This window comes from Microtus oregoni, unplaced genomic scaffold, assembly GCF_018167655.1.
Source record: "Microtus oregoni isolate MIOR12 unplaced genomic scaffold, Mior012 000003F_ref0000135, whole genome shotgun sequence".
Lineage (NCBI taxonomy): Eukaryota > Metazoa > Chordata > Mammalia > Rodentia > Cricetidae > Microtus > Microtus oregoni.
In genome coordinates, this window is record NW_024543062.1 from 4,569,355 (window position 1) to 4,640,777 (window position 71,423).

Sequence of the window (71,423 nt, forward strand, 5' to 3'; positions counted from 1 at the left end):
CAGATGAATAGAACTGGGTTAATTTAAGATGTAAGAGTTAGTTTAAAAGAGCCTGAGTTAATAATATGCCAGATAGTGTTGTCGTTAATAGAGTTTCTATGTGATTATTTGGGTCTGCGCGAAATGAAGAAGCAGCCTCCTTCTCCACATTACTATTAGTACCTGTGAGATAATCTGTCCTTGAATGAAGAAACAAAAGCAGGCAGGAAACGGCAGAGTGTTTGTCCTGCAGCGGCTCCCCTGTGGTGGAGGAGGGTGCGCAGAGGTATACAGGAATCTTCCTGCACCCGTCTCCCAAGCTCTGCTTCAGCCAGAAAACTAAAATTAGAGTCTCTTCTAGCAATCGAAATTAAAGAACAGCGGATGCCAGGTCTCACAAGGCCACGTAAAGGGGCCCCCAGGGGACACGCATGACAACCTGAAATGCAAAGTAACTATCATAAGAAAGTAACAGGGGATGCGAGAGATCACATTGCTAGAAATGAATGATATATTTTGAATGATAATTTTTTAAAAAGCAAATAAGTAAAGCATGAAAACTCTTCTTATGCTGGATAATAACTAGATATAAGCCATTCTTTTAAAGCCATTCTTTAGCTATAACAGTAATAACGGTTTTATCACAAAGCTAGCAGGGACAATGTTATAAACCGGGGGCCTGAAGGACGAAGAAGAGCAGGGTCCATGGTTTCTCAGACACTATTTACACAGAGCAGATGAAGCTGTTGAACACAGTTCCACTGCTCACTCCCAGGGACATCCCCATTGATGGACAGCGTGTTTCCTGATTGGAGCCCAGATGCAAATTCCCAGGCAGAGATCCAGAATCAGTGGGGTTGGAAGGGACTGAGAATCGGACTCTGCTCTGACAGATGCCCCAGCACCACTGAGGGCTTCTGGGCACAAAATGCTTCTCTGTGGCTGCCCTGCAGGCTCTGGACCATTTTCACCAGTGTACTTGCAGGAAGCTCCTATGGACACATGGATATCATCCATGTTCGCATCTTTCTGAAATTTGGCAGAAATGTTCCCATCCTGGACCCCTCTCCCAATCATATGTCCTGACACCTTCTTCTCTCTGGGAATTCTCTCTTTTTTTTTAGGGTTGAACATCAATTTTTAATAATGAAATCTTTTATCCAGTCCTCAAAATCAACATACAATGAATGATAAATTGTAATTTTATCATTACCACCACTGTGTAACAGGCCTGTGTTACAACATCCATCTACTGTCTCCCAAATCCCAATAGAAAGCCACACATTCTGTCCCCTAATGATCTACCAACAGATGGAATTTTAGCCAAATTTATACCAGAAAACTGTTACCAGGGATATGTCAGTTACACAGCTGAAAATATGGAGAAAAGACAGATAAAAAATCTTAACTTGCAGTAGTCTTTTAACTCTTTTAAAATTTCCATAAAATACACTAATTTCCAAAAATGAATATAATGGCATGTTAGTGTTAACTCACAGAGAGGAAAGCTGAGGTCGGCTTTTTTTCTAAGTTAATTTCCCCAAACCTTTATGTATTACATGGATATCCAAGTATTTTTTTAATTTAACACAATGAACATAATACACAATAATTTTATATAAAAATGTTTGACAGGAATGATTCCTCTTCCAACCATATTGCACACCTTTTGAAGACAATGGACCCTCTCGCTGTTACTTGATTCTCCAATTCATGTGAATATTTCCCGACTCCCTTTTTCTTACAGCTAACAAAGGAACAGGAAAAGGCTGGGTGTGTGTCGACTTCCTTACTTAACTTATGCAGAACTGTAGAACAATCTCATTCACTCCCAGGCTGTCTTTCCTCCAGCTGTTTCCAGGACTACCCAGACCCTCGCTGGGATGAAACTGGGAGAAGACAGCACTGGACATCAAAGGATGGCTATAAAGAGATGGACCTGGATGGACCCTGCGGCAATTGTAAGGTGTGGGCACAGCCACTCCCAGCAAGCCCTGCAGAGCTTCAGCACAGTCACAGGAGCCAGTGGTCTCCTGGATAAACTCACCCTGCACACCAGTCTGCTGGGCGGGCACAGGTGGAAGAGCCTTTCAACTAACCACTGATGTGTTGGCTGATGTACGGCTTCAGAGAGCGAGCAAGCACACTCGGGACATCTCGGCCAGCAGTGGTGGTGGAGTAGAGAAGAGAATGCTGGTTATTTTCTAAACCTCCTGTGCCTGTCAATTCTGAGTACACACCATGCACAGTCCATATCACTGTGGGAATCCAGGAACACACGCAAGATGGCGGGGGACTCGCAGTGGATGAATGGAACTTTCCTGTGTTTCTTACAGCCTTTGACTTCAACACAACTGCATCTCTTGCCCCCACTGTCTCACGAATTTTTCCTGTGTTGTGGGCATGCAGATCGCTTGAGGATAAAATGGGAATCACATTTTAAATCATTCACACACAGCAGCTACAACTTTACTTTCTTCTCCTTCCCAACCAATGCACTGAGCTCTTGTGTTAGCAAACAGAGGCGTGTTTATAGTCAACGGCTGAGCTTTATTTTTCCTCTTACTTCACCCACTTCATTCTAGGAAAATGAAAAATCCACAAAATGAAATCGATGATTAGGTCTTGGGGCTGGGTTCTGATCAAAGCAGACAGGTGGGCCCCACTGACTTGTCTCTCCAGGAGCCACTGTCTCCCTGCCCCAGGTCCTTGCTGGTACCGACTCAGTTGTCTGTTTGGGAAACTGGCATTTTTGCCTAAAAGAAGCAAAATATAACCAAGGGAGGAGGGCAGCGATCAGGGGAGGGGGAACAGTCTATGCCAAAAAGAATCTCTTACTCTCAACAGGAAAGAATCCAGCTTCTCCTTAGCCATCATTTCATAAATTAATAATTAAAAAAATATAATCCAAAGAATTTGATATTACAAGAGAGTTCAAGTTTTAAAAAAGCAAATAAATTAGTTAAGCCTTGTAAACAATGGTCCATTTTGGTCATACATCTTAAAAATAGGCATTTCTCTGTATAGTCCATTAGGCAGTACAAGGCACACTTCACACATCAGAACCCAGAGGAACAAAAACCACACAAGGTGCCCCCTTCACTCTGCCCTCTGGGGTAACCAGGTCTGGGCTCTGGAGTCAGGTGTCCACCCTCTGCTCCTCTCTTAGAGACCCGGAAGTCCACAGATGGGCTCTGCCTATGACACTGCTCTGGGCTCTCTTCTCACGTGATGTGGTGTTACCCTTTCTCGGCGTGGAGTCTGCTCAGATGTTTTCCACAAAGGTCCCTGGGAAAAAGCCAGCCTTTCCAACTCTTTGTTCCTTTGAACCACCATACTCTTGTTTTTAATGGAAAAAAAAAAAACACAATATCTTCTTCTTTGAGTTCAAGCTCTGCCTCACTCTGAGGAGGATAGGAAACCACCACCCTGTTCCTTCCACAGACTACAGGCCTGGCCTCATTCATGACAGGACCCAGAGAGGAGCAGTCCCACTGAGGTGCTGGACCAGCGGGCACTGAGGAGTCCAGGGACCTTGCCTTGCTATGGAAAGCATCTGGGGCTGAGGCTGCTGTCCCTGGGCCTTCTCCATCTGTGGGATAGGAGCCTGCTCCGCCGTGGTTGCCCGCTAGCGGCAACTCAGGACCCAGTGCTCCCTGCAAGACACCTCCCCTGCACCAGCCCCAAGTCCAGAGCAGGTGAGGCTGGGGGAGGGGCTCACATCTGGTGGAGGTGCCAGAGACATGTAGCTTATATGAGGTTGAGGGTGTGACCGCCGTCCACGTCTAGAAGATGATTTTCCTCCTCACCTTCCAGACTTTACATTCTCTGCACCTCCTCTTAAGATAGGAATAAGTTTGATAACAGTGCATACAATTTAACTAAAAGGGGTCAAAGATCTAGGTCTAAAATGGGCATGGGAAACACATGCCTTCAATCCCAACATTCCGGCAGTAGAGGCAGGTGGATCTCAGTGAATAATTTCCAGAACGGACAGGGCAATGTAGACCCTGTATCCCAAAAAATAAATAAAAGTTTTCAGGAATATACTGCCCAATTAAGATGAAACTGGAGGGATGTTAAATGTTCATAACCTCAGATTTCACCATGTGACTTAGAGATTAAATCACAGTACTTCATAAAATTGTACATCATAAACTTTAAAACATTTATAAATGCTAAATTTATTTTAAAAATAAAAAACTTTAAAAGTGTACTTCAAAGGGTTCCATTAAGAACAGTAAAGTAAATTCCATACCATCTGATGGCCATTCAAGATATTTTCGGATCGGGGTGTTGTAAATAAGCTGTCTAAAAATAAGACATTTAAAAAAAGAGAGAGAAAGTATAGCATTTATATGCCTGGAAACTGACTGCTATTGGTGATGCACATGCCAATCTCAAGCTCAATGACAAGCGTGTAACAATTCAGTGATATGGGAGCAAAGGTGGCAGAGATGTTTATCTAAGAAAGACAGGAATGTCTCAGAGTGGGGGAGTGGGAGGTAATCTCCAAGGGGTAACCTTGGCGAAAGCTCAGCCCAGCACTCATGGTGCTGTACTACTTAATGTCCACTAGGGGGAGGGAATGAACATCATGAAACTACAATAACCCAAAATGTCCAACGGGAGTCCTCATGAACTCCTAACCAGGACATAAAATGCTGCCTCTATCAAAGAAAAAAACTTCTCAGTTGCTTGATAAGTCATACACAGAATTCCTATGTAATTTGCTAATTGCACTCCAAGTACCTACCCAGAAAACATGAAAACAAGTGTTCAATCATGATCTCAGATGCCAATGTCCATGACAGCTTATTTACAGCACCCCAATCTGAAAATATCTTGAATGGCCATCAGATGGTACAGAATCTGATTTGTCTACAGAACATGGGAGTGGCAACAAATGGTTCCGATGAATAGACTGTATTAAATGAAAGAAGCTAGTCACTGAATTCTATGCATTCTATGACATATTTATATTGTACTTTTCTACATTATTTTTATATACGCATTGTGTCTCAGGGATGACGGATGACGTTATGTGGATGGATGTACGTGAGGGAGGAAGAAAAAGAGAGGAAGTGGCTACTTACACACAGAGAGAAGAAATGGGCCAAGAAAATGCATACTTGTTAAGATCTATTTGACTTTCTGCACAAAGGGGTCCTCTGGGTTGTTGAGGGAATGGACGTTCACTTCAGATGATGCACCAGTGATCACATCCATGCTACAAGCTCCAGGATGCTGAGGAGAGAGAGACATGGGAATCAACATCTGCATCCGAGGCCGCTGTTATTTCCTAGCTACCCAGGCAGGGAGCCACACAGTCAGAAACACTTGCTGGACCATCAGTGGGGTCAAGGCTCCTGTCACACACACACGGGGTGTTTACCTGTGGTCACTATACAGATGTCCTTTTCCTAGAGTGGAGGGGACACTAAGGTACTTACGGTCCCATCAACTGCACCACCACTTACTCTTTCACAGTGACGGGCTTTCCTTTCTCTTCTCTCAATGTTTTCACCAACATATCTCCATACTGTGCAATGATGGGGAACGTCTAAGCACAAAGCACAGCAACTGTAGCTAAATGTGGAAACTCGGGTCCCAGAAGGACAAGTCATGCCCAGTCATGAAGCCATGAGCGGGTGTTACAGTGGATTTTATAGTGGGTCCTATGGGCATGAAGACGAAAGACCAGCTTAGGGGAATTGTGACTCAGAGGACCGACCTTGGAAAGAGACTAAGGGCTTCTTTTCTACCTGTCCCCGGATTTGTCCCATAAGAATATGCCCTCTCCATCATCACCTCCTGGAGTTCTCCACTGGTGAAAGTGGGAGACAGCAGTGTTCAAGTCTCTTCCACTCTCCATCCTCATAAGTCCCGCTGGACCAAAAGTCTAGAGTTCAAATTGACAACAATTTACCCTGCAGAAGTTATGTGTATGCCCATAGCCACAGAAAATATATCAAACAAACATGACTTGTAAGTGTCTACTGATGTTCAGTAGCAGGTCCGTGCTTATACTCAACACATCTTCATTGAAAACACCTCACAACCTTAATAAACCGGGGTGTCACCTATCCACAGGGCATGGTTTCAAGTCTCCATTACAAAGTCCCTTCTTCAATGGAAACCCCTCTTGCACAGGGAAAACTGTTCCTTGGTGCAGCTGTGGCTCATGGGGTTGCTCAAGTCCCGAGGCAGAGAGCACTGTGCTCGCTGGTGTGCTGGCTGCTGCTTCCATTTTAGAAGCAGCTGTTTAGATAATGGGGAGTTTTCTGCTTCTGCAGCCCCTGGGGAAATACACAGATGTTCCAAGAGAAAACACCGGAGGCAGGGGCTTGGCCTGAGAGTCAGAGAAGAAAGAGTCTTCCCTGTTCCCCAAGGACCGTGGTACCATTAGGGTGGATTCTGGGAAATTGCATGCTCAGCTCTGCATACAAGATGTCATAAGCAGATCCATTGCCTACACTGGCGCTTATATAGAGGAAATAAGAAAAAATGATCCCAGGATCTTCCTTCCTGGGAATATATTGAAAACAACATCTGCTTCTATAAGACTAAAGAACAATAAAACGTGCCATAATCATCCAGTTAAAGGCTTAAGAAGAGATATTCTATAAAGCTTCCTGTTGCCTGCACAATATGTAGAACTCTCAGCTACCTCTCCAACACCATGTCTGCCTGTATGCTGCAATATACCACCATGATGCTAAGGGACTGAGCCTCTGAAACTGTAAAGCCAGCCCACGAAATATTTTCCTTTGTTAGAGTTGCTGTAGTCATGGTGTCTCTTCACAGCAAAAGAAGCCCTAAGACAAAATGTACTAATATGCACACACAACTTGCAGAATACGTTTTGGTTGTTGGTGTGTATGTGGTTTCAGGGCTGATCCCTCTGTGTTAGACAGTGAATAAAGGGATTCAACCCTGGGAAGGGCTAACTCTCCTTCTCTCAGCAGGCATTAGTTGCCTTTAGCTCTTGATCTAGGGTGTGCCTTCCACCTTCCTGTCCATCGATAATGCCACTGGACCCATTTTGTTTATATAGCTATTTCTTGATTTGTGTTTCAGCTATATCTCATTTCTCAGGGCCTACTGTAACAGGGTTACGGGGTTCTGTTTGAAGCATAATGTCTGCTTCATTTTTGTGTGTTTGCACTGCAGAGTTGGCATCTGGAGTTATGATGCTTGAGACATTTCTTAGTGTTGATATCTGGTCTTTGATGGGTCGGTGTTCTATTCTTTGGTTGCTGTTGCCCTCTCTGCATCCTAGGCAAGTGTCGTGACTATGGGGTCTCTGGTCTAAATAAGTCTGGAGAGACAGAGATTAAAGGGTTAGTGGGACGCTGGGTCCCCACTCTTGTGATCCAGCTGCCCTCACTCTCCCTGACTGACAGCAGAACTTCCTTGTGGTCTGTAATTGACAAGGATGTTTGTGTTCTTTCTGGCTGGTGGGTCTCCACAGAAGGAGTAGAGGTATAAAAGGTTGCTGTTCTTCCACCTGAAAAGAAGCCTCCATGTCTCAATCCCGGCACCCCCCCCCCCCCCCGCCAGTCTTGGCTATCCAGGCTGCGCTGGATGCAGCACCCACCAAGAGGGGGGTCCCTAATGAATGGAATTGGGGTCGTAGGCAGGGCTTCTGTAGGCAGTCTGCTATAGTACTCAGTACTCAGTCTAGACGGGGTAACAGAAGATGGGAGGAATAAGGAGAAGCTCCTACCTGAGTCCCAGTCTAGTGTGGCCACTGGGGTCCCTGACAGTTTGTCTGGGGACTGGCAGCTGACACCAAGCAATGAGATGGGTCAGAAGGAAAGGCCGAGAGGATCAGCAGGAAAGAGTTAAGCTGTATCTGCTGAATTATGTTTTTAATTTCTTGCTGCTAATATCTAAAATAGAACTGCTTTACATATTAATCTTATATGTAGCTACTTCTGTGACATTCTCAGTAGTTCCTAAGTACCTAAAGGTCCTGTTTGTTTGTTTCTTCTGTAAATGCTCATAAAATCTGTAAACACATTTTCCTTTTTTAAATATTTGTTTCTTATGTCTTTTATGAGCTTTGGTTCACTTTGTCTAGAAATAACTTTGCCTTTTATTTTTCCATTACACTATTGACATTTCTGTTTGACAATCACAATCTTTTCTTATATAATAGGAAGGGGGTGTATTAAGGATGGAAGCTCACCTTGTTGCCTAGGCGAGCCTTGAACTCCTGCCTCAAGAGATATCCCATCATAGTTTCCAGAGTAGATGCACTCCTGATTAGAAGCATATAGATTTGTAGTGAATTGGATCTTTGGTTTGTGCTTTCTGTGAGTTACTTCAGCTGGTTTTGCCTTATGCTGATTTTGTAGACTGCCTTGGGAATGATTTCTTGCTTTTTGTCTGGAGAAGTTCCTGTGGAACTGAGAAAATTCTTTGTCCTAGAAACCTTACCTCAGGTTCCTTCCTTCCATTTTCTTTATCCCAGTTTTCATTAATGAACAATATTTTGCTTCCTAGTATTCTTAAGTAAAACTGTTTTTAGGACTTTTTCTCCATTTCACTTGAGGTTTCAATTTTTATTGATAATGTAACACCTCTAACTTCTTAGGCTCCGATTTATATTTAGAGGTCATATCTAGATATTCCCTTTAAAGTTGTGACCTCTGTGTTCTCTCCATCTGCCTCGTTAGACCTCTCTTAGCTCTTTTTCTTTAAAGAGGAACTGACTTGGCTTGTTGATCTGGTACCATCTCGTTGACTTGCCGTCCCACACATTTTCTTAAGAGGATAAATCTGTCTGGAGAGGTTTTCAAGGCAGGGTTTCTCTGTGTAGCCTCGGCTGTCCTGGAACTCACTCTGTATATCAGGCTGGCCGCAAACTCAGAAACCCACCTGCCTGTGCATACCAAGGATGGGGATGAAAGATGTCCACCACCACACCTGTGCTGTCAGGCTGTCTTTTAAGAGAATAAACAAGATTGCTTCCTGCCTGTCCTTTTAACTATGTGCTACTCAATGCCAGCCAGTCTCCTACTTGTTTGTCTGAGCAACCAGGACAGTTCACTCTTCCCACCTGCATTGTCCCCTCCTGTGGTTAAGTCTCCAGTGGTGAGGTCCTCACCACTCATCAGCTTGCAGGCAGGCTGCTGAGAGCAGCAGAAGCAGGAACCAAGCCATGTCTAGAATCTCTGCATGAAACAAGACCAGCAGAGCCATCAGGCAGGAGAGGAGGCCCTGTGAGGGACCCTGGGGGGTGCTCAGGAGTCAGAACAGAATCGTGGTAAAATGACCCATATTCTCAGGGACTTCTCACGTGGAGGACTGATTCAGGGAAGGACCTCCCCATCTCTACCTCTTTGTGGCCAGCAACTTTCCATATCACTCTGGCTTCTTCTTTCTCATGTTGCGGTCAATGCACCCTTGTGGTCACTGAGCCCAGCCGTCGTTGTTGACTGGTGGTAGATACAGCCTTGACTTTTACTTGGCAGGCTCTCCTTTCTTCCAGCTTGACCTCCTGTCTGTTCAGTCCTTTTATACACCATGCTGTCCCCTCTCCCTCCCTCATTATCTCTGCTTCCCCTCCCCACTCTATTATCTTCTCCTATCTTGCTGGACCTCTGTGTGTCTCAGCCTCTATCTCATCCCAAGGAAGAGGCTGCCTGGGCCAGCATGTGTTGTTTCACGGAGAGGAAAGCTGACCCATGTGTCTGACCAACTGAATCCCATGCTCTGATAAGAGATGCTGATGGTGGAGGTGCTGGAGTGGATGCTCCCTCAGCCCCCAATTCTAGAACTGGGCCTCTTTTTCTGTTCTCTGGTCTCTTCCCATTCTTCATTCATTCTTCATATTTCCCAGGTTGCACCAAGGCCTGCTGGACCTTCATTGCCCTGGCCTGCTCCCTGCTGCCCAGTTCACCAGGTCCCTAGACTTCCCAGGTGACAGTCCACTCCATAGCCATTGGTTCTAAAGCTTATCCTGTGTCTGCAAGAGCCTTTCTGCCCTCCCACCCACAGAGGAAGCCCTGGCTCAGGCCATGCCATCATCAAATGGCAGGTCTTTTGGGCCTCCAGTCTCAGTAAGTTCTTCTAGGCTTCTGCTCAGCACAGAGGCTTCAGCATAGCCTCAAGGTATCACTCAGCCTTACCTCAAAGGGCAGGACAGGTGACACCTTCTGGAAAGCTCTGGAGATGACTGCACACAGTTATAATCATTCCAGAATGAGGGTTAAGCAGGTCCAGAAAACCAATGTCTTACTTACGACATATTGTCTGGAACATCTCTAAGAGGGGACACGCTTAGACTGTGACTAGAGGTAAGACATGAGAGGTGGGGACAGAGGCTGTGGTGACCTCAGGGGTGGTTCGGCAGGAGGGTCATCACACCCCTTCCCATGACAAGGTGCCATAAGCTCCTTGAAGGCCAGTAAGACTTGATTGTACAACAGGAAGTATCATCATTCTCCCTGAGTGACAGACAGATGCAAAGGTGACTCCACATTTCCTTAGATCCCTGGCACTGACTGCCTTCTCCATGCTTCCCTGCAGGTCACTGTGCAGCACCCTCTGTCATGTCTGCTTCCTCTGCCTTCCTCACAGTCCCCATGGTCCTCTGATCCCTTGACCTGAGCTCTCATGGTCATGGACCTCATTCTCATGGCCTCACTGCCAGCTGTACATGGACGCACTTCTGTGTCCATCCATCCAGTCCTTGGAGATGCAGAGCACAGAACCTTTCGGATGAGTTGGCCCCAGATGGTAGGTCAGTTAGGAGAGGGAACGGGGCCTATTGAACCCGTCAGAAAGCCCCCTCCCATTGGATGGGGTCTCATGTTGCCCAGGCTGAGCCCTGAACTTGTTATAGCTAAGGATGACCTTAAACCACTACAGATCTCCCTCTCTTCCCTCCCATGTGCTGGGCTAACAGATGTGTCCCAACGTTCTCCTTTGTCCCCTACTGGAGATAGAACCCAGGATTCTGGGCATGCCGGGCAGGTAAGCACTCCAACAGATGCACCTCGTCCTTATCCTCAGTGAGGTCTGAGAGGAAGCCCTCCTGATCTGGAGCATTCACTCCAGGCTGCATCTGCCCTTGTCCCACTGTCTGAGGACTGCAGATGAAAACTTCCCGGATTGCTAAGTCACCCAAGGAGGGGCTGGACCTGAAGAGGGCCATTTGTCAGCTGCTGGACCCTTAAGGCTGTCACAGGGAGGAACACTTTCTACAGAAGAGCAGCCTTGGGTTTTGGTGTGTGCACACATGGGAAATGTCTAAGCTAAGGTTTCAATCGCTGTGAAGAGACACCATGATCACAGCAACTCTTATAGAGGAAAAAGACATTTAATTGGGTGACTTACATTTTCAGAGATTTAATCCATTATCATCATGGTAGGACGTGGAGGCAGTAAGGCAGACATGGTGCTGGAGAAGTAGCTGAGAGTCCTACATCTTGACTATCAATCTGGAGGAGTGACCTTTCCCTTATCTGAGTCCATGGAAGTAGGGCCCACTACTCTAGAGGCTTGAACCTCTCCTTGACCTGAACCCAGTGAAGTGGATCCCTCTGGTTTAGAGGCTGACTGCTCTCTCACCCGCACTCCCCCACAACCCTGCCACACCAAGGACTCCTCCCCCTAATGGGAGGGGCCAATCAGAAGCAGGCAACACCTCACCCCATGGAGAGCAGTCAATCCCTTCTCTGTGACTTTGCAGGTTTGGAATTCCCTAAGCCTTCCCCTCTTAGCCTGGCCACTATCAAAACATCAAAACCCCCTCCCAGCACTGCTCAGGGTCCCACCACCTTCTTCTCCTTTTCCTTCTCCTCCTCCTTCTTCTTCCTCTTCTTTGTCCTCTTTCTTCTTTTCTTCTTCCTTTTCTCCCTCCTCTTCTTCCTCCTCCTTCCTTCTTCTCCTTCTTCTGCAACTGCTGCTTCAGACGGACTGAGAGGCCAGAGTTAACTCACAATAAAGTCTCTTTGTTTTTGCATTACATTCAGTCTCATGGTGGTATTTTGGGGGTACAAACTTTGGGCATAACACATGGACTGGCTGCCAGCATTTGGGGCATCCACTTCCCAGGGCAGCTTGATAAGTGATAGAGGAGAGGGTCTTAGAGGGCAAGAAGTTAAGGGTCACACTAATGATCCTTTGTGGCATGACATTTTACTCTTTGGACTTTTTGAATAGCCCACCACCCAGATCCCAAATAAATCACAGGCAGAGGCTTATTCTTAGTTATAAATGCCTGGCCTTAGCTTGGCTTGTTACTTGCCAGGTTTCCTTAACTTAAATTATCCTGACTAACTTTTGCCTCTGGGATTTTATCTTTCTCTATTTCTGAATACCTTTCTTTACTTCTTTCTCTGTGACTTTCTGTGTGTAGCTGGGTGGCTGACCCCGATGTCCTCCTCTCCTTGTTCTCTTGTTCTTTTTTTTCCTCCCAGATTTCTCCTTCTATCTGTATTCTCTGCCTCAGCCCCGCCTATTCTTCATTATTGATGGTTCATCTATTAAGACCATCAGGTGTTTTAGACAGGCACAGTAACACAGCTTCAAAAGTTAAACAAATACAAGGTAAACGAAAGTCACGCACTTGAAAATAATATTCCCCATCAATCCTTAGTTCAATGAATTTAGATAAATTCTGTGGATCTTTTTATTTGAGAGAAAGGCCTCGGAAGTTAGAAAGGGGAAATGAGAGTTTCTCAGTTTCTCTGAGTTCAAACTCCCTGACGTGTGGTGTAAGTTTCTGTCCTGGCCATGGGTATCTGTGACCCGTGAGCGTCTGACTGTGGTATCAGAGGAAGCTGGGAGTCTTCCTACTAGAAGCACAGGTGACTCCGAGATGGTCACCCAGACCCGCTCATTTGGTCTTCACGGTGGAGTATACAGTCTCTTCCTGGGGGTTCTCATGGACAGGCGGGCAGGCTGGTGTTCCTGGGGAGGTCGGGCTTGAGAGGGCAATGGAGGCATACACGATGTTGTTGTCCTGCGGGGGTGAGGGACAGGGCATTAGATAGCAGCAGTGCAGCTGAGGCTCCATAAAGCAGCAGCTGCAGCCTGAGTGCCCCCCCCCCCACACCTCTGACCTCCAACCTTCTGCCTCCATCAACACCCCTTAACTCCTTCAGACCTGAGTCTGAATTGCTTACCTTGGGGTTCTCTTTGGGGTCCATATGCTGTCCTAAAGAAAAAGAAATAGGGAGCACTGAAATCAAGGCATGTGACAGGAAGGGAGACAGATGGCTGGGAGTTCCAAGCATGAGGTGAGGACCTTGGTTCCATGGGAGGTACAGGGTGAGGGAGGGACAGGCTGAGGGAGGGACAGGGTGAAAACACTGAGGGAATGCTTGTGTAAGTGGGGGGTCTTGGGAGAAGAAGGCAGAGCCAAGTGTGGAACAGGAAGCTGGCAGAATTTACCTTCAGGCTCAACGTTCTCACATTTCTCAGTGTTTTCAATGAGTTCCCTGCATGAGAACAAGATGGGCAACAGATGAGAGGCTGGGCAAGAAAGAATTAAGACATTCGGTGCTGGGCTGGAGAGATGGCCCGGTCAGTAAAGTGCTTGTCACATAAACATGATGTCCTGACTTCAGACCCCAGCACCCACAAAGCTGGATGCTGGAGAAGCAGAGACAGGCAGAGAAGTCCCTGGAGTTCACAGGCCAGCCTAGACTAACAGATGAGCTCTAGATTCAGTGAAAGACCCTGTCTCAGAAGATGAAGTAGAAGGCTGGAGAGATGGTTCAGTTGGCAAAGGGCCTGCTTCCCAAACATGAAGACCCAGATTTTACAAGGACCATGTAAAAAATGCTGGGCACAGTCAGTCAGGCAGTGGTGGTGCACTCCTTTAAGCCCAGCACTCTGTGAGTTTGAGGCCAACCCGGTCTACAAAGTTTGTTCCAGGACAGCCAGGGATGTTTACAGAGAGAAACCCTGCAAAATAAATAAATAAATAAATAAATGAATAAATAAATAAACCAAACCAACAACAAAATGTTCTGGGTACAATGTGCCTGGAGGGTGGGGGTGCAGATCGGTGGATCCCTGAAGCTGTTGTCTGCACAGCCCAGCCAAACTGATGATCTTCAGTTAGTCGGAGACCTTACTATAAAGGTCTCAAAATGAATATTACATAAAGGTAGAAGAAACTGAGGAGAGTCATGATATAGACCTTTGGTCTCTACATACATGCACAAGTGCACACACAAACACAACACACATGCAGGAACACAAAATAGAATGGAGAGAAACTGAGAAAGAACACCACTGATCTCTGCCTTCTACACACAGGGCACATGTGCATGTGCACTGCACATATATATACATAACAAGAACATGTAATAAGACACAGAGGACTGGGCATGGTGGTGTATTCTCAGTGCTCAGGAGGTGGAGACAGGGGGACTCCTGATGTTCACTGGTCAACCAACCAGGTCTAATTGGTGAGTTCCAGACCAGTGTGGGACCGTCTCAAAAAAACAAAACAAAAACCCAAAACCCAAGTGGGGTCAGGTGAAATGACTTAGTGGGTAAAACCATGCCATTAAGACTGACAACCTGATGTCATCCCAGGGATCCACAAGGTGGAAGGAAAAAGACAGCTCTCAGAAGTTGTCCTCTGTTTTCCACATGTGTGCTGTGACAAGCTCATACCCACACATACACATATACACATGCACACAAATAGGTAAAATGCAATAAAAAGAATTATTTAAGGTGGATGACACCCGAGAACACACACATGTGCATGCGCATGAGTGCCTGCGCACATGCATGCACACACACACCCGAGCACACATGCCCACACACTAGAAGCTGGTTTTGAGTGGTCTCTGCCATCCTCAATGACTCACGATGGGCATGTTGGTGTTTGGACTTCTCTGGAAGAGGAATGAGAGGCCATTGGTAAGGGGGCCTGGCCGAGGTCTCTCAACACTAGTTGAAGGTGAGTCATTGTAGGGAATCACCTTGGGCTGGGCAGGAACAGAGACTAGAAACAGGAAGAACCAATGCTATCTTCTCTCATCACCTTGATTAAAACTAGAAGGCAGAAAAATTTCAGATCTTCTGAGTAGGTGCTCAGGCTAAGGTCCTGGAAGAAGGGACCTTAGATAAGACTGGAAGAAGGACATCTGGCCAAAGAAGCCACAGGGAGAGGAAAGAGGGAGGAGCTGGGGATGCAGTGTTGCTCTCAGAGTGCTTGTGTTAATTGACAAGGTCCTGGGTTCCATCCCCAGCCCCTCATAAACCAGGTGTGGTGTGATGCCTGTCATTCCAACAGTTGGGAGGTGGAGGTGAAAAGATCAGAAGTTCAAGGTTGCCCTTGGCTTCATAGTAAGTTCAAGGCCAGCCAGGCCAATCTGAGACCCTTTCTCAGAAAAAATTTAGAAGGCCCAGAGCAGGCCATGTGCAGTAAGAAAAGAAAAGACAGGAGAGAAGGGCAGAGAGGTTGGGAGGTGAAGAGAAAAGGGCAAAAGATGTGGAAGACCTAGAACAAAGGATTCCTGGAGAGCGGGGCTCACTGACCACAGAGAAAGGCCGAGAGAAGAAAGGGAAAGATGGGAGAGCTGGAGGAATCCAGGCAGATGTTCAAGGCTGAGAGGAGCCAGAGCCACAGAGAGGGAAGCCTAGGAAATGGAAGGAGATAAGGAGAAAGACCCCATGAGGACTGGGGGTGGAGGCTGTTCTGGAAGGAGACTCCCTAAGACTCTGCTGCACCCCTTGTCAGTGTGTGAAGCTGGTGGCCCTGAAGAGCAAGGCGTCATGGAGGACATGCAGGAAGCAGACAGGATGAGTCAGGGGTGGGGAGATGTGCAGAGCCCTGTGTGCGGTTCTCCATTGTTCTTCTAATGCCATTTGAAGGGGCTGGAGAGATGGCTCAGTGGGCAAGAGCACTGGCTGCTCTTGCAGAGGACAGGATGGCGCTCACCTGGCTGGGGTTTCGGCTTTAGTCCTCTGACCTGTGGGGAAGAAACAGTGTCAGTGTGACATCCGTGCTGATGGTCCATTTGCCCCTCAGCTGTCCTCTATGTCCCACACCTTCAGGGAACAAGGGAGCAAAAAGACCGCCCCAGACAGCCAGAGAAGAGCCTGGACTACCTCTGCTGGGCTGCTGTCCCACACAGCAACCCCTCCCCCAAATCCCTGCCAGGTCCAGGCCTCACCCTCATCTCCTTGTTCCTTCATCAAACTTGAGTTCCTCCTGACCCTGCACCTGCTTGTCTACTCTGTGTTCTCCCAGCTTCCTTTTTGTGCCCTTAGGAACCGCCTCCTTCTGGATTGTATTTTACTCTACTGGTCTGTTTGTCTTGGTGCATACCGTGCTGTTTTAAATACTATAGGTTTTTAAAATTGCAACTTATTATTATATGATAGTTACAGGTTTGTATGGAGGTCAGAGGGCAACTTTTGGGAATCAGTTCTCTCCACCATATGGCTCCCCTCTTGGACACATTTTACCCTCTGAGAACTATTATTGCTTTCTTTTGTTTGAATTTTAAAATTACATGCACTCTTTTGGGGTAATGCCCATGAGAGCAGATGCCTGTGGATTCAGGAGAGAGCTTCCTGTAGGCCTGGAGCTGGAGGTGCAGATGGTTGTAAAGTGCCTGATTTGGGTGCTGGGAGCAAAACTCAGGTTCTCTGCAAGAACATTCAGTGCTCTTAACTGCTGAGACATCCCTCCAGCCTCCTATTGCAACTTTAACCAAATTCTGGGATCAGGCAGTGGGAACGCTCCATTATCGGTCATTTGTTTTTTGTTGCTGTTTGTTCTTGGTGCTTTTTTCATCTCATTTTATCTTTGAGAATGCTTCCAAACTGGTGATGAATCGTCTTTTCAAGACTGCCATTGTCGTTTAGATGGGAATTTTATTGAGTTCACTATTTTTGTAGTATAGACATCTATTTTTTTAAGTCTTGTTATTTTTATTGTATGAATGTTTGCCTGTTTATATGTTTGTTTGCCACATGTTTACCTGGTCCCTGTGGCAGTCAGAAGAGGTCATCACAGCCCCCTGGAACAGGAGTTCCAGGAGGCTGTGAGCCATTGTGTGGGTGGTAGGAATCAAACCCCAGTCCTCTGCAAAAACAGTCAGGACTCTTAACCACTGAGCCGTATCTCCAACCCCCGATATAGACATCGTGACTAATTTTTCATTTTATGAATAAGATGTTTCTTTCTTACCTGCTTTCACTTTCCTTCAACGTCACCCACTGTGTTTTGGAGAGCAACTTATTCAGCTCCTCAGTTTGGGCTTTTTTTCCCAAGTGTTTTACATTATAGTTATAGTTCTAAAGATTTATTTTTATTTGTATGTGTATATGTGTGTAAGGCATTGTGTGTGCCATCTGTGTTCCCAAGCCCACGGAGACCAGAAGAGAGCACTGGATGTCTGAAGCTAGACCTACAGATTGTGTGGGACACCACAGGGTCCTGGGAACTGAACTTGAGTCTCTGCAAGAGCAGCACATGTTCTCAACGCCTTAACTTTTGGAACAACTCTCTATCCTTTCTCTTGTGACGTATAAATACGTGTTTTTGTTTGTTTGGTTTTAGGACAGTTCTATCAGATCCACACAGGCACTTCAAATCCATCCCAGACTCAGCTGCCCAGTTGGCCCCTGTGCAGGTTTGACTGAAGAATCGGAACTACAGGCTCACCTGTTTGCACTCTTGGTCATATTGGGCAGGTTATGGAACATTTAGGAGGTTATAGAACATGCAGCCTTCTGAAAGAGGTGTGTGTCACTGGGGGTGTGTTTGAGAATGTAGTGTTCCTTCTCAGTTCCTTTTTCTCTGTGTTTTCTGCCTGTGGTTGAGATGTGACCGCTCAGCGTCCTGCTTCACTGCCCCGCCATTATTAACCTTGCTTTGGAGCCGCAAATGAGAATGACCTCTTCCTTCTACAAGGTACTTTTGATGGTGACATTTTTATCCCAGCAGAGGAAAGTGACCGCCATTGCACCCCCTCAGATAGACTTCCTCCTTCAGTCCCCATAAGGCGTGGTGGTTTCATCAAACTGTTTTTAACAAACAAGACTTATTCCTGTTCTCTGGTCCCTGTGTCAGTCTAAGCACTGAGTTTTTGTTTGTTTGAGATCTTCTGCACCCACGGAGGACTTTGAATGCTGATCCTCCTGCCTGCACCTTCCACACACTGGACTTACAGACAGGCACTACCGCTTGGGCTCGTCTCAGAATCTGAGAGCTTTTGCCTTGAATTTTACCTGGTCCTGGCCATTCGTCTCCATGGGCAACCACAGTGGTAACTGACGCAGCCTGGCACCTCCAGTCTGTCCTCGACACCCTACGACTGTAAGGTCAGAGTCCAGCCGCTGCTCAGGCCGCAGCACCGCCATTCACCCCTCACAGACTCCCTCCTGAGACACCGTGACTCTCCAGCTGACATACTTCCATCCAGCCCCAGGGTTTCTCTCCTCGCAAGTGACTTATGTCAGAGGGCATTGGTGGCCACACATCCTGCTCCCTTTCCTTTCTCCTTCCTGGTTCAGGCTTGTGCAATGAAACCACCCCATCCTCAAAGGATAAAGAAAGAGCCCCCCTTTCCTATTTAGAGCCTCTGCCATGTTGGTGGGGCCTGGCATCTCTTAGCCCCCCTGCCATGCTGCTGTCTGCCTTTCTGTCCGTGGCATTGATAACTCTTAGTAAACACCTTCCTTCCCAGTGACCTGTCTCTGTGACCCTCTTGAACCCCATCTGAGATCTTCCACACAAGCTGATGTCTTCAGAGCAGGGCTCTGAGGTGGCCTCTTGGTTTTGCCTCTGGTACCAGAGGCCTGAGGACCTGACTTACAAGGTTTCCACTGTCATCTCCTGCATCCTCCACCAGCACCACACTACTCAAGAGTTCCTGACATGGTATCGCTTTCCTGGAAGGTCAGAGAGTGTCCTGCATGACTCCCAGCATGTTCCTGGCTATTTTGTGGAAGGGAGAGGGATGAGATAAATTCTCATGGAGTCAAGATCCTCCTATTCCCACCCTGGTGCACAGAGGCCATTGGCTGTCATTGTTTTTTTTTTAATTGTATTATATTTATTCACCATGTGGATGTGTGTGTGTGTGTGTGTGTGTGTGTGTGTGTGTGTGTGTGTCTGAGAACAACATACAGAAGTCAGTTCTTTTCTTCAGCCCTGTGTGTTCTAGCATTTCCAGTGTCTTGACCTTCTGAGCCATCTCACTGCCTCTGGCTGTCATTATTTATTCTTTGACATTCTATGTAATTTTTCTTCCTCTGAGAGCTCCTCTACCCTCCTGTCTCTCCTCTGGCCATGTCTGTCAACACCACAGCTCTTTCTAAAATGAACACTCAGTCCTTGGGATGCCTCCCCCATCACCCACAGTTACTGGGAAACTGGATGTTGATCTACTTAGGATCCTCCAGTTTCAAGCCAGAATTTGGGAAGTGGAGCAATCAATACAGCTGAGCTGAGGCGACTTCCAGTCCCTTCTGCTTTCCCCTCCCCTGGCTTCCTCCTGGGCAGGCCCTTTCTCCTCTGATTACGAAATGGCTGAGTCAACAGAGAAGAACTGATTTTGGACTGGACTGTAAGGTTCACAAACTGAACCCTCAGAGGCCTCACTTGGGGAACCGGCTTAAAGCAGATTCCTAGTGGGGTTAGCAGTGCAGGCCTGCAGTCAACCAAACTGAAACAACAGCAACAAAAGACCCCAGCTACTCTAAGCAGAAGCCTCAGAGCCTGACTCAAGAGGAGGTCATCAGGGATATGCCCTGGGGAGGCCGGAAGCCACACTTAGCTCCTCAAAAGCTGTCCACCTTGTTGTTTTTAAAGACAGGGTCTCCTACTGGGACCCGAGGCTCAACAATTAGGCTAGTGTGACTAGTCATCAGCCTCGGGGATGATCTTGTCCCCCCTGCTCAGCACTGGGACTACAAGGATTGTGGTGACAGATCCTCAAGCTTGCGCGGCAAGCACTTTACTGACTGAGCCAACACCTGAGCCGCAGGATCTGAGCTGTCAACAATCCCCTTCGATGACCCTGGTGCAGATTGTCCTGTGGAAACACTCGGAAAGTGTGATGGGGATGCAGTCTGGACCACTTACCTTTCCTCCTCTTCCACCTGAGGAACACCATCAATCCCAAAACCCCAGCCAGGAGTACAGCAGCAGCCACGGCCACCCCAACTCTGGTTCCCAGATGCGGGGTGTGATTTTCTGTGCTCATCTGAACTTCTGTGACCGTGAGGGTATTTTTGGTGTGTGCAGAAGTTGCAGTGGTGGGGCTTGGAGAGGTGGTCCTGGGGGCTGGGAAGAGATGAAGGAAATCAGCATGAACTTTCCCAGTAGGAGTGAAGATTCTAGAGATGCCTCTGCAGCACTCTTTGCCGTCAGACACTGAAGCAATGGATTCCAAGGAACTGGAGACACCCAAGGAATCTCAAGCTGGCAGAAGAAAAAAGCAAAGCTTGGAGCCAGCCAGTAAAGAACTGATCTCCCAGAAAGAGAGTTCACACAGTTCTGACAGCTCCTCAGATCACCTTGCAGGAGAGACTGAGACAGAGGATGATGGCTCACTGTGGGCGGGGCCACACGGGAACTGGGACTGCTTAGGTATGCTTATGTCTTGTCTTCTATTTAGGCCTAAACCTCGGGTCAGGATGTGTCAAATCCCAAATAGGGAGTCAGGGGTTGTCCTTGTTTCTCCTCCAATCTGGTCAAGCTGAGCGCTGGAAGCCGTGACATCATAGAGTAATTGCCCAATCATCTTTTCAGGAGAGACTTATCAGAACCAAGGGATTCGCTAAAGGCTAAACCAAAGGCAAGGGTTTTGTGTTCTTGCTTTGTGAATAAAGTGGCTGTCCTTTGCTGTAGATTTTTCGCTGTAGCTGGCTTCCCTCCTGTTACATATTTGGGAGTTAATTCCCTAGTTCAGAACAGTTTCCCACTGCCAGGCCTGTTCCTCTCTCCTAGGTAAGTGCAGAGATCTGCCTTCCTGCAATTGTCTTTATCAGCAGGCATTTGGTCAGGGCTTAGGGTCCAGACATAGAGCATCACCTGCCCAAGCTGCTGCTCTGGTTTTACCCCACATAAAAGATTCTTACCTCCTATGCTCACCTTCACCTCGGTTCACTGATGACTTTAGTTCAGGACTCTCAAGGGCAGCAGGAGAAATAATTAACTGTATCCCAGAGAGAGACCCACAACACCAGGATCACAACAACTGATGACAGCATAGCCCAGAAGCATAATTTAGAGACCTGGCTGTTTTCTTTGCTTAGAGCAGTGAGTCTAACTCCAGACCTAGATCATAGAACTGCATTGTCTGGTATCCCGTCTCCTTTGGGGCTGCAGGATGGGGAGTAGCTCTTAGAAGCTCACACAGGAAGAAGGGAACAGATGCTGAGGCTGAGAATTGGGTGAAAATGACAACTCTACTTCCTGGTAGGAATGTCCTAAGACGCTCATGTCATCCCTAACAAGGATCAATCTCTAAGTCACACAGATCTAAACAGTCATTTTCTAGTAACAGTCCTTGTTAGAACAGAAGTAGCCTGCCAGGGTGGACAAGGCTGCTCCTTAGACGTGAGTTATTGAACATATTTTCAGTGCCTGGCACGGTTTGCCTCCCTATGCGTTATCGGTGAGTGTGGTTCAGAGCCCCCAATCCCACACAGACTATTGTGATTGCTCTTGGTTGCCAACCCCTGCTAGATGGTAAGAACCTATTGCTGAAGATGCTGCTTGCTTTTGATGTAGACACGATGAAAATATATTGCAAAATGTATGAAATATTTACTACTAAAATCTTTTTGCCATTTGTTTAATGTGTGTGAGTAGTATGTGTCTGCTGAGTGTCCATACATGCACCTATACACACAAGCACATGAGTACACACACAAACGCACACACACACACGGAGGATAGAGATGTGCACCTGAACATGCATGTGTGGACAGAAGAGGCTTCTGTGTCCTCCTGCAACTTTCTCCATCTCTTCCTCAGGGGCAGCTTCTCTCTGTGAAATGGGGGCTCAAGTATCAGCTAGACGGAAAATCAACAAACTCAGCAATCCTCCTGCCTCCACCTCCTTGGTGTCGCAGCATATGCAGGGACATCCAGCTTCCTCCGTGGGTGATGGGATGAACTTTGGTCCTCACAATCACAAAGCCAATGCTCTTAGCCACTCTTAACATTTATTTATAGATGGAGGCCATCTATAAATATGACCTTGAACTTGCTGTGTAGCTGATGACCTTACACTCCTTATCTCTTCGCCTCCACCTTCCACTGGGACCAGAGGTTTGTACCACCCCAATTAAAAATGTCACCTTTAAGCTGACTTTGGTGGAGCAGACCTTAAACCGTGCATTCGAGAGGCAGAGACAGGCAGATCTCTGTGAGTTCAAGGCCCATCTAGTCCTCATAGCAAGTTCTCGGCCAGCTAGGGCTACATAGTGAGACCCTGCCTCGGGTATAAATGGATGTAATGTACGATATATCATTTGAACTCTAAATATGCGGTCCAGTGGTTTACAGCGCATCCATTGTGCAGAGCAGCCGCCACCACCATTCATTCCCAGACTTTTTTATATAACAAATTTCCTGTGTTCTAAATTTGACAGGGAGTGTGTGTATACATATATGTGTGTGTGTATCTATGCACATACATCTATACATATTATTACCCTCTTTTCCAGAATATCCCTAAACAACAAAACAAAAAACAAAGTTGTTGGATACAGTGGTTGAGTAATGACTGAGAGAGGGAAGGAGTCTCATCGGCCACTGTCATGGATAAGGTTAGAGTCACTAAGGAAGTGTAGTCCCGAGAGGAGAAAAGGCAGGTCAGCAACTGCGGAGATGGCTCAGTCCAGAAAGCACTTGCCCTGTGCTCTGGTTAGTTATTGTGTCAATTTGACAAAGCTGTAGTTATCTGGGAAGGGGACCTCAGCTGAGAAAATGCCTCCATCAGATTGCCCATAGGCAAGTCTGCAGGATATTGTCTTGATTTGATTGATGTGGGAGGGCACAGCTCACTGTTCATGGTTCCATGTCTGGGATGGTGGTCCTGGATGCTATAATCAAAACAGGCTGAGCAAGCCAGAAAGGAAGCCAGTAAGCAGCCCTCCTCCATGACTTCTGTTTCAGATCCTGCTTCCAGGTTCCTACCTTAGATGTTCCTTCCTGAGATATCACACACTTTCTTTGTAAGATAGTCCATGTGATCACCTGTAACCTCAACACCATGGGAGATCAGGGCAAGAGGATCATTGCAGCTTTGTAGCCCTTCAGCCTAGCCCAGAACAGTGAGCTCCAGGTTCAGTAAGAGACCCTGCCTCAAGGGAATAAAGTTGGTCTTACTAGAGGAGGATTCCCAGTGCCGCACTCTGGCCTTTCCAAGCACAAAAATGTGGTATATGTGCACACACACACACACACACACACACACACACACCATATAGACACACATGCACATACATACATATATGCTTACACCATATATACATGCATGGCCCCTGGAATCAAGATAGAAGGAGGCAAACAATAGAGTGAACTCCAGCAGAGGCCATGTGTCTACAGTTGAGAGACACTTGGAGGTAAAGTGTCCTTGTGGGGTTTGTTGGTCACCAGCATGACCTTGGGCAGGGGTTGAATTCTGCTGGTTTCCATTTCTGTCTTTGTAAAATGACCTTGAGAGTACTCAGCAGTGGTGACATTTGGTTGGAGTAACACCCACACCGTGACTAGGCTGGGCCTGAGTGCACTCAGTGTGGAAGCTGAAGTCACAGCTGCCACAGAGGAGGTGAAGCAACCAGGAGACCTGATCATGGTGAGAACGTGAGGGAGAAGAAGGAACTGAGGGAGGGGAAAAAGAAACTGGGGCAGGGACCCAGAGGAGGAGGTGTATACATGGGGGCCAGAAGGTACCTTCTGTGGAAGGCACGAGATATAATGTAAACTGAGATCTAACGGAGACCCTGGCACAGCACCAAGTGAGGGCTGCTCCATTTTGCAAAGGTCAGATACTCATGAATTTCTGGCAGTGAGGGTAGGGTGGGCAGGGTAGTAGTGTAGTTTGGAGAAAGGAGCAGGAGACTGGGCCATCTGAGAAGAGCAAGGGCCCAGGACTGGGGTGGGATCAGAGGGCAAAATGAGGGGGCAGCTTTGAGAGAGATGCTACGGCTTGCAGGTGATTATGGGAAAAAAGAAAGATAGAGCTCTGAAGAGTGGATAGAACACACCAGAGGAATCTGGGAAGGATCAGACTTGTAAGATCTCCAGTGACATCTATGGTATAAAAAAGCCAGGTACACAGGACTGACCTGGGAAGTGCTTCCTAGGGATGATGGTGAGTTGGGTCCCATTGATCGACTGAAAAACCTCCATGCCTTTTGTCGTTTTCAGACAAATTCGGCAGAAGTACACTGTCTGGTCCTTCTCCTTCAAGTCAAAGATTCTGAGGACTCCGGATGTCTGAGGCTGTGTCCAGTTCAGGATGAGCCGGTCCTTGAAATTCTCATGTATGAAACCCGAGGAGGAGTTGTAGATCAATTTCCCATGGAAGTGCTGCCATCTCCAGAGAATCTTCATCTGTGGATCCTTTGCCAACTCCCAGGGGAAGTAGAAGGAGAAGGGGATCTCGATGGAGTCTCTCTGGACACCAGAGAGGCGTGCTGGTTGGTTGACACCAAAGGTATTTCCTCTGTTGGATCCTGCTGAGTTCCCTGGGAAGGATGGGGAAGAATCTGAAACCACTGCAGGGGATGGAAAGGACACCCCAGAGCTTCCTGAGTCTTCACCACAGGCAGGAGTAGGACTCAGGGAAGGACTTTTCCCGTGTCCCACTGTCCAGTAGGGGACAGGATAGACAGGAGAGTTGAGCTGGACCCACTCTGAAGATGAGCTCTTTCTAGTGGCTCAGAGAGCAGGCTGGTTCCTCTAGCAGTCACCTGTCCACCTGACAGCCCACTCTTCCCAGCTCTACTCCATGCTCCTGTGGTTAAGTCCCCAGTAGTGAGGTTCCCATCACTCACCAGCTTGCAGGCAGGCTGCTGGCAGCAGCAGAAGCAGGATCCAAGTCATGTCCGGAATCCCTCCAGGAAGTGAGACCAGCAGAGCCATCAGACAGTAGAGGAGGCCCCGTGGAGGAACCCTGGGTGGTCAGGAGTCAGGAGAAAATCAGAGTAAAGTTACCCACATTTCCTGTGTCTTCTCATGTGGAGGACTGAGTGGGGACAGGACCTCCCCATCTCCACCTCCCTGTGGCCAGCAACTTCCTTTATCATTCTGGCTTCTTCTTTCCCGTGTTGCAGAAGATCCACCCTTGTCCCCTTGAGCCCAGCCCCCACTTTTTTTTTTCCTGGAAGATACAGCCTTAACCTCTGCATGCTGGGCTCTCCTCTCTTCAACCTTGACATTCTGTCTCATCCAGTCTTTTCCATTTTCTTGTGCAGCCTGCAATCACTGTTTCCTCAGCTCCTGATTTCCTCCACTCCTGCCCTCCCCCCAGTCTGTTTCTCACTATGTCCCCACTCATGCTGGTTGTCTCTCTCTCTCTCTCTCTCTCTCTCTCTGTCTCTCTCTCTCCTTTCTCATAATTGTAGTTAAGGGGATGATCATTTTCTTCTCACCAGACACAATAAGGCAGGAGGTAATGAGGAAACACATTCAGTCCCAGCCCTAGCTTGGTGCCCCCACCATCGTCTGCTCTTTGCACTCTTGCTGCCTGTCAGGGACTCCTCACAGCGGCCCTGGAAAACTAAGGCCCAGTGGACACTCTCGCCCTGGCTGCTGGCTATGGCCGAGTCCGGGTAAGTTATAGACTCATCTCCCTCACCCTGACACTGACTCCAGAGCTACTCCAGTTTCTGACGGAGCCTTCCTGCCTCCTACCACCTTTAACACACACTCAGAAGAGAAAACCAAGGGTCAGAGAAGCCCTGGCACATGTCATATGACTGGCACACGGCAGGCGACTGGACGTCAGTCCCATCAAGTTCTCCTACTCTCACTCCCCACACTGACTTCCGGCTGCCTGCTCGGTGCAGCCTCTGAGCTCCCCTCAAAGGCCACGGATCTGCTGCTGGGCTTCAGGGAGGCTGTTCCCACAGAGCACTTTAGTGATTCCTTTTAGCGCTGTCTGTTCTAGAACCTTCTTTGAATAGAGTGGGCAAAAAGGGCTCAGAGCAGCAATGTGTCAGTAATGACATATCGCCTGGGACATCTCTGAGAGTGGACGCTGCTCTTCCGTGAATAGAGTCGAGTCGTGAGATGTGGGGGCAGTGGCTGTGGTGTCCAAAAGGCTGGGTTTGTGGAGGTCATCCTACCCTTCCCCATGACAAGTTACTATCAGTTCCCTGAAGGGCAGGAAGATGTGATTGAATCAGAGGAAGTGGCATCATTCTTTCTTAATGAGATGGGCAGAGGCGACTTCCCATTTCCTTAGATTTCCTGGCATTGACTGCCTTCTCCATGCTCCCCGCAGGTGGCTATGCAGTCGCCTCTGTCATGTCTGCTTTCTCTGCCTTCCTCACCCCTTGCTAAGTTTCTAAAGGAAGGACTGGGCCTAATGAGCTTGCCATGCTCCAGCAGCTGGTCTCCAGCATTTTTACACAACAGATTCTGGTTGGTCCCTCAGAATCCCAGCTGCCTCTTGTGCTCAGCCTCACTGCTGCCACCTGCTGGCCACTCAATCCCAAATCATGAGCTCTGTTCTAATTTCAAGTCCTGGACTCAGTTGAATCCCCTTAGGCACCGCTGTGGGATGATTTCTGTCCAGCAGGCTGTAATCATTTTTTGTAGTGAGAACCCAGTTTGCCCAACTAGCAGTGACTGGGCCCTGCAGCCATGATGCTTTCACAGGGGAGGGGCACCTTCTGTGGAAGAGCAGCCTGGGGCTGTGGGGTGCACACATGGGGCTTTTGCATACATGTGACCATGGGGAGTGTCAGGTTACAGTGTTAGAACCTGGCTGCTGTTCAGGATACAACATGAGTGTGCCCTGACCCACAGAAGAAGTAAGTAAATATAATTTAAAAAAATTAAGGTGTGCATGGTGGCACACGCCTTCTTACTAGCATATGGGAGGCAGAGGCCAGAGGACATCTGTTAGCTTGAATCTAGCCTGGTCTGTACATTGAGTTCCAGGCCAACCAGGAGTACATAGTGAGACCAAACAAAACAAAACAGACCCACAAAACCAAGAATAATATAAAGCAAACAAAGAAACACAGAAAACAAACAAACAAAAAACACAACTAACAACACAAAATGTCCAGGTACACGGTGTCTGGAGTAGTAAAGCCGGATGTTGCTCTCTAGTCTCCACATGCATGAGCATAAACTTGCATGTGTGTGCATGCGTGCGTGTCGTGTGCGCGCACACACACACTCTCTCTCACACACACTATCATGCAAGGCACCTCTCACAGCTGATCATCCAGCACCTGCCTACTGAGTCCTCATCCTGAGTAAACACGGCCAGAGCAAGGTTGTGAGCAACAGCGAAGCACAGAGTCACCAGCTCCTGCAGGACCTTGTGAAAGACGCAGGGGTAACAGCAACACAGTGCCCAGGCCGGGTCTCAGTGCTCCCAGTGCATGGGACTGCAGTTACTTCTGCTACAGAAGAGAGGCAAGGATCAGAAGACACAGTAGCCACGTCATGAAAATGGGGGCATTGTTCTGAAGACCTTTTGGGCCTGTGTGTAGAGGTGACAACGGGGAAGGGGAGAGGGGAGATGGGAGCCTGAGGTGATATCAAGGGAACAGGGAAATCAGAGGCATCAAAGTTAGAACCAGCGTGGCTCACCATGGGTGATGGGCAGTTGGGTCCCATCAATCGACCACCAAGTCTACAAGCCTTCTGTTGTGTTTACAGAAATATGTGGTCTAGTCCTTCTCCTGTAGGACCAGGATTCTAGGTCTCCAGATGTCTGTGCAGATGCAGGAACCAAGCTTCACTTCCAGGCTTCATCTGGCCTTGCCCTACTGTCTGGGGTCTGTGGGTAAAAGGTCACCTAATTGCAGAGTCTCTAGGAGGGGCTGACCTTATTACACCTGACATATGTCAGCTGCTAGACCCTAGAATTATTAATATTTATTTATTTATTTTTGTTTTGGAGACATGATTTCTCTGTAGCTTTGGTGCCTGTCTTGGAATTTGCTCTGTAGACTACTAGGCAGTCTTCAAATTTATAGGATCCACCTGCCTGCCTAGTGCTGGGACTAAATGTATGTGCCACCACTGCCTGGCTAACCCCAGCATTTTTATACAAAAGGTTCTGGTGAGGTGTATGGGTGCTCAACCTCACTGCTACCACCTGAATCCCAAGTTATGGGCTCTGTTGTTACAAGTCCTGGACTCAGCTGGATCCCCACAGGGACCCTGCTGAGGAATGGTTTCTTTCTTTTTATTTTGCTTTTTCGAGACAGAGTTTCTCTGTGGCTTTGGAGCCTGTCCTGGAACTAGCTCTGTAGACCAGGCTGGTCTCAAACTCACAGAGATCCACCTGCCTCTGCCTCCCGAGTGCTGGGATTAAAGGCGTGTGCCACCATTGCCCGGCTGAGGAATGGTTTCTGTACAGGATGATGTGATCAGTCTCCTGCAGTGAGAACCATGTTTCCCCTGACAGCAGTTACAGGACCCTGAAGCCATGACACTTTCACGAAGGAGGGGCACTTTCTGTGCAAGAGCAGCCTGAGGCTGTGGTGTGCACACATGGGGCTTTTACATACAAGTGACTATGGGGAGTGTCAGACTGCAGTGTTAGAACCTGGCTGCTGCTCAGGCTATAGTACCGGTGTGCCCTGCACCCACAGAATATATAAGTGTAATTTTAAATTTAAAACATAAAGTGGGCAAGGCATGATGGTGCATGCCTTTAATTCCAGCTTGGGGGAGGCAGAAGCAGACGCAAATGAGAGTGGATCTCAGTGAGTTTGAGGCTGTCCTAGTCTATTTATCACGTTCCAGGCCAGCAATGGCTATGTAGATTTTGTCTCATAAAACCAAAACAAACAAAAGAACAAACAAAGAAATAAATCCAAGGTAAATGTGTCCCTAGTAGTAATGCCTGAGGTTGTCTGCAGGCCTCCACATAGGTGAGCACACACATGCACACATGTGCAGCTGAATACAGGCACAGACACGTCATGCAGGGAGACACCCATAGCTGATGTGCCCCACATGTCTACCCAGTCCTCATCCTGAGTAAACACGATCTCCCGAGGTCAGCCTCTGTGACTCTTCAGACTCCAGTTCCTGATCGTGTCCCCAGCATTCAGATCCTGATTTTATACCCAGCAGTGTTTTCCCATAACAGTGATGGCAGAGAATAGACTCAACCCTTCCTATTTCTGTCTGAACCATCCAGTTCCAGAAACTTCCCTCAAATAACACAGTAAAGGGCAGATTGGCCTCACCCCAGCAGATAACTCATAGATGACAACTGTCCATCTGTCCATCCATCTGTCACACCATTCATTCTCCCAATCCTTGAATTTTTTACCCCAGTGACAACTAATGCAGCCCAGAAGGAACCCAGAGTAGCTGCCCAGACTGGCTCCAGAGACAGTTGAGGGGATGCTAGAGAGAGGGTGGAGGATGATGACCTGTGGTGTAACAGGACACTCAGGCTGCACTAGGACATCACAGTAGCACATTTGTCCCGCCCCTATCTGAACCCTCTTTTCTCCTCTTGATGACATCAACATCCTCAGTGTTTCCCAACCGCAGTGTGAGCGCCTCCCTGTACCCCTGTAGAGGGGAGCCCCAAGAAGAGACTCTACACCATGTCCTAAAATCTAGTGAGTGGGGCTGGGTAACCAGATCGCCCCCCTACTCCTCTGGATGGAGTCTCCTAGGTTCTGAAGATAGCCAAGGCAGAGGAAGGAACTCACATGTCATTGAGTTGAGGTCACAGAAACTGAGAAGCTCTCAATTTCCTCTTCAACTTTCTATATTGCTTAAATGAAACTATTAATAGTTACAAAAAAAAAGGGCTGGAGAGATGGCTCAGAGGTTAAGAGCACTGGCTGCTCTTCCAGAGGTCCTGAGTTCAATTCCCAGCAACCACATGGTGGCTCACAACCATCTATGATGAGATCTGGTGCCCTGTTCTGGTGTGCAGGCATACATGCAGGCAGAATGCTGTATACATAATAAATAAATAAATCTTTAAAAAAAATTTATTTCAGTGAATCTAAAGAAAAACTGGTCACATCTTCAAGTTCTTTGTCTCCAACCAAAGTGAACTGATGGATGACCTGCCTCCCTGACCTTTCTACTGTCTTGCGTTTCCGTTAGCTTTGGTTTGTTGGTTTCAATACAGAGTCATATGTAGCCCAGGCTGGCTTCAGACTCAATAGGTACTAATGATAGCTTCCAATTCATAACTTTGCTATTTCTACTGTCAGTCATTGGGATTACAGGCTTATGCCACCATGCCCGGATTCCTCTAGTACTTTTTGTTACGTAATGGCTCTGGCTGGGAAACATAAACCCTGAAGAGTGGTAGCCCAGCTAGACCCCATGTCTGCTCCCATTCGAACATCATGTTCCCTTCTCCCTGAGGGAATTTTATGTAAATAATATTGATAATGGGGGATCTGTGTAAACCTTTGCCGTGGGCCCCTTTGTTGTTCCTTCCTTTTGAAAAATGGAAACTGACATGAAAAGTCACATGACCATTGGAGTATCATGCATGAGGCCCCTTCTCTGTGCCCAGCTCCCTGGAGGGAGGTGATAGTGAATTAACCATACTGTAGATGATTGGGCAGATGGTCACCATGGCAGCCTGCCTGTGTGAACACCTCAGGGATGCTCAGAGGAGGCACCACCCCAGCTGCCAAGATCACTGTGACCACGGCTGCTGCTGAGTTCAGCCTCAGAGGCTTGGATCCAGTTACACCACAGCGGACATCTCACAGCTGACCCAGGAGACTCTACTGTACTCGTGAGAAGCCTTGGTGACTTCTCCATCACCCCTCCTAGCTTCAGCTACTCCCATGGGGATGGGACAGTTTTCCAATGACTCAGCAAAGGCCCCTGATTGATACACATTTGAGACTTGTCACTGATGGAATAAGAGCTGCATCTATGCAGGACTGTGATTGGTGGATCTGAATCATGCATGCCTGTCTTAGGGTTTCTATTGCTGTCAAGAGACACCATGAGCACGGCAACTCTTATAAAGGAAATAATTTGGGGTGGCTTCCAGTTTTAGATGTTTAGTCCATTATCTTCATGGTGGGACATAGCAGTATGCAGGCAGATACGGTGCTGGAGCAGAAGCTGAGAGTTATTCATTTGAATGCACAAGAAAAATGAAGTGAACTGTATCTACTCTGAGCATAGAGTGAACATAGGTGACCCGAGAGCCCACCTCCACAATGACATACTTCCTCCAACAAGGCCACACCTACTCCGACAAAGCTGTGCCTCCTAATAGTGCCACTCCCTATGGGCATATGGGGGCCAACTACAGTCACACTGCTGCAGTGCCCTTGCACCTCCTTTGGCTGTGAAAGCAGCATGGATTTCATCATTATCAGTCAGGTGTGGATGCTGCCCTTATTTCCCAGCATGCTCTTTGGTAGAAGCTGACATACTGACTATCAAATGCTAAGACAGACTGGACTTGGGAAGGAAGTCTTTTCCTAGGGGAGACCCCAGAGGTCAGAATATCAACATGGCAGGAAATAAGGAAAGCAAGGGGATGTAGATGGGTCTGTGAGGAAAGGAAGCCCAATCTGCGACCCAAGCAAACCATGGTCTGTCATCTGAGGAGGGGCATGGAATGTTCAGGGTGTGTGGCTGAGATGACTGTCCAGGAAGAACAGGAAAGAGGAAAAGAGTTCTTATGCAGTGGTTCTCAGTGTGGACCTTGTTACCTGCTTCTCTGTGTTTCTGCTCCTGGACACAATCTGCTGTTCTCTAAGTTCTCATGTTTGTGTGTTGGGCTGCATTAAGAGAAACATGAGATCATGTCTGGGAGGAAGACATTTATTAAAAATGTTATTAACTCCATGGACAGATTAGAAACAGCACAGTTGGGATCCCAGGACAAGAGCCAGACAGATTGACTGGATTCCTAGGAAAGGAAGTCAGAGCACACATGGCAGGAGTGGGGTTCTCTTCTTGTACCTGTCCATGGACGGATGTTTCACAGCACAGGCCTGCAGCCCTGCTCTCTGATTCCCAGGCCGTGGTCAGGTCTGGAGACGCAGGTTGTGTGGGAACTCACCACCCTGGTGAGCGATGCTGGCCCCTAGAGTTCTGTCAGCTGGGGACGAGCAGACAGTTTTGTGCCTAAGAAGAGAGGACAGATTTCCATAGTCAGTTTTCTACTTGTACTATTTGTGTCCCCAAAATGAACTCAGGCCACTGGCTTGGCTGCAGACACCTATTCCCACTGAGCTCTCTCTGCTCCCCACTTTCCTTTTGTCCTGTAATACGTAATTATGAAATACTTCATTTAAAGTAAATATGGAAAATGTTATGACCAAGATTTATCCCCTGGAGTCACACACATTATTTTTTATGACATGGCCTCTCATTGGTCGGGAACTCAGCAATTCGGCTGGACTAGCTGGACGGACAGCTCCATGACTCTGGCTGTCTCTTTTGTCCAGGGCTAGGTGTACAAGTTCCCGTCACCCCCCCCTGTCTTATAATGCAGGTGCTCCCAGTGAGACTCAGGTCCTCCTGCCCGTGTGCAAGGGTTTCTAACTCAATCATCTCTCTAGCTCCCTTGCATGCCTCTCATAACAACAAACTTCCCCAGACAGCCCCTCACCTGCTCCTTGGGATGATAGCTGCTCACCTGGCTGGGTTTGGCTTTAGTCTGCTGGCCTGTAGGAGAAGAACCAGTGTTAGTGTGGCAGCCATGCTGATCCGCCGTCTGCCTCTCAGCTGTTCTCTGTGTTCAACATTAGGGGACCAGGGCAGCAAACAGCTCTGTAGCAGCCAATCAGGGACAGGACTGAGAGTCCCTGGGGCTTGAGGACAGTCCTCAGCTTTCCTTCTGCACAGCCAATCAGAGGACAGCTCTCCTGTCCACTGCCCCTTGTCCATGTCATTCTCCCTTTGCTTCCTCCCCCTGCCTTGAACTCATGTCCCTCCCCTGCTCTCCCTGCTCTGCAGGCACCAGGCCTCCCTTTTGTCTCCCTGGAACCTGGTACTGCCCCCTGCATATTCAGTCTCAGGGTTCAAATCCCAGTCAGACTTCTGCTGCCTCCCAGACTGCTGCTCTCCACCTCTCAGATGCTCTTCTTATCTATTGCAGGGCTGAGCCCTTGTGAAAACCAAGGCCTGCATGTTCAAGTCTGTGTTTCTGGGCTTTCCAATACACTCCACTATCTGCTCATCTCTGTTCCTGTCCTGTAGTCTACTTACCATGGATTTAAGTCTGATCTGAATCTGGTCCACACTGCCTTTGTTTTATGTGTGCCCAAGGTCTTGTGGAACCCATGTTCACCTTCAATTTTCTATGTAGCTTCAGATGAGTTTGTACTCTTAATTTCCCCACATGCGCTTCCCAATGCTGGAATTAGGGTGTCTCCTACTGTGTCCCCATGTTTGTTTCTTACAATCCTTTTGATTTTAGAAGACAAATCATTTGTCTTTACAAAAAAGCAATTGGGATTTGAACAGAGACTGCATTGACTTTCTAGACTGCTTTGCATTATAAGGAGTTATTGTATAAATGTTTCCATTATGCAAATATCCATATATTTTTCAGTATTTTTCTATGTTTTATAAATTTATGTCATGCAGTACATATATGTATGTGTAGATTTGCATATGTGCACACACATGTCGGTGGTAGAGGACAACCTTGGGTATCATCCTGTAGGAGCTATCCACTATAGTTTTCGGGACAGGTCTGTCCTTGGCTTGGGGTTCCCTGATTGAGCAAGCCTGGCAGCATACTGACCCTCATGGATCCTATTGTCTCTTCCTGTTCAGTATCTGTCAATGTAGTCAACTTTATCTGTGAATCCTGGGGATGGAACCCATGTCCTTGTGTTTGTGGGTTAAGCACTTTACCAACTGAGCCGTCTCTGGCTGCTCTGTAATTTCTCTCAGCAGTGTGTCGTTTTTAGGATACAAATCTTTCACCTCTTATGGTGTAAGTTCTTCCCAGAAATGTTCTTTTCACCTGTGAGTTTATTGCACACCATGTCCTCCTTTTGTATAGATACCATATTCCCAACTCAAACATATCTCTCTCTTCGTGGTCTCACCTCCTGTGAGATGCTGTCCCTGCAGGCTGCTCAACCTCAGACCTTGTTTAGCAGCCACAGCTCTTTCCAAATGAGCAGTTAGCCCCTGGGTCTCCCATATGCCCCTTGAATTCCTTAGGAGCAGGCTGTGTTCATCTACACTTGATCCTCTAATTTCCAGCTGGGACTCTAGGGAATTAGGAACAGATTCAGTCCTGGGTGGGTTCAGCCTCCTTTCTGTCCTTCTGTTCCCTGTTCTCTGCCCCGCACAAGTTTCCTGTGCTGGCTGTTCTTGGCTGTGAACTGGACTGTATCTGGAATGAACTATAATGCAGACACAGAGGGTACACTTGGGATCTGGATCTTGAGGGAGGAAGACAGCATGCCTTGGATCCAGACCATGATTCTGGAAGTCACACCTTTCACCTGGGCCACTCCTTCTGTTTTAAGCCGGTATAAGGACAATGGAAGAAGGAAGGTGTTCTTCACCTGCTTGCCCTCACCTCTGTCACACATTCATTTCTGTCTTCGAGATCCCAGTAGAGCAGCTGAGACACCCAGCCTCGTGGACGGAGCAGCTACTGGGTTCTTGGTCTTTCCTTTCAAAACTAGTCATTGTTTAAAGGCAGCCATAAGTCATTTCAATAAATTCATATATATATATATGTATATATGCACATATATATGCACACACATATATTAATACATTCCATAAAAGTTCCGTTACTCTAGAGAACCCTGACTAATACACATACCTATCTCCATGTCCCACAACTGAGAAAACTCAGAGGTAAGCTCAGGTGAGGCCCTGTCCTGGACCACTCACCTTTTCTTCCACTTGAGGAAGATCAGCATCACATAGACGGGGGTTATGAGCACAGCCGTGGCCACCACCACCCCGACCATGGCTCCTATGTTCACAAGTGAAGGATTCCTCTGGCCCTCTGTGTGCTCCAGTCCAGCCATGGTGACTGCAGAGGTGATGATGGAGGGGCTCTTTGTGATGGTTCTGACTGCTGGGGAGAGATGAGGAGTGAGCAGATCCTCCCTGGATGAGGAGGGATGGGAGGAGTGTCACATCTTGTCTCCTCTGTGGGAGGTGGGATGGGGAGCAGCTGTTAGAAGTTCACAGAGGGGAACACATGCTGAAGGCTGAGACTCCAGGAGAGAAAGCTCAGTGCACACCTCCACCTGTCCTGGCTGTGTGTCCTCAGATTTACATTTAGTCACAGATAATTAAGTCATAGAAATACAGTTGTTTTGATCATAAATGCATGGAACAAACAGATGTCTCAGTCTGTATCGTGATTGCTCTCAGGAAATTTAGACCCCGAGTTTGATCCCTAGAATCCATTTGAGGAGCCTAGTGAGCTGGGCATGGCCTTTAATCTTAACCCTAGAGGCAGGGGCAGGCAGATCTATGTGAGTTAAAGCCAGCCTGTCTCTGTATATTTAGTTCCACACCAAACAGAGTTGAGTGAGTTGTGTCTAAGTAAAAGGAGGCGGAGACAGGCATGTCCCTGGGGCTCACTGGTTAGCCAGTCTAGTCTATCTACTTGGTAAACTTGACGCTAGTGAGAGACTGTCTCAGAAAATAAGGGAATGGCTCCTGAATGTTTCCTCTAGCTTCTGAATACATATGAAGAATTGTCAGCGATTACACAATACATACATACACACATACATACAGACAGACAGACAGACAGACACACGTGAATTAACAGAACCTCATGATCACACACCCAAAATACACAAAATGTAAAACAGAAAATATATAATTTTGATCGTAGGTGTCCAACTCAGTACAGTACAGGGCAGCATACATTCATCTGCTCTGCAATCCTTACTAAGGTCAAAGTCTACTTTTATATATTTGGAAACACTAGACCTACAGTTCCCAGCCTGTGGTTTGCTTCCTCCACAGTGGTAGAATAACATGATAACATGCAATCATATATTTACAGTATGATTCATAACAGTAGCAAAATTACAGTTATGAATCAGCAATAAAAATAATGGGGGGGGGGTTTCACCACAATGTGAGGAACTGTATTAAAGGATGTCTCCATTAAGAAGATTGAGAATCACTGCTCTAGACCCAAGAAGCATCTCCTTTCTCTCCCTTCTCTGAGCCCTGGCAGCTATGGTTAGACATTACATCAGGTCAACATGGCAGCCGTGGAGACTTCACAAGAACTGTGCTGTGGGCGTCCTCTCACAGGCTGGCTTTAATCCAGTCAACAGCCACTGCTGGATGTGGTGGCACAGGCCTTTATCTCAGCACTTGGGAGACAGAAGTAACAGGTTTCTGTGAGTTCCAGAACAACCAGCACTACATGGTGAGACCCTGTCTAATTAAAACCAAAACACCAATATATATATATATATATATATATATATATATATATATATATATATATATATATATATATAGAGAGAGAGAGAGAGAGAGAGAGAGAGGAACAGAGCAGAGCAAGGTTGTGGTCAACGAGGAAGTACATAGACTTCCCAGCTCCTGCAGGGCCATTTAAAGGGTGCAGGGGTAACAGTAGCATAGAGTTCCACCCAGTGTTCCCAGTGCATGGGTCTGCAGTTACTTCTGCTTCAGAGGAGAGGCAAGGATCAGAAGACAGAGCAGCCGCTTCATGAAAATGGGGGCATTAGTTCCCAAGTCCCTTGGGGCTTGTGTGGGCAAGGTAAGGGCAAGAGGGCAAGGAAAGGGAGAGGGGAGTTTGGAATGGAAACCCCATAAGAGAGTTGTAGGGAGAATTCCCACAGATTTTCACCTGGTTTGACTCCAGAGTGTTAGCACCTCACCTTAATCTTCCTTTTGTGACTGCTACATTTTGTCCCCTGTCCTCTCTATGTGATCCTTGCCTGAAATTTTTCTGAAGGTGCAAAGCCTATGAAAATTTGGTTGAAGCAGTGCTCAGAACACCTCAGGTTTTTTTTCATATGAGGATTTGGGCAGCTTAGATGAGAGGTGTTGAGGTGCAAAAATCATCTTGCTAAAAGATGTAAGTTGGAGAACACTAAAATGGCCCTCCCTAAGCTACAGGGATCAGTCTGAAGACAGGAAACCCAGGCAGCTAAAAGGGTTAGAATCATCCTTGAGGTGACTTATCTTTTGATTTCCTGAACCAGAGAGTGGGTAGGGAGAGGTGAGGGATGTATCCTGGGAGCTCGGACAGGAAATAGGGGACTGTGGTGACAGATGTCAGTTTACAGTTGGATTGTAGGACACCAGGAACATCCCGTGGGCATCTACTGCATGTTCTGGGCTTAGGTTGGAGCTGTGTGGAGATGCTCCATACAGGGACTAATTGGAGCCCTGACACAGGACCAAGTGAGTCAGCTACATTCTAGAAAAGTCAATCCACCTCAAAGTCACGGGGAAGGGGAAAGTGACCAGGACTGCAGTGTTAGTTTGGACAGAAAGGGGGTGAACTAGAGGGAAGGCCTCATGCTGAGATCTAGAGTGTGGTGGGGTTCCATCTGAGCAGAGGATGACAGACAGGTCAGAGGACACAGCAAAGACTTGTCACAACCACAGTGGAAAGATCCTGTGTCAGAGCCAAGGAAAAGGAATTTTAAACCATGGTCAGAATTGTGGAGCCTGAGGTGACAACTAGGGGACAAGGAAGCCAGAGGCATCAAAGCCTGAGCCAGGGTGGCTCACCAGGAGTGACGGTGAGTTGGGTCCCATTGATCGACTGAAAACTCTCCATGCCTTTTGTTGTTTTCAGATGAACTCGGCAGAAGTACACTGTCTGGTCTTTCTCCTTCAAGTTCAGGATTCTGAGGACTCCGGATGTCTGAGGCTGTGTCCAGTTCAGGACGAACCGGTCCTTGAAATGCTCATGGATGAAACCCGAGGAAGAGTTGTAGATATATTCCCCATGGTAGTGCTTCCATCTCCAGAGAATCCTCATCTGTGGATCCTTTGCCAACTCCCAGGGGAAGTAGAAGAAGAAGGGGATCTCGATGGAGCGGCCCTGGACACCAGAGATGCGTGTTGGCTGACCAAATCCATAAAGCTTTTCTCTGTTGGATTCTGCTGTGTTCCCTGAGAAGGATGGGGAGAATGTGAAGCCACTTCAGGGATGGAATGGACAACCCAGAGCTTCCTGAGCCATCACCCATAGAAAGGTGTGGGAGACAGGAGAAAACTGTCCTTACGTCCCACTGTCCCATATGAGATAGGACAGATGGGGAACGGTTGGGCTGGACCAAGTCTGAGGATGAGCTTTCTCTTGGGGCACAGAGGACAGGTTGGCTCATAGAACAGGCACCTCTCCACATGCCAGCCGACTCTTCCCAGCCCCACTAACCCCTCCTGTGGTTAAGTCTCCAGTAGTGAGGTCCCCACCACTCACCAGCTTGCAGGCATGCTGTCGGCAGCAGCAGAAGCAGGACCCAGGCCATGTCTGGAATCCCTCCAGGAAGAGAGACCAGCAGACCCATCAGGAGGGAGAACAGGTCCTGTGGAGGGTCCCTGGGGTTGTCAGAATTCAGAAGACAATCAGAACAAAAATAATCCCATCCCCTGAGCTGTATGTGGAGGACTGAGTGGGGGCAGGACCTCCCCATCTCCACCTCCTGTGGCCAGCGACTTCCTTTATCATTCTGGCTTCTTCTTCCCCGTGTTGCACAAGATCTGCCCTTGTGGTCTCTGAGAAGGTGACTGTGCCCTTGAGTCCAGCCCCCATTTTGGCTGGAAGATACAGCCCTGACCTCTGCATGCCAAGCTCTCCTCTCTTCCACCTTGACCTCCTGTGTTATCCAGTCTTTCCCATTCCCTATGCAGCCTGTAATCACTGTTTCCTCAGCTTCATAATTTCCTCCACTCCTGCCCTCCCCCCAGTCTGTTTCTCACTATGTCTCCCCTCATGCTGGTTGTCTGTGTTTCTCTGTGTTTCTCTGTCTCTGTCTCTGTCTCTGTCTCTGTCTCTCTCTCTCTCTCTCTCTCTCTCTCTCTCTCTCTCCTTTCTCATAATTGCAGTTAAGGGAATGATCATTTTCTGCTCACAAGACACACGAGGAAGGAGGTGGTGAAGAAACACATTCAATCCCAGCCCTAGCTTGGTGCCCCCGCCATTGTCTGCTCTTGGCACTCTTGCTACCTTTCAGGGACTCCTCACAGCGGCCCTGGAAAACTAAGGCTCAGTGGACACTCTCGCCCTGGCGCTTGCTGCTGCCAAGTCTTTAACTTCCCTGTGCTTCTGGGTAAGTTATAGACTCATCTCCCTCACCTCGACAGTGACTCCAGAGCTACTCCAGTTTCTGACAGAGCCTTTTTGCCTCCTGCCACCCTTATCACACACTCAGAAGAGGAAACCAAAGGTCAGAGAAGCCTGGTACATGTCACATGACTGGCACACGGCAGGTGACTGGATTTCAGTCCAACTGACTTCTCCTAGTCTCACTCCCCACACTGACTTCCAGCTGCCTGCTCGGTGCAGCCTCTGAACTCCCCTCAAGGCCACGGATCTTCCGCTGGGCTCCAGGGAGGCTGTTCCCACAGAACACTTCAGTGATTCCTTCTAGCTGTGGCTGTTCTAGAACCTTCTTTGAATGCAGTGGGCAAAAAGGGTTCAGAGCAGCAATGTGTCAGTCATGATATATTGCCTGGGACATCTCTGAGAGTGAACACAGCTGGTCTGTGAATAGTCAAGTCGTGAGATGTGGGGGCAGTGGCTGTGGTGGCCAAAGGGCTGGTTCTGTAGGAGGTCATCCTACCCTTCCCCATGACAAGGTGCCATCAGTTCCCTGAAGGGCAGGAAGACAGAGGAAGTGGCATAATTCTTCCAGAGTGACATGCGCAGAGGCGACTCTCCATTCTCTTAGATTCCCTGGCATTGACTGCCTTCTCCATGCTTCCCTGCAGGTCACTGTGCAGCACCCTCTGTCATGTCTGCTTTCTCTGCCTTCCTCACAGTCCCCATGGTCCCACGACCTGAGCTCTCATGGTCTTGGCCCTCATTCCCATGGCCTCACTACCAGCTACACATGGACTCACTTCTGCATCTATCCTTCCTGTCCTTGGAGATGCAGAGCACACAACCTTTTGGATAATTTAGCCCCAAATGAACCATCAGTCAGGAGAGGGCACTGGGCCTATTGTACCTGTCAGAAAGGCCTTTCTTATCGGATGGTGTCTCATGTAGCCCAGGCTGAGCTTTGAACTTGTTACGTAGCCAAGGATGACTTTGAACTCCTACAGAACCTCTGCTCTGCCCTCCCATGTGCAGGGTGACAGGCGTGACCCATTGTGCACATTTGTCCCCTGCTGGAGATAGAACCCAGTGTTCCTCAAATAACACAGTGAAGGGCAGATTGGCCCCACCCCAGCAGACAACTCATAGATGACAATTGTCCATCTGTCCACCCATCTGTCACACCATCTACTCTCCTACTCCTTGAATTCTTTGCTTTGTGTCTAAAACTCACTTATGAGTGACTGCATGTGATGTTTGTCTTTCTGGGCCTGAGTTACACCATACTCAATATGATTTTTTTAGATCTATCCATTTGCCTGCAAATTTCAAGATGTCATTTTTTTCTGCTGTGTAGTACTCCATTGTGTAAATGTAACACAGTTTCTTTATCCATTCTTTGTTCAAGGGGCATTTAGGCTGCTTCCAGATTCTGGCTATTGAAGAGGCTCCTTATGGAGTTTGATAGCCATTTGGGCAAGAAACTGCTCTTGCCTGGACTGTTACATGAACTGGATTCGAAAAACCCGCAGAGAGAGGACTGCTAAACTTGCCTAAAGGTGAGATGATCCTTTGGGGTTCTTTATTCATGAAAGAGTCTGTGAGACATTCTGCAGACACAGCAGAAAGTGACTAAACTGTCTTTAAAATTTCCTCCTTCATGGAAATGTCTTCTGTAGGCCAAAGATGGATGCCCCAACGGTACATAGCAACTCTGGGTGACTGTCCAGGCAGCGAGATGTCTCCGTCGTTTCTACAGTTTAGAAGTTGCTTATTTCTTGTTTAATTAGGTAATATTATATCCTTCTGGAGTCTTTGATGGAGTTAAAAAATAGATAAATGGTTATAGTTTTTGTTGTTCTTAATTCTGTGGGTTAGAGGGTAAAGACGTTACGCGAGGAAGAAGACACAGACACGCAGCGGTCCCACGTGGGTGCACTTTAATAGGGGAGGGGTAACAGGCAGGTAAGGGGTGTGCGGACACGATGGGAAAGGCGGGGAGAGAGAGAAGGGAACTCGTGGCGGCGTTTGCTTTTTAACGGGGAATGCAAAGGCTTCTGGGAAATGTGTCCTGCACTTGCGTGGCTGGCATTTGTGGTCCAGCGGAACGCTGGGAGCTGTAGTCTTGCAAAGGAACAACATTTCACCCTTTTGGTTCAATTAAAAAAATTGGGGGACCTTAAAGGGTAGGGAATGGGGGCGTAGCCCAGTCTCTCATGACTGCTTCCTGCTGGCTCTGGGCGTTGAAGGGTCCAGGGAATTTCTGATTATTCTGGTGATGTCCCACTGGCGTCTGAGGTCGCTGGTGTCTGGCGATGTCCCACTGGCGTCTGAGGTCGCTGGTGTCGCTGATCGCTGGTGTCTGGGATGGCTGATTGTACCGCTGGCATTTGAAGTCCTGGCTGTCGTCTGAGGTGGCTGATTGAAGAAATCTGTCTGGCTTTTCCTGAGTAGCTGGGTCATCATTAAGATGCTGGAAGGCAAAAGTTGCATTAATAAAAGGAAAAATTAAAAAGTGGGGGGATCGCTATCTGGGCGCTGGGTCCGAGTACCCGGGGCCCCCGGGCGGGCAGCAGTTCCTTTGTTTCTGTGGCCTGCCTGCACCAAGCGGGGTAGGCGCTTTGTCTGCGAGCTGCCCAACCAGCACGGAGGCCTGATCTTTCGGCGCCAGGAGACCCAGCATTGGGGTGAGTTTCTGGCCCACGGCGCCAGCCTGGGACGGGGAGCTCGGGGGTTTCTTGGCCCCCTGTCCTGCTTGGGCTCTCTGCAGGGCCTCTACTCCCCGGGTGCTGCCTCTTTCTTCCTGGCCCACCCAGCTTCCGTCCAGAGCCCTCCCCACTTCGCTCCCACTACCCTCTTTTGGCGCGTGGCATCGCCCAGCGCAGCCTATCTGGGCGCTGGGTCCGAGTACCCGGGGCCCCCGGGCGGGCAGCAGTTCCTTTGTTTCTGTGGCCTGCCTGCACCAAGCGGGGTAGGCGCTTTGTCTGCGAGCTGCCCAACCAGCACGGAGGCCTGATCTTTCGGCGCCAGGAGACCCAGCATTGGGGTGAGTTTCTGGCCCACGGCGCCAGCCTGGGACGGGGAGCTCGGGGGTTTCTTGGCCCCCTGTCCTGCTTGGGCTCTCTGCAGGGCCTCTACTCCCCGGGTGCTGCCTCTTTCTTCCTGGCCCTCCCAGCTTCCGTCCAGAGCCCTCCCCACTTCGCCCCCACTACCCTCTTTTGGCGCGTGGCATCGCCCAGCGCAGCCTATCTGGGCGCTGGGTCCGAGTACCCGGGGCTCCCGGGCGGGCAGCAGTTCCTTTGTTTCTGTGGCCTGCCTGCACCAAGCGGGGTAGGCGCTTTGTCTGCGAGCTGCCCAACCAGCACGGAGGCCTGATCTTTCGGCGCCAGCAGACCCAGCATTGGGAGAGCCAACATTGGTGAGAGACAGCGTTTGGTAGGCAAGGAGACCTAATCCGGTAAAAGAAGATCCATAGGGAGCATTTGGAAGAAGAGATGGGCCGACGTCAAGGCAAGAATTCGCCCAACAAGCTGAAAAGCAACATGAAGCTACCAGAAACAAGCGACCCCACAACGGGAGGACAAGAACCCCTTAATCAAGAGGAAGGAGAAAAGATTGACTTCATGAAAGTGATTGACACCCTTAAACAGCATGTAAAAAACGCCCTTATAGAAATGGATGAGAAATATAACAGAAAGTTTGAAGAATTGAATAAATCAGTGAATGATACCCTAGAAAACCAAGGAAAAACAATCAAACAGATAATGGAAACAGTTCAAGACCTGAAAACTGAAATAGAGGCAAAGAAGAAAACACAAACAGAGGGCCGTCTGGACATGGAAAATCTAGGTAAACGAATAGAGACTACAGAAACAAGCATAACCAGCAGAATACAAGAGATAGAAGAAAGACTCTCGGATTCTGAAGATACCATAGAGAAAATAAACACACTGATCAAAGAAAACAGCAAGTCCAACAAACTCTCATCACAAAACATTCAGGAAATATGGGACACAATAAAGAGACCAAACCTAAGAATAATAGGAGTAGAAGAAGGAGAAGAAGGGCAGCTCAATGGTCCAGAAAATCTATTTAATAAAATTATAGAAGAAAACTTTCCCAACCTACGGAAAGATTTTCCTATGAAGGTGCAAGAAGCATACAGAACACCGAATAGGCTGGATCAAAAAAAAACATCCCCTCGCCATATAATTATCAAAACACAAAGCATACAGAATAAGGAAAGAATATTAAGAGCTGCAAAGGAAAAAGGCCAAATTACTTATAAAGGTAAACCTATCAGACTTACACCTGACTTCTCCATGGAAACCATGAAAGCCAGAAGGTCCTGGATAGATGTACTGCAGAAACTGAGAGACCATGGGTGCAAGCCCAGATTACTATACCCAGCCAAGCTTTCATTCACTATAAATGGAGAAAATAAAATTTTCCAGGATAAAAACAAATTTAAACAATACGCAGCCACAAATCCAGCCTTACAGAAAGTAATTGAAGGAAAATCACTAACCAAGGAGTCCAACAATGACCACAATAACTCAGACATCTAGAGACCCTTCACCAACACAAAACAAAGAAGGGAAACACACAAACTCTACGACTAAAAAAAAATGACCGGAGTTAACAACCACTGGTCATTAATATCACTTAATGTCAATGGACTCAACTCACCTATAAAAAGGCACAGGCTAAGAGATTGGATAAGAAAACAGGATCCAACATTCTGCTGTTTACAAGAAACACACCTCAACCACAAAGACAGGCACCTACTCAGAGTAAAGGGCTGGGAAAAGACCTATCAAGCAAATGGACCTAAGAAACAGGCAGGTGTGGCCATACTAATCTCTAACAAAGTTGACTTTAAACTTAAATCAATCAGAAGAGATGGAGAGGGGCATTTTATACTCATAACAGGAACAGTTCATCAGGATGAAGTCTCAATCCTGAACATCTATGCCCCTAATATAAAAGCACCCACGTACATAAAAGAAACATTGCTAAAATTCAAGGCAGCCATCAAACCGCACACACTAATAGTAGGAGACTTCAACACTCCTCTCTCACCAATGGACAGGTCAATCAGACAGGAACCTAACAGAGAAATAAGAGAATTAGTGGAGGTAATGAATCAAATGGACTTAACAGACATCTATAGAACATTCCATCCAAATAGGAAAGAATATACCTTCTTCTCTGCAGCTCATGGAACCTTCTCGAAAATCGACCACATAGTCGGTAACAAAGCAAACATCCACAGTTACAAAAAAATATTAGTAACCACCTGTGTCTTATCAGATCACCATGGATTAAAGTTAGAATTCAACAATAATGCTACCCCCAGAAAGCATACAAAATCATGGAAACTGAACAGTCAACTATTGAACCATAGCTGGATTAAGGAAGAAATAAAGAAAGAAATTAAAGTCTTCCTGGAATTCAATGAAAATAAAGAAACAACATACTCAAACTTATGGGACACTATGAAAGCAGTCCTAAGAGGAAAGTTCATAGCACTAAGTGCCCACTTAAAGAAAACAGAGAAAGCTCACATTGGAGACTTAACAGCCCACCTGAAAGCTCTAGAAAAAAAAGAAGCAGACTCACCTAGGAGGAGTAGAAGACTGGAAATAATCAAAATGAGGGCTGAAATCAACAAAATAGAAACACAGAAAACAATACAAAAAATCAATGAAACAAAAAGCTGGTTCCTGGAGAAAATCAACAAGATTGACAAGCCACTATCCAAGCTAATCAAACGGCAGAGAGAGAATTTGCAAATTAATAAGATCAGAAATGAAAAGGGGGACATAACCACAGACACAGAGGAAATTCAGAGAATCATTAGATCTTACTACAAAAGCCTATATGCCACAAAATTGGAAAATGTAAAGGAAATGGATACTTTTTTAGATAAATATCATATACCAAAGTTAAATCAGGACCTGGTGAACAATCTAAATAGACCTGTTAGTCGCGAAGAATTAGAAGAGGTTATCAAAAACCTCCCTACCAAAAAAAGCCCAGGACCAGATGGTTTCAATGCGGAATTCTACCAGATCTTCCAAGAAGATCTAATACCTATACTCCTTAATGTATTCCACAAGATAGAAACAGAAGGGTCATTACCAAACTCCTTTTATGAAGCCACAATTACTCTGATACCAAAACCACTCAAAGACTCAACCAGGAAAGAGAACTACAGGCCAATCTCACTCATGAATATCGACGCAAAAATCCTCAACAAAATACTGGCAAATCGAATCCAAGAACACATCCGAAAAATTATCCATTATGATCAAGTAGGCTTCATTCCTGAGATGCAGGGCTGGTTCAACATACGAAAATCTATCAATGTAATCCAGCATATAAATAAACTGAAAGAAAAAAACCATATGATCATTTCATTAGATGCTGAAAAAGCATTTGACAAAATTCAACATCCATTTATGTTAAAAGTCTTGGAGAGATTAGGGATACAAGGGTCATACCTAAATATAATAAAAGCTATATACAGCAAGCCGACAGCTAACATCAAATTAAACGGAGAGAAACTCAAAGCCATCCCACTTAACTCAGGAACACGACAAGGCTGTCCACTCTCCCCATACCTCTTCAATATAGTGCTTGAAGTTCTAGCAATAGCAATAAGACAACATAATGGAATCAAGGGGATTCGAATTGGAAAGGAAGAAGTTAAACTTTCGTTATTTGCAGATGATATGATAGTGTACATAAGCGACCCCAAAAACTCCACCAAAGAACTCCTACAGCTGATAAACAGCTTTAGTAATGTGGCAGGATACAAGATCAACTCCAAAAAATCAGTCGCCCTCTTATACACAAAGGATATGGAAGCAGAGAGGGAAATCAGAGAAGCTTCACCATTCACAATAGCCAAAAACAGCATAAAATATCTTGGGGTACATCTAACCAAGGAAGTGAAAGATCTATTTGACAAGAACTTTAAGGCATTGAAGAAAGAAATTGAAGAGGATACCAAAAAATGGATGGACCTCCCTTGCTCTTGGATTGGTAGGATCAACATAGTAAAAATGGCAATTCTACCAAAGGCTATTTATAGATTCAATGCAATCCCCATCAAGATCCCATCAAAATTCTTCACAGATCTGGAGAGGACAATAATCAACTTTATATGGAAAAACAAAAAACCCAGGATAGCCAAAACAATCCTATACAATAAAGGATCTTCTGGAGGCATTACCATCCCTGACTTCAAATTCTATTACAGAGCTACAGTAATGAAAACAGTGTGGTACTGGCATAAAAACAGAGAAGTCGACCAATGGAATCGTATAGAAGACCCGGATTTTATCCCACAAACCTATGAACACCTGATTTTCGATAAAGGAGCTAAAAGTATAAAATGGAAGAAAGAAAGCATCTTCAACAAATGGTGCTGGCACAACTGGATGTCATCTTGTAGAAGAATGAAAATAGACCCTTATCTATCACCGTGCACAAAACTCAAGTCCAAATGGATTAAAGACCTCAATATCAGCCCGAACACACTGAACCTGATAGAAGAGAAAGTGGGAAGTACCCTACAGGAGCTGGGCACAGGAGATCGCTTCCTATGTATAACCCCAGAAGCACAGACATTAAGGGCAACATTGAATAAATGGGACCTACTTAAACTGAGAAGCTTCTGTAAAGCAAAGGACATAGTCAATAAGACACAAAGGCAACCTACTGATTGGGAGAAGATCTTCACCAACCCCACAACAGACAAAGGTCTGATCTCCAAAATATATAAGGAACTCAAGAAACTAGACTTTAAAATGCTAATTAACCCAATTAAAAAATGGGGCACTGAACCGAACAGAGAATTCTCAGCAGAGGAAGTTCAAATGGCCAAAAGACACTTAAAGTCATGCTCAACTTCCTTAGCAATCAGGGAAATGCAAATCAAAACAACTTTGAGATATCATCTTACACCTGTCAGAATGGCTAAAGTCAAAAACACCAAGGATAACCTTTGCTGGAGAGGCTGTGGAGGAACGGGTACCCTCATCCATTGCTGGTGGGAATGCCATCTTGTGCAACCACTGTGGAAGTCAGTGTTTCGGTTTCTCAGGAAATTCGGGATCAACTTACCCCTGGACCCAGCAATACCACTCCTGGGAATATACCCAAGAGATGCTCTATCATATGACAAAAGCATTTGTTCAACTATGTTCATAGCTGTATTATTTGTAATAGCCAGAACCTGGAAACAACCTAGATGCCCTTCAATGGAAGAATGGATGAAGAAAGTATGGAATATATACACGCTAGAGTACTACGCTGCGGTAAAAAACAATGACTTCTCGAATTTTGCAGGCAAATGGATGGAAATAGAAAACACTATCCTGAGTGAGGTGTCCCAGACCCAAAAAGATGAACATGGGATGTACTCGCTCATAATTGGTTTCTAGCCATAAATTAGCGCCACGGAGTCTACAATAGGTGAACCTAAAGAAGCTAAGTAAGAAGGTGAACCCAAGGAAAAACATATAGTTATCCTCTTGGCTAAGGGAAGTAGACCCAATTGCCGGGGAGAAAATTAGGATCTTGGGGGTGGGGTGGGATGGGGGTAAGGGGAGATGGGGAGAGAAAAGGTAGAAGGGAAAGAGGGGGGATTTGGGGAATCAGGAGAATTGGGATAAAGGAAAGGTGGATAGGGGAGCACGGAACCACAATTCTTAGTTAAGGGAACCACTTTAGGGTGAGCAAGAGATTTGACCCTAGAGGGGCTCCCAAGTGCCCAACATGAGGTTCCCAGTTAGTTCCTTGGGTAGCTGAGGATTGGGAACCTGAAATGACCCTATCCGAGAGCAATACTGACGAATATCTTGCATATCATCATAGAACCTTCATCTGGTGATGGATGGAGACAGAGACAGACCCACACTGGAGCACTGGACTGAGCTCCCAAGGTCCCAATGAGGAGCAGAAGGAGGGAGAACTTGAGCAAAGAAGTCGGGACCACGAGGCGTGCACCCACCCACTGAGACAGTGGAGCTGATCTATTGGGAGCTCACCAAGGCCAGCTGGACTGTGACCGAAAAAGCATGGGATAAAACCGGACTCTCTGAACATGGCGAACAATGAGGGCTGATGAGACGCCAAGGACAATGGCACGGGGTTTTGATCCTACTTAATGTGCTGGCTTTGTGGAAGCCTAGCCAGTTTGGATGTTCAACTTCCTAGATATGGACGGAGGGGGGAGGACCTAGGACTTACCACAGGGCAGGGAACCTGGACTGCTCTGTGGACTGGAGAGGGAGGGGGAGAGGAGTGGGGGGAGGGGTAGAAGGGTGGGAGGAGGGGGAGAAGGGTGGGAGGAGGGGGAGGGAAATGGGAGGCTGGGAGGAGGTGGAAACTTGTTTTTTGTTTATGTTTTTTTTTCTTCTTTTCTTAATAAAAAAAATTATTTAAAAAAAAAAAAGAAAATAAAAAAAAAAAATTAAAAAAAAAAAAAAAAAAAAAAAAAGTGGGGGGATCTGGGGTGAGGGGGGAGAGGAGATCCGGGGTGAGGGAGTCTTAGGATGTCCGGGGTTAAGAATGATAAAAAAAAAATTAAATGATACTTATTCCGTTAATGATCCGCTTGTGTTTGATTTGTTTAGGTGGGTTGGGCTGGCATCCTGGAGCTTAAAGAAAGTGTCTTAAAAGAAATAGATTTTAGCCGTATATTCCTTAACATTTCCGGGGCCACTGCTGCAGTCAGCGGCTGACCTGCTATGTCAAAGAACCTTATTGAGAATCTGCTTACCACCTGAGTTCTTGACTCCGTATTTAATGATGGTACCTGTAACGACAGCTAGATGGTTATTTATGAATTTAAAGAAGGGAGGGTGTGTTAACACAGCGACGGATGGGGACCACTGTTTTCCTTAGACTGTAGTAGAGGGGACTGAATCCAGCGTCCTTTGGAACTTAAGAGAACAAGGTCCCGTCTGAGTTACCGTGTATGAAGGATTATCTTGAGCTGTGGAGATAAACGGTTTAAGATGTGACAGGTGAATCCAATGAGGAATTCCTTCAAGCTTGGCAGCTGTGGGGGTTAGAAGAATTACTCTGAAAGGGCCCTGCCATTTAGGGGAAAGAGGTGAAGGGCGCTGGCCTGGAGGTGAGAGTAATACCTTATCTCCTATTTTAATCGGTGGTGGACATGTATTAGCACATGGTTGGGGTAATGAGTGATCTGTGAACTCCCACAGTAGTGAACGTAAGTGGAAAAGGAGGGGAGTGAGCAGGTGGTCAGGAAGGGGAGAGGTCCCCGATGAAAAGCCGGGGGTTAAGACCGGCCGCCCATACATGAGTTCGAAGGGTGAAATGAGAAGGGGGCCCCTTGGAAGAGCTCGGAGCTGGAGAAGGGCTAGGGGCAGGAGTCTTACCCAGTCGAGGTGGAGCTCCTGTGACATCTTAATGAGGGCTTCCTTTAAAGAGCGGTAGGTTCGTTCTACCTTACCTGATGACTGAGGATGGTACGGTATGTGAAAATTCCAGGGGATTCCAAGCACTTTAGACAGATTTTGAGAAATCTGAGAAGTAAACTCTGGACCGTTATCTGACTGAAGAGAAGTTGGGAGTCCAAACCGAGGACTCGGAGAAGAATATCAGAGACTGTCTGGGCTCTCTTGTTAGAGGTTGGGAAGGCTTCAACCCACCCAGACATTGTATATCCACCAGAGCCAGGAGATATTTAATTCTCCTGACTGTGGGCATATGAGTAAAATCCAGCTGCCAGTCAGTTCCCGGAAGGGAGCCCCTTGCTTGGTGGGTAGGGAAAGGGAAGCTACGATATTTAGTCCTGGGATCTGACTTTTGGCAGATCTGACAGGAGGCAGTGGTGGCTTTTAGAAACCTGATGTCCTCAGGCGTGGGTTTGATATGTGTTTTTACAAAATGAAGCAGAGCTTTTTCATTGGGATGAAAAAGCTGGTGTAGGTAGGACAGGATCTGTTGAGTGTTAGGAGGTGTCTGCGAGGTTGTGGGCTGTGCTGTAAGTACTCCCTGAGGTAACTGAGGCAGATCTGAGCTAAGTGCTGCTGCCTTAGCTGCTCTGTCAGCCCGGTTATTTCCCTTGGAAACAATAGAACTGTCAGACTGATGGGACCGACAGTGAATAATTCCTATAGCTTTAGGGAGATAGGAGGCTCTTAGTAAGTCCATAATATGCTCTGAGTTGGTAATAGACCCTCCCTTCGCTGTGAGAAGCCCGCGTTCCTTTCAGATGGCCGCATGAGATAACAGGATATGAAAAACATATTTACAATCTATGTAGACATTTAAAGATTGTCCTGCGGCTAACTGAAAGGCACGGGTGAGGGCTATCAGCTCAGCCTGCTGGTTAGTAGTATGAGCAGGGAGTGCCTTTGCCTCGACTATCTCTGTGTCTGACACTATGGCATAACCTGCTCTGTGGGTCCTGTCACATAGAAAGGAGCTGCCATCCGTGTACCAGGTGTGAGTAGCCTGGGACAGACTGCCCTCCTGTATATGTGAGGGGTGGGGCAGTAGGTCCTCTAGGACCTCAATGCAGGAATGGGATGGGGAATCATTAACACCAGGTTGAGGTAGAAGATTTGAAATATTGAGAGGTGGGCAGCACTGGAATGTGAGACTCGTATCTTCTACCAGTGCCACCTGAAGAGAAAGGACTTGAGAAGGAGGTAGGGTCTGTAGGCCTTTGTAAGTTAAGAGGTTAGACAGGTTATGATGAGAGAAAACCATAGTAGGTGTTGCGAAGGTTAGCTTTTTTGACTCACGAATAAGAAGTTCAGAAGCTGACAAAGCCCGTATGCAGGGTGCCCAGCCCCGGGTGGTGAGGTCCATCTTCTTTGACAGGTAAGCTGCAGGTGCGAAGGAAGGTCCCAGTTGATGGCCTAGGACTCCCAGGGCATAGCCCTCTTTTTCTGCTATGTAAAGAGAAAAAGGGCAGGTTAAATCCAGAAGATGGAGAGCTGGGGCTTGGGTAAGGGCCTGTTGGAGTCTCCGGAAAGGTTTGGTGATGGGGTGAAGGAGGGGCTCATGCAGAGAGCCAAGAGCTGCTTCATATAGGGGGCGGGCGAGGAGAGAGAATGAGGGAATCCAGGATCGCAGGAAACCGGCCACTCCCAGGAATGACAGAACCTCTTCTTTGGTGGAAGGAACTGCAAGAGATTGAATTAGTCTTTTTCTGTCCAGGGTGATAGCTTTTTGTGTTGGGGTTATGGTTAACCCCAGATACGTTACCTGAGTGGTGGACAATTGAGCCTTAGAAGGCGAGACTCTGTAGCCCTTTTTGGATAAAAAATTTAATAAGGTGGCGGTGTCAGTCCTCCTAGTCTCCAAAGATGGGCTACATAGCAGGATGTCATCGACATAGAGTACCAGTTTTGATTTAAGGAGGGACAGTGAGAGCAGATCAGAGGCCAGAGCCTGGCCAAAGAGGTGTGGGCTGTCCCGGAATCCCTGAGGGAGGATGGTCCAGGTTAGTTGTGTGGAGAAATTAGTATCAGGATCTGTCCAGGTGAAGGCAAAGATGTTCTGAGACTGAGGGCTGAGAGGAATAGAGAAAAAGGCATCCTTTAGGTCTAAGACTGAGAAGTGGGAGGTCCCTGAAGGAATGTTAGACAGAAGTGTGAGGGGATTAGGTACCACTGGATGTAAAGGGATGACAGCAGGATTGATGAGCCGGAGGTCCTGAACCAAACGATAAGTTCTGTTAGATTTTTTGACAGCCAGTATAGGAGTGTTAAAGGGGGATGAGGTGGGGCAAAGCAGCCCCTTCCTCAAGAGATCAGAGATTATAGGTTTTAGTCCTTTGAGGCTTTGGGAAGGAAGGGGGTACTGGGCTTGGGTGATATACCCAGTAAGGTTTTTTAACTGAATAACAATGTGGGGGGTGTTTAGCAACAGCTGGGTTTTGGATGTCCCACACGAGAGGGTCCACCTGGGAAGCTGGGAGAGGAAAAGGCATGTTAGTATCAGAGGATCGCGGGGCCAGGAGAAGCAGCAGCTGTGTCACCGACGAATCTGAAACGAAACGGGTGGGGGGCGCAAAAGAAATGGAGGCTCCCAGCTTGGTCAGAAGATCTCTTCCCAAGAGTGGGACTGGACAGGTTGGTAGAACTAGGAATGAATGAGTGAGAAAGATACCTCTAAATATGCAATTGAGAGGTGGAGTTTGGTGAGGTAGATAAGGCTGTCCCCCTACCCCGATGATAGGGGAGCTTGAGGGGGAGGTTGGCCCCCAAAATTCCCTTAGAACCAAATATGTTGCTCCGGTGTCCAAGAGAAAAGAGATGAGGTGTCCCGACACTGTAAGAAGTACCTGTGGCTCCTGGTTGCAGATGGGCGTAGTAGTCGGGTTGTTGATGGAGGAGCCCGGGAACCTTCAGTCTTCCAGAGCCAAACCCAATAGGTCAACCTGGGGGTCCTCTGGGGCGGCTACCCCTGCGTCATCGAACGCACGAGGACAGTCTGCGGACCAATGACCCTCCCTGTGACACCTTGGGCAGGGGCCCCTTGGGTTGCAATGGGGATTGGGGCATGCCTTTGCCCAGTGACCTGTCTTACCACACTTGAAGCATGGGCCTGGCGGGTCACGCACCCCGGGGGGCGGGGGAGCCGTGCGAGGAGGGCGGGTAGTGGAGTCCATCACCTCGGCTGGCCTGGCGGGTGCGGTGATCACGTGGCAATGATTCCGGGTCCTGTAATTCCTTGTGTGGTAGATCTTGAAAGCCGTCTCCAGGATCTGTGCCTGTGGGGTTAGGGGACCCTTCTCCAAACGTCTGAGCTTTGCCTTGATGTCTGAGTAGCACTGGTTGATGAAATGGGTCATCAGGAGCTGTCTGCCCTCTGTGGATTCTGGGTCCATGTTTGTGAATTGTAACATAGCTTTAGTAAGGCGGTCAAGAAATGCAGAAGGATTTTCCTTAGTGTCTTGGAAAATTTCTGTGAGTTTAGAATAATTTACTGATTTGAGAGCGGCCTTCCTTAATCCCACCAGGAGGCAGGTTAGGAATCGGTCTCTGGCCAGAATGCCCCCGGGAGAGTTGTAATCCCAGTGGGGTTCCTGGTCAGGCACCGCCTCTGCGCCAGGGGGATGAGAAGGCTGAGTCTGATGAACTTCATCAACGTGCAGTCTCGTCTGCTCCCAGACCCATTGGCGTTCCTCGGGAAGCAAGTTGTTACAGAGAATCATATAAATATCATGGTAAGTTAGGTTGTAGGATTGGGTTAAATATTGAAACTCTTTTGTAAAATTAGTGGGGTCAGCTGTGTATGACCCTAGTAGCTTAGAAATATGTGAAAGTTCCGATAAGGTGAAGGGGATGTGGACTCTCATTAGCCCCTCTGCACCAGCTACCTCCCGCAAGGGCAGGATGGTAGCTGGTTTGAGTTGATCAGGGCCAGAGTTTGCTGTTGCGGCAGCGGCGCGCGAGCGCGTGAGGGGAGGGGTGAAATTAGGCACAAGGCGGAGGGTAGGGTTAGGGCCTGAGGGGGTTTTGGAAGACTGAGGCGGCGGGGTGGGGCGGGGAGGTGACTCAGAGGATTCCGAAGTTGATTCGGACAGCCTGCGCCTCCTGTGGTGGGAAGAAATTGTTAGCTGCCTGCGCGATCGTGTCCGGCTGCGGGAGAAGTTGGGTGAAGCTGGATCGGAAAGGCTGGGATATATGAGACAGGGGGAATGAGATTTTTCGGGGGATTTGGAGGAGCGGGAAGGCGACCCAGAAGGATATTTATGCGGAACTCCTGGAGACCTAGGAATGGAACGTTTAGAGGCATGGGGGGAAGGTGTAGGCGAGTCCTTTCTGTACCTAAAAGAAACCTTTGAAAAAGGAGGGATAGGGGAGGTGGCCCCCGATTGGGCAGGGCGGGAAGGGGTGGTCCCATGAGGTCGGGGGGGCGGGGGATCGTCAGCGGGGTCCATGGCCGGAGCAGAGGATTCCTGGATGGAGGGCATTGCCAAAAACATGTGAGCAGGTGAACAGTGCGAAGAAGTGGAAGGGTCAGTCATTAGGGCCATGTAAAAGAAGGCCATAATGTACATTAACTCTTTCCATTTAGCTGACCGGTGACAGAAATTTGCCAACTCTCGCAGAGTGTCGGGGTCAAATGACCCTTGGGAAGGCCAGCGGAGAGAACTTTGTAAATTGTACTTAGGCCAAGTTTTGGAACAAAGGCGTGTCAACTTAGATAGTTTTATGGAGGGGATGAGGGCGTGAGGCTCAAGAGCTTCCAGAAGCTGCCTGAGAGGGGAGGATGGGGGAATTGGCTTAGAAGACTTAGAGCCCATGACTAAAACGCAAGCCTGTCTGCAAAAAGGTACCGGGGTACCACGAACACGGCAGCCATGAGTACAGGCGTCCAAGTACTCAAGGGGCGTGTTAAATCTTAATTGGCCCGAACCCAGCTACCGACAGGAAAAAGCCCCGCTGGGAGGAGACAATTAAGCTTTTTGGGGCTGACCATACAGCCCGGAAGGCAACCGCTCCATAGCGGGCCAGAAGGAAGAGAGAGAAAGATTAGAAAAAAAAGAGAGGGAGAAGCTGGAAGCATCAAGCTTCCAGGCACGGACGGAGGCAGGTTTTAGCCGAGGGCAAAAAGCCGGGGGGAAGGGGGAGGGAGGTCGGCGACCTTGCCCAGGATGCGCCAAAGAAAGCCAGCCGGACAGTCTCTGAGCACCCCGGGGGGAAGGAAGCCAACTTAGGTTAATTCATGGATCAGACGGTGTTGGATGGCCGTGGAAAACAAGTGGAGGTGGTCGCAGGCAGTCGGTTCAGACCTTGTGCCGGTGAAGGCCAGAGGCAAAAGCCTCAGGCATCAGGACGGAAAGGTCACCGAGTCGACGACAACATCAAAATGTTGTTCTTAATTCTGCGGATTAGAGGGTAAAGACTTTACGCGAGGAAGAAGACACAGACACGCGGCGGTCCCACGTGGGTGCACTTTAATGGGGGAGGGGTAACAGGCAGGTAAGGGGTGTGCAGACAAGATGGGAAAGGCGGGGAGAGAGAGAAGGGAACTCGTGGCGGCGTTTGCTTTTTAACGGGGAATGCAAAGGCTTCTGGGAAATGTGTCCTGCGCTTGCGTGGCTGGCATTTGTGGTCCAGCGGAATGCTGGGAGCTGTAGTCTTGCAAAGGAACAAGCAAAGGAACAACAGTTTTCCATTGTTATAATAAAGATAAAATAGATATAAATATTGTAACTTTAATTCTTGCTTGATTACTGTTTTGTTATATGTAATTTTGCTATGTTAAAGTTAAAGCCTTTCTTTTTTGTTTAAACAGAAAAAGGAGAAAAGATGTAGGAGGGTCATCTGTCTATGTGTTACTTTCATTGGTTAATAAAGTAACTGCCTTAGCATTTTGATAGGGCAGCCCTTAGGTGGGTGGAGTAGACAGAACAGAATTCTGGGAAGAAGAAAGCATACTCAGGCAGATGCCATGAAGCTCCAGCCTGAGATGGACATAGGATAGAATCTTCCCATTAAGCCACGACCCTGTCCTTGGGATGACAGGTGCTCAAATAGCTGGGGTTGGCTTTAGTCTGCTGGCCTGTAGGAGAAGAACCAGTGTCAGTGTGGCAGCCATGCTGATCCTCTGTCTGCCTCTCAGCTGTTCTCTGTGTTCAGACAACATTAGGGGCTCAGGGCAGCAAACGGCTCTGTAGCAGCCAATCAGGGACAGAACTGAGAGTCACCAGGACGTGAGGCCAGTCCTCAGCTGTCCTTCTGCACAGCACAGCCAATCAGAGGACAGCTCTCCTGTTCACTGCCCCTTGTCCATGTTCTTCTCCCTTTGCTTCCTTCCTATGCCTTGAACTCATGTCCCCTCCCTGCTCTCCCTGCTCTGCACTCACCATGCCTCCCTTTTGTCTCCCTGGAACATGGGTCTCCCACCTCTCAGTTGCTCCTCTTACCTTTGGAGGCCTGAGCCCTTTGAAAACCCGGGCACTTCCCATATGTGATTATTCTTTCAGATGCTTTGAACATAAGATTCAGAAATCTGGGTGATAAGACGTCAGGACAGGCTGAATTAAAGGGACTCTCAACTTTGTCCTTTGTTCTCTTTGGCCTTAAAGAAATTTAAGGCTCCTGAAAGCAAGGTTTCAGCTTGCAACTTCCCTGAGGAGAAGGAATTAAAATTGCATCAGAGTGCCCTACCCCACAGCTTGGCATGGGGCTTGCTTTGGGAAAGAAAGGTCCTGGATCTCAGGAGCCCCTGACCCAGGAGGCAGCAAGTTTTCCCCCTGTAGATGATGGTTCCAGTGACCTGGACTTGGAGCAACTCATGGAAGACATTGGAGAGCCAGAGGAGAGAGGGGACTCGCAGCAGAGGGACGGCTCTGAGGAGTTCCTGGCGGCCCTTTTTGAGGAATAGCGTGCTCTGGTCCTCCTACATTCTTGAGTAGCCATTAAATGTCAGGGTTGTTGACCGCCAAGTGGTTCTAGTCAGAGCTGTGCAGCCCGTGTCAATGAAGCAGGTCTCTGGGCTACTGCTGAGGTGTGCTTCCTTTCCTGTCTCTATGGCAGAATGCCTGCTGTTGAGGGGACAGGAGGCTGAGGACAGCAGCGAGACCCAGACCTGGGGACCCTCCAGGAAAGCGTGTCTGTGAGTCCTGGCTCTCCTTCCTGGGAGCGACATGACCTTTGGAAAGCACCGTGACCATCTGGTGTTCAGTTCCCTATCTCACACCATCTCTCTAGGGCTATTGCTGATGTCCTGTGCTGTGGTGCATGGGGACCAGTCACAGTGTGTGCTGGTTATTACACTCACAGATGTGGGTGCACATCGTGTGGACAGCTGCCAGCATTTGGAGAATCCCCTGCCTTGGGCCACTAGAAAAAATGATAGAGGAGGGTCCTCAGAGGGCCAGAAGTTACGGGTCACACTAGTGACCCTTAATTAGATTCATTTAGGCAAATTCTGTAGATCTTTTTATTTGTATGAAAAGGGCCTAACAGGTTAGAAAAGGGAACTGGGAGTTTCTCAGTTTCTCTGAGTTCCTGACGTGTGAATTTCCGTCCTGGCCACCGGTATCTGTGACCTGTGAGCGTCTGACTGTGGTATCAGAGGAAGCTGGGAGTCTTCCTACTAGAAGCACAGGTGACTCCGAGATGGTCACCTAGACCCGCTCATTTGGTCTTCACGGTGGAGTATACAGTCTCTTCCTGGGGGTTCTCATGGACAGGCGGGCAGGCTGGTGTTCCTGGGGAGGTCGGGCTTGAGAGGGCAATGGAGGCATACACGATGTTGTTGTCCTGCGGGGGTGGGGACAGGGCATTAGATAGCAGCAATGCAGCTGAGGCTCCATAAAGCAGCAGCTGCAGCCTGAGTGTCCCCCCCACACCTCTGACCTTCAACCTTCTGCCTCCATCAACACCCCTTAACAGCTTCAGACCTGAGTCTGAATCGCTTACCTTGGGGTTCTCTTTGGGGTCCTTATATCGTCCTAGAGAAAAAGAAACATGGAGTGTTGAAGTCAAGGCGTGTGACAGGAAGGGAGACAGATGGCTGGGAGTTCTAAGCATGAGGTGAGGACCTTGGTTCCATGGGAGGGACAGGGTGAGGGAGGGACAGGGGGAAGGAGGGACAGGGTGAGGGAGGGACAGAGTGAGGAAGGGACAGGGTGAGGGAGGGACAGGTGAAAACACTGAGGGAATGCTTCTGTAAGTGTGGGGTCTTGGGAGAGGAAGGCAGAGCCAAGTGTGGAACAGGAAGCTGGCAGAATTTACCTTCGGGCTCAACTTGCTCACATTTCTCAGTGTTTTCAGTGAGTTCCCTGCATGAGAACAAGATGGGCAACAGATTAGAGGCTGGACAAGAAAGAATTAAGACATTAGGTGCTGGGCTGGAGAGATGGCCCAGTTAGTAAAGTGCTTGTCACATAAACATGACGTCCTGACTTCAGACCCCAGCACAAACATCAATGGATGTTGGAAAAACATGGACAGGCAGCTAAGTCCCTGGAGTTCACTGGCCACCTGGACAAACAGATGAGGTCTAGATTCAGGGAGAGACCCTGTCTCAGAAGATAAAGTGGAGGTTGGAGAGATGGTTCAGTTGGCAAAGTCTTTGCTTAAATGTCACTGGGTTTTGATCCTACTGCATGTACTGGCTTTGTAGGAGCCTAGGCAGTTTGGATGTTCACCTTACTAGACCTAGAAGGAGGTGGGAGGTCCTTGGACTTCCCACAAGGCAGGGAACCCGGACTGCTCTTCGGGCTGATGAGGGAGGGGGACTTGATTGGGGGAGGGGGAGGGATTTGGAGCGGGTGGAGGGGAAGAGGCAGAAATCTTTAATAAATAAATATATAAGAATAAAAAATAAAAAATAAAAAAATGAAGACCCAAATTTAGATCTCCAATGACCCATATAAAAAACTTGGGGGCACAGCCAGGCAGTGGTGGTGCATGCCTTTAAACCCAGCACTCTGTTTGTTTGAGGCCAACCTGGTCTACAAAGGTTGTCCCAGGACATCCCCAGATGTTTACATGGAGAAACCCTGTCTCAAGAAAAAACAAACCAAACCAACAACAAAATATTTTGGGTACAATGTGCCTGGAGGGTGGGGGTGGAGATGGGTGGATCCCCGAAACTGTTGTCTGCACAGCCCAGCCAAACTGATGAGCTTCAGTTAGTGGGAGACCTTACTATAAAGGTCTCAAAATAAATATTCCGTAAAAGTTGGAGAAACTGAGGAGAGTCATAATATAGACCTTTGGTCTCTACATACATGCACAAGTGCACACACAAACACAACATACATGCAGGAACACAAAATAGAATGGAGAGAAACTGAGAAAGAACACCACTGATCTCTGCCTTCTACACACAGGGCACATGTGTATGTGTACTGCACATATATATACATAACAAGAACATGTAATAACACACAGAGGACTGGGCATGGTGGTGTATTTGCAGTGCTCAGTAGGTGGAGATGGGGGAGGGGGACTCCGGATGTTCACCGGTCAACCAAACAGGTCTAATTGGTGAGTTCCAGACCAGTGTGAGACCCTGTCTCAAACAAGACAAAACAAAACTAAAACGCAAAACCCAAGTGGGGTCAGGTGAAATGTCTTAGTGGGTAAAACCATGCCATTAAGACTGACACCCTGATGTCATCCCAGGGATCCACAAGGTGGAAGGAAAAAGACAGCTCTCAGAAGTTGTCCTCTGTTTTCCACATGTGTGCTGTGACAAGCTCATACCCACACATACACATATACACATGCACACAAATAGGTAAAATGCAACAAAAATAATTATTTAAAGTGGACGACACCTGAGAACACACACATGTGCATGCGCATGAGTGCCTGCGCACATGCATGCACACCCTCGAGCACACATGCCCACGCACTAGAAGCTGGATCCCTTTGAGTGGTCTCTGCCATAGTCAATGCCCACCTCACAGTGAGCCTACTCTGTAGAGGAGTGAGAGGACATTGGTCAGGTGACCTGGACGAGCTCTCTCAGCACTAGGTGAAGGTGAGTCACTGTAGGAAATTACCTTACACTGGGCAGGAACAGAGACTAGAATAGTATTAGAAAGAACCAATGTTATCCTCTCTCATCACCTTGATTAAAACTAGAAGGCAGAAAAATTTCAGATCTGGGTAGGTGCTCAGGCTAAGTTCATGGAAGAAGGGACCTGAGATCAGACTGGAGGAAGGGCATCTGGCCAAAGAAGCCACAGGGAGAGGAAAGAGGGAGGAGCTGGGGATGCAGTGTTGCTCTCAGAGTGCTTGTGTTAATTGACAAGATCCTGGGTTCCATCCCCAGCCCCTCATAAACTGGGTGTGGTGTGATGCCTGTCATTCCAACAGTTGGGAGGTGAAGGTGAAAGGATCAGAAATTCAAGGTCATCCTTGGCTTCACAGTGAGTTCAAGGCCAGCCAGGCCAATCTGAGACCCTTTCTCAGAAAAAAACAAAGGCTCAGAGCAGGCCATGTGCAGTAAGGAAAAAAAAAAGACAGGAGAGAAGGGCAGAGAGGTTGGGAGGTGAAGAGAAAAGGGCAAAAGATGTGGAAGACCTAGAACAAAGGATTCCTGGGGAGCGGGGCTCACTGACCAGAGAGAAAGGCAGAGGGAAGAAAGGGAAAGATGGGAGAGCTGGTGGAATCCAGGCAGATGTTCAAGGCTGAGAGGAGCCAGAGCCACAGAGAGGGAAGCCTAGGCAATGGAAGGAGAGAAGGAGAAAGACACCATGAGGCCTGGGGTGGGGGCTGTTCTGGAAGGAGACTCCCTGAGACTCTGCTGCACCCCTTGTCAGTGTGTGAAGCTGGTGGCCCTGAAGAGCAAGGCGTCATGGAGGACATGCAGGAAGCAGACAGAGTCAGGGGTGGGGAGATGTGCAGAGCCCTGTGTGCGGTTCTCCATTGCTCTTCTAATGCCATTTGAAGGGGCTGGAGAGATGGCTCAGTGGGCAAGAGCACTGGCTGCTCCTGCAGAGGACAGGATGACGCTCACCTGGCTGGGGTTTCGGCTTTAGTCCTCTGGCCTGTGGGGGAAGAAACAGTGTCAGTGTGACATCCATGCTGATCCTCCATCTGCCCCTCAGCTGTCGTCGATGTTCAGCCCCTTCAGAGGACAGGGGAGCAAAGAGACCGCCCCAGACAGCCAGAGAAGAGCCTGGACTACCTCTCCTGGGCTGCTGTCCCACACGGCAACCCCTCCCCCAAATCCCTGCCAGGTCCAGGCCTCACCCTCATCTCCTTGTTCCTTCACCAACCTTGAGTTCCCCCTGACCCTGCACCTGCTTGTCTACTCTGCTTTCTCCTGCCTTCCTTTTTGTGCCCTTAGGAACCGCCTCCTTCTGGATTGTAATTTACTCTACTGGTCTTCTTGTCTTGGTGCATACCGTGCTGTTTTAATTACTATAGCGTTTTATTGTCACTGATTTATTATGGGGCTGGGGCTGTGCCACAGTTTGTGCGGAGGTAGAGGGCATCTTGCAAGAGTTGGTTCCCTCCATCATCTGGTTCCCAGGAGTGGACACTGAAACTTTTTACCCTCGGAGGGCTACTCTAGCCTTTTTTCTTTATTATTTATTTCATACTGATTTACCTACTGTATTATTTTTGTTTCTAGAATTTAAAAATTTTGTGTGTCTGTTTTGGGGTAGATGCACATGAGAGCAGAGCCTGTGGATTCAGGAGAGAGCTCCTGATAAGCCTAGAACTGGAGTTACAGGCGGTTGTAAACTGCCTGGTGTGGGTGCTGGGAGCAGAACTCAGGTTCTCTGCAAGAGCATTCAGTGCTTTTAACTGCTGAGCCATCCCTCCAGTCTCCTATTGCAACTTTGAATAAATTCTGGGATCAGGCAGTGGAGTGCTTCATTATCGGTCATTTCATTTCTGTTGTTTATCTCATTTTGTCTTGTTTTGTCTTTGAGAAGGCATCTGAATTGGAAAAGATAAACTGTTTTTGCAAAACTGTCATTGTCATTTAGATGGGAATTATATTGAATTCAATTTTTGTTCTGTATACATCTTTTTAAAAAATCATTAATTTTTTTATTGTATGAATGTTTGCCTGCTTGTGTGTCTCTTTGCCATGTGTGTGCCTGGTCCATGTAGAAGTTAGAGGAGGGCATCAGATCCCCTGGAACAGGAGTTACAGGAGCCTGTGAGCCATCATGTGGGTGCTGGGAGTCAAAGCCCAGTCCTCTGCAAGAGTATCCTGCTATAGAGATTTGCATTGGTATTGATCTTAGTTTACTGATCCAATTTAAGATCTATTGTGTTACACGTATAACTGCTCTTGATTATGGTATTGTGATTGTGTAGTTCATTTAAAAATATAATGTAGCCGGGCGATGGTGGTGCACGCCTTTAATCCCAGCACTCAGGAGGCAGAGGCAGGTGGATCTCTGTGAGTTCGAGACCAGCCTGGTCTACAGAGCTAGTTCCAGGAAAGGCTCCAAAGCCTCAGAGAAACACTGTCTCAAAAAACCAATATATATATAATGTATAATTATAAAATATAGGTTAATAGATAATCATCTATAAAAGTCAAGCTTGTAGTTGTATTAGTTAGATTTTCAAGATGTATAGAGATATATTTCAGTTAGATGGGTATTCTTCAGATCTTTCAGAGACCTTCAGAATATGACATTTAAAATGTTTAAGAACTTAAGACTTTTCATGACAGTGAGACACATCTGCTCCTAGCAGCACCAAACTGATTCAAGAGGATGATGGACATTGAAGAGGCTCCTTATGGAGTTGAATGACCTTTTGGCAAGAAACTGCTCTTGCCTGGACTGCTTAATAAACTGGACATGCAGGACCCACAGAGAAATGACTGCTAACCGTGCCTAAAGGTGAGACAATCCTTCAGGGTTCCTGCATCATGAATGAGTCTGGCAGACATTCTGAAGGGGATATACACACACACACACACACACACACACAAATGTGATGGGCAAACTGCCAGCATAGGTGTAACTGTCTTTGAAATTTCCTGATTTGTAAAAGAGTCTGCTGGTTACTATGGGCCTGTAGGCTAAAAATTGATGCTCCAATGATACAAAAGAACTTTGGGTTCAAGCAGTGAGATGTCTCTGTCAATTCTAAAGTTTTGGAAGTTGCTTACAATGTACTTCCTGCTTATTTACATAATATTGTAACCTTCTGGACTCTTTGATTGAGTTGAAGAATAAATGGTTATAGCTTTAGTCTTCCTTAATTATGATAAAAGATAAAATAGATACGAATATTGTAACTATAATTCTTGCTTGATACCTGTATTGTTATATGTTATTTTACTATGTTAAAGTTAAAGCCTTCCTTTTATGTAAACAGAAAAGGGGAGGTGATGTGGGATTTCCCTCTGTATGTTGTGATTACTGTGAATAAAGAAACTGCTTTGAGCCTCTAGCAGAGAAGGAAGGGGCAGTGCAGAGCTAGGCAGGGAGGACTGGACTGAAGGCTAGGAGAAAGAAGGGCACAGTCAGGGAGAAGCCACAGATCCTCCACCTGAGGCAGATGCTGGGAACTTTAGCTGGTAAGACACAACCACGTGGCGATATACAGAATAATAGAGATGGGTTAGTTTAGGATATGAGTTTTGCCAGAAATATGCTTAAGGTATTGGCCAAACAGTATTGAAAATAATATGTTTTTTTGAGTGGTTTTTCATGACTGGGCAGTCGGGATGAAGAAGCGACCCTTCCCCCAACAGTATCCAGTGCTCTTAACCACTGAGCCATCTCTCCAACTACCTGATATAGACATCTTAATTAATTTTTCCATTTTCAGAATGAGATTTTTCCTACTCACCCACTTCCTCTGTCATTCAACAACATCACTTATTATTCAGGCATCTGTAATGGCCCCTGAGGTTCAGAGAGGATATGTTCTCAGTGCAACCACTAACATCACTTCCTGTGTACCTTTGCTAAGTTCCCATTTAAAAAGTGGGCCTTGCCCACCTCCCGTCTCTTCCTTTCTCTCTCTCTTTCTGCTCCTCTGCCCTGCTTTCTGTCTCTGTCTCTGTCTCTCTGTCTCTCTCTCTCTCTCTCTCTCTCTCTCTTCCTCTGCCTCTCTCTTCTCTTCTGCTGCTGCTGTTCCAGAAGCTGGTCTCCCTTTGCTCATCCCTTTGCTTCTGTTATTAGAGGCTTGGAGACCTGACTTACAAGGTTCCTGTTGTGCTTTCCTGTCGCTTTAAGGGACAAGCCATGCCCACTCCCATTACCTCTGACCTGCCTGCCGCCATCTTGGGCCCTTCCTTTTCTGCTTCCTTGATGTGCCTGCTTTTTATTATAAGGAAGACCTGGGAATGTTATGGTTTTGGTCCCTTTAAGAGACAAGCCACACCCATTCCCCTCCCCATCCGCTGAGGCAGGCTGATTTTCAGCTTCCGGCCTGAGCTCGCTCTCTTTTCCATCTTCTTCTTGGAGAGGCAGCTTCGCTTCTGCCTCTCTCCCCACTTCTCTGCTTCCCCCCTTCTCTTTCTCTCTCTCTCTCTCTCTCTCTCTCTCTCTCTCTCTCTCTCTCCCCTCTCTCCCTCTCTCCCTCTCTCTCTCTCTCTCTCTCTGTCCCCCTCTTCACCCTTCCTCCTTCATAACCCCCTGAATAAACATTCAACCTCACCCTGCATGTCGTGTCTATCCATGTTTCTGTTTTCTGCCCTCCCGCCATGTGTCTCCCTGCCTGGAATCAGCCATTGCTCGGGGACCAGCAGCTGTCTCTGCCTGGGACCCACTGCCTGCTGCCACATGGCCCGTCACCACTGCTCTAGGACCAGCAGCTGTCTCTGCCTGGGACTTGCTGCTCCCAGGGCCCCGCTGTCTGCCGCCACATGGCCGACCACCACCATTTGGGACCTACAGCATTTCTGCTGCCTACTGCCACCGGGGATCTTGCAGCATTTTTTAAAAAAGAATAACAGTTCCCTCCTGTCATCTCCTGCCTCCTATGCCAGCACCACACTACTCAAGAGTTCCCGACATGGTATCCCTTTCCTGGAAGGCCAGAGGGTGTCCTACATGACTCCCAGCAATTTCCTGACTATTCTGTTGAAGGAGGGGGGGGGGGGGTTGAGATAAATTTTCATGGAGTAAGATCCTCCTGCCCACCTCTCCCAGGTGCACAGACTGAGGTGTGGACCACAGTGGCTGTCATTTTTTATTTTAAATTGTGTTATATTTATTTATTCACCATGTGTGTGAGTGTGCACAGGTCATTGTGTGCATGTGTCAGAGGACAACATACAGGACCCAGTTCTTTTCTTCAGCCCTGTGTGTTCTAGAATTTCCAGTGTCATATCACTGTGCCATTTCACTGCCTCTGGCTGTCATTATTTATTCCTTGACACTGTATGTAATTTTTCTTCCTCTGGGAGGTTCTCTCAACACCTGTCTCTCCTCTGACCATGTCTGTCAACACCACAGCTCTTTCTAAAATGAACACTCAGTCCTTGGGACGCCTCCCCCATCACCCACAGTTACTGGGAAACTGGGTGTTCATCTACTTAGGATCTTCAAGTTTCAAGCCAGACTTTGGGAAGGGGAGCTGAGGCAACTTCCAGTCCCTTCTGCTTTCCCCTCCCCTGGCTTCCTCCTGGGCAGGCCCTTTCTTCTCTGATGAGGAAATGGCTGAGTCAACAGAGAAGAACTGAGTTTGTGACTGGACTGTGAGGTTCACAAACTGAACCCTCAGAGGCCTCACTTGGGGAACCAGCTTAAAGCAGATTTCCAGTGGGGTTAGCAGTGCAGGCCTGCAGTCAACCAAAGTGAAACAACAGCAACAAAAGATCCCAGCTACTCTAAGCAGAAGCTCAGAGCCTGACTCTGGACTCAAGAGGAGGTCATCAGGGATCTGCCCTGGGGAGGCCGGAAGGCACACTTAGCTCCTCAAAAGCTGTCCACCTTGTTGTTTTTAAAGACAGGGTCTCTCACTGGGACCCGAGGCTCAACAATTAGGCTAGTGTGACTAGTCATCAGCCTCGGGGGTGATCTAGTCCCCCTGCTCAGCACTGGGACTACAAGGATTGTGGTGATGGATCCTCAAGCTTGCGCAGCAAGCACTTTACTGACTGAGCCATCACCTGAGCCCCAGGATCTGAGCTGTCAACAATCCCCTTCGATGACTCTGGTGCAGATTGTCCTATGGAAACACTCGGGAAGTGTGATGGGAATGCAGTCTGGACACTTACCTTTCCTCCTCTTCCACCTGAGGAACACCATAAATCCCAAAACCCCAGCCACGAGTACAGCAGCAGCCACTGCCACCCCAACTCTGGTTCCCAGATGCAGGGTCTGATTTTCTCTGATCATCTGATCTTCTGTGGCCGTGAGGGTATTTTTGGTGTGTGCAGAAGTTGCAGTGGTGGGGCTTGCAGAGGTGGTCCTGGGGGCTGGGAAGAGATGAAGGAAGTCAGCATGAACTTCCCCAGTAGGAGTGAAGATTCTAGAGATGCCTCTGCAGCACTCTTTGCCGTCAGACACTGAAGCAATGGATTCCAAGGAACTGGAGACACCCAAGGAGTCTCAAGCTGGGAGAAGGAAAAGGCAAAGCTTGGAGCCAGCCAGTAAAGAACAGATCTCCCAGAAAGAGAGTTCACACAGTTCTGACAACTCCTCAGATCACCTTGCAGGAGAGACTGGAGACAGAGGATGATGGCTCACTGTGGGCGGGGCCACACGGGAACTGGGACTGCTTAGCTGTGCTTGTGTCTTGTCTTCTATTTAGGCCTAAACCTCAGGTCAGGATGTGTCAAATCCCAAATAGGGAGTCAGGGGTTGTCCTTGTTTCTCCTCCAATCTGGTCAAGCTGAGCGCTGGAAGCCGTGACATCATAGAGTAATTGCCCAATCATCTTTTCAGGAGAGACTTATCAGAACCAAGGGGTCCGCTAAGGGCTAAACCAAAGGCAAGGCTTTTGCGTTCTTGCTTTGTGAATAAAGTGTCTGTCCTTTGCTGTAGATTATTCACTGTAGCTGGCTTCCCTTCTGTTACATATTTGGGAGTTAATTCCCTAGTTCAGAACAGTTTCCCACTGCCAGGCCTGTTCCTCTCTCCTAGGTAAGCGCAGAGATCTGCCTTCCTGCAATTATCTTGATCAACAGGCATTTGGTCAGGGCTTAGGGTCCTGCCCAAGCTGCTGCTCTGGTTTAACTCCTATGCTCACCTTCACCTCAGTTCACTGATGACTTTAGTTCAGGACTCTCAAGGGCAGCAGGAGAAATAATTAACTGCAACCCACAACACCCAGGATCAGAAGGACTGATAACAATTTGTGTGTTGTTATTTTGGGTATAAAGCTAGCCTGCGGGAGCTGGGCGGGAACGCAGCCCACCGCTCTTTCTACAAATGGCGACTTCCATCATCACAGCGCATCCATTTTGTGGAGCAGCCATCATTACTATTCAGTTCCAGGATTTTTTATATAAAGAATTTCCCTTGTTGCCCTAATCTTAACAGGGAGTGTAGGCAAACATGTATATATCTATACTTATATACCACGTTCTTTCCCAGAATGTCCCAAAAGAACAAAACAAAAAACAAAGTTGTTGGAAGTACAGTGGTTCAGTAATGACTGAGAGGGAAGGAGTCTCATCGGCCACTGTCATGGATAAGGTTAGAGTCACTAAGGAAGTGCAGTCCCGAGAGGAGAAAAGGCAGGTCAGCAACTGCGGAGATGGCTCAGTCCAGAAAGCACTTGCCCTGTGCCCTGGTTAGTTATTGTGTCAATTTGACAAAGCTGTAGTTATCTGGGAAGGGGACCTCAGCTGAGAAAATGCCTTCATCAGATTGCCCATAGGCAAGTCTGTAGGACCTTTTCTTGATTTGATTGATGTGGGAGGGCACAGCTAACTGTGGGTGGTGCCATGTCTGGGCTGGTAGTCCTGGATGCTGTAATTAAAGCAGACTGAGCAGACCCAGTAAGCAGCCCTCCTCCATGGCTTCTGTTTCAGTTCCTGCTTCCAGGTTCCTACCTTAGGTGTTCCTTCTTGAGATATCACACACTTTCTTTGTACAACAGGCCTCAACACCATAGGAGATGGGGACAAGAGGATCAATGCAGCTTCGTAGCCCTTCAGCCTAGCCCAAAACAGTGAGCTCCAGGTTCAGTGAGAGACCCTGCCTCAAGGGAATAAAGTTGGAGGATTCCCAGTGCCGCACTCTGGTTTTCCCAAGCACAAAAGGGGCGTGTGTGTGTGTGTGTGTGTGTGTATATACACACACACACACACACAAACAGACATACACACATATGTGTGTACACACATACATGTATGCTTACATCATAAATACATGGCCCATGAAATCAAGATAGAAGGAGGCAAACAATAGAGTGAGCTGCAGCAGAGGTCATGTGTCTATAGTTGACAGACGCTTGGAGGTAAAGGATCCTTGTGGGGTCTGTTGGTCACCAGCATGACCTTGGGCAGAGGTTGAATTCTGCTGGTCTCTGTGTCCTTCTCTGTATAATGACCATAAGAATTCCCTGCAGTGGTGACAGGTAGCTGGGGTAACATCCAAACAGTGACTAGGCTGGGACTGCTGCACTCTGGGTGGAAGCTCAAGTCACAGCTGCCGCAGAGGAGGTGAAGCGACCAGGAGACCTGATCACGGTGAGAACGTGAGGGAGAAGAGGGAACTGAGGGAGGGGATAAAGAAACCGGGGCAGGAGAGGTGAGGGATGTGTCTTAGAGACAGGTGAAGTAAGGGGATCCAGAGGAGGAGGGGTATACATGGGGACACGAAGGCACCCTCTGTGGACAGTACTAGATATTGTGTAAACCAGGAACTCACGGACACCCAAACATAGCACCAAGTTGAGGTTGCTCCATTCTGGAGAGGCCACACACACATGGATTTCTGGCAACATGGGCAGGGGTGATCAAGGCAGTAGTGTAGTTTGGAGAAAGGAACAGGAGACTGGGCATCTGGGAAGAGCTGAGGCCCGGGAGTGAGGTGGGATCTGATGGCACAGTGAGGGGACAATTCAGAGAGAGCAGCTAAGGCTTGTGGATGGTTGTGGGGAAGAGGAAGGAGGATGTTGGCAGAGCTCTGGGGAATGGACAGAACACACAAGAGGAATCTGTGGGACGCATCAGACATACAAGATCCCTAATGACATCTATGGTACAAGGGAGCCAGCGCCACCAAAGCCTGACCTGGGATGTGCTCTTCTTGAGTGATGGTGAGGTGGGTCCCTTTGATCGACTGAAAAATCTCCGGTTTTTTGTCTTCCTTTTCCACATTCATAAAAACTCGGCAGAAGTACACTTCCTGATCTTCCTCCTTCAAGTCCAGGATTCTGAGGACTCCGGATGTCTGAGGCTGTGTCCAGTTCAGGAAGATCCGGTCCTTGAAATGCTTATGTATAAAACCCGAGGAAGAGTCGTAGATAAATTCCCCATGGAAGCTCTTCCATCTCCAGAAAATCCTCATCTGTGGATTCTTTGCCAACTTCCAGGGGAAGTAGAGGTGAAGGGGATCTCGATGGAGCCGCCCTGGACACCAGAGACGTGTGTTGGTTGATCAAATCCATACGGCCTTTCTCTGTAGGATCCTGCTGTGTTCCCTGAGAAGAATGAGGAGAATGTGAAGCCACTTCAGGGATGGAATGGACAACCCAGATTTTCCTGAGCCATCATCCATAGGCAGGTGTGGGACACAGAGGAGGACTGTTCCTATGTCCCACTGTCCCATATGGGACAGGAAAGATTGGGCAATGTTGAGCTGGACCAACTCTGAGGATGAGCTTTCTCTTGGGGCACAGACGACAGGCTGGCTTCTAGAGCAGTCACCTCTCCACATGCCAGCCGACTCTTCCCAGCCCCACTCACCCCTCTTGTGGTTAAGTCCCGAGTAGTGAGGTCCCCACCACTCACCAGCTTGCAGGAAGGCTGCTGGCAGCAGCAGAAGCAGGACACAGGCCATGTCCAGAATCCCTCCAGGAAGTGAGACCAGCAGAGCCATCAGGAGGGAGAACAGATCCTCTAGAGGGTCCCTGCGGGTGGTCAGGAGTCAGGAGAAAATCAGAGCAGAAATGATCTCATCCCCTGGGCTGTATGTGGAGGACTGAGTGGGGACAGGACCTCCCAATCTCCACCTCCTGTGGCCAGCAACTTCCTTTATCATTCTGGCTTCTTCTTTCCCATGTTGCAGAAGATCCACCCTTGTGATCACTGAGAAGACGACTGTGCCCTTGAGCCCAGCTCCTATTTTGGCTGGAAGATGCAGCCTTGACCTCTGCATGCTGGGTTCTCCTCTCTTCCACCTTGACCTCCTGTCTTATCCAGTCTTTCCCATTCCCTATACAGTCTGCAATCACTGTTTCCTCAGCTCCCATTTCCTCCACTCCTGCCCTCCTCTCAGTCTGTTTCTCACTATGGCTCCCCTCATGCTGGTTGTCTGTGTCTTTCTCTCTAATGATCGTGGTAAAAAGTGGTCATTTTCTGCTCACTTCAGACACAATGAGAAAGGAGGCGATGAGGAAACACATTCAGTCTCCAGCCCTAGTATGGTGACCCCTCCTTCATCTGCTCTTTGCCCTCTTGTTCCCTTTCAGGGACTCTTCACAGCACCCCAGGAAAAGCAATGCCCCATGGACACTCTCGCCCTGACTGCTTGCTGCTGCCGAGTCTGTGCCTTCCCTGGGCTTCCTGGGTGATTGTCCCCCTCACCTCGACAGTGACTCCCACGCTACTCTAGCTTCTGAATGAGCCGTTCTGCCTCCCACCACCCTTAACACACACTCAGAAGCAGAAACCAAGGATCAGAGAAGGCCTGGCATATGTCACATGACTGGACCAGGACAGGTAACTTTAGTCCCATTGAGTTCTTGTATTCCTCCATTTCACACTGACTTCCGGCTGCCTTCTTGGTACAGCCTCTGAACTCCTGTCAAGGCCATGGATCTGCTGCTGGGCTCCCAGGAGGCTGTTCCCACATAACACTTGAGTGATTCCATCCATCTGTGGCTGTTCTAGAACCTTCTTTGTATGAAGTGGGAAAGAAGGCTCAGAGCAGCAGTGCGTCATTTTGATAAATTGCCTGGGACATCTCTGGGGTGTATGTGTGAGAGGTGGGGACAGAGGCTGTGGTGTGCTCAGGGCTGGTTCTGTAGGAGGTCGTCCCACCCTTTCTCATGACCAGGTGTCATCAGTTTCCTTAAGGGCAGGAAGATGTGATTGGACCAGAGGAAGTGGCATCATTCTCCCAGAGTGACGTGTGCAGAGGCAACTTCCCATTCCCTTAGATCTCCTGGCACTGACTGCCTTCTCCATGTTCCCCTCAGGTGACTATGCAGCCACCCTCTGTCATGTCTGCTTTCTCTGCCTTCCTCACAGTCCCCATGGTCCTCTGATACAGGCACCAGCTCTTATGGCCTCCCTTCCAGCTGCACATGGAAGCACTTCTGTACCCATCCATCACTGGAGACACTGAGCTCACAACCTTTGGGATGGTTTAGGACCAAACAGTCCATCAGTCGGGAAAGGGGACTGGGCCTATCATGTCTGTCAGAAAGTCCACCCTTATTGGATAGG

At 47.9% G+C, this 71,423-nt stretch overlaps 1 protein-coding gene and 1 pseudogene across 1 annotated transcript; both read right to left on the reverse strand.

The window, feature by feature from the left end:
- Nucleotides 1–12,612: 12,612 nt before the first annotated feature.
- Nucleotides 12,613–38,646, reverse strand: LOC121446391 (paired immunoglobulin-like type 2 receptor alpha). Its single transcript, XM_041648999.1, has 8 exons — nt 38,559–38,646; nt 37,862–38,248; nt 26,433–26,445; nt 20,060–20,253; nt 15,902–15,932; nt 13,390–13,436; nt 13,122–13,153; nt 12,613–12,958 (listed from the first exon to the last, which is right to left on the reverse strand). The coding sequence occupies exons 1-8, from the start codon at nt 38,644–38,646 to the stop codon at nt 12,833–12,835; spliced, it is 918 nt and encodes a 305-aa protein (XP_041504933.1). The 3' UTR covers nt 12,613–12,832.
- Nucleotides 38,647–57,540: 18,894 nt separating this feature from the next.
- Nucleotides 57,541–69,852, reverse strand: LOC121445880 (annotated as a pseudogene).
- Nucleotides 69,853–71,423: the final 1,571 nt, after the last annotated feature.

What these genes read in the sequence shown, in the direction of transcription:
- LOC121446391 (XM_041648999.1), bottom strand. Translation starts at nt 38,646, where the DNA reads ATGGGTCTGCTGGTCTCTCTTCCTGGAGGGATTCCAGACATGGCCTGG. An exon ending in CAGGTGGAAGAGGAGGAAAG is followed by an intron (nt 15,933 to 20,059) that starts GTAAGTGGTCCA and finishes TCTTCCCCACAG; the next exon opens with GTCAGAGGACTAAAGCCGAA. An exon ending in AAAGCCGAAACCCCAGCCAG is followed by an intron (nt 13,437 to 15,901) that starts GTGAGCGCCATC and finishes GTTCTCATGCAG; the next exon opens with GGAACTCATTGAAAACACTG.